This window comes from Pyrus communis, chromosome 16 (genome assembly GCF_041283825.1).
Source record: "Pyrus communis isolate YQ-2024b chromosome 16, ASM4128382v1, whole genome shotgun sequence".
Lineage (NCBI taxonomy): Eukaryota > Viridiplantae > Streptophyta > Magnoliopsida > Rosales > Rosaceae > Pyrus > Pyrus communis.
In genome coordinates, this window is record NC_142580.1 from 16452508 (window position 1) to 16524596 (window position 72089).

General features: G+C 36.6%; 3 protein-coding genes, 1 long non-coding RNA gene and 1 other non-coding gene across 7 annotated transcripts; 1 reads left to right on the forward strand and 4 right to left on the reverse strand.

Moving 5' to 3' along the window:
* Positions 1-7863: 7863 nt before the first annotated feature.
* Positions 7864-17620, reverse strand: BLI (protein BLISTER). 3 transcript variants are annotated; one of them, XM_068470838.2, is made up of 13 exons: positions 17085-17620; positions 15595-16300; positions 14854-15467; positions 13831-13950; positions 13527-13592; positions 13269-13379; positions 12839-12915; positions 12005-12072; positions 10878-10991; positions 9988-10157; positions 9185-9253; positions 8643-8798; positions 7864-8422 (listed from the first exon to the last, which is right to left on the reverse strand). In XM_068470838.2, exons 1-13 carry the CDS (start codon positions 17148-17150, stop codon positions 8342-8344), a joined length of 2418 nt encoding a protein of 805 aa, XP_068326939.2. In that variant the 5' UTR covers positions 17151-17620; the 3' UTR covers positions 7864-8341. The 3 variants fall into 3 exon arrangements, with proteins under 3 accessions (XP_068326939.2, XP_088543252.1, XP_088543253.1); XM_088687126.1 differs by having other exon boundaries at positions 14854-15479; positions 17085-17613; XM_088687127.1 differs by having other exon boundaries at positions 14854-15155; positions 17085-17535.
* Positions 17621-21274: 3654 nt separating this feature from the next.
* On the reverse strand, positions 21275-22735 carry LOC137732118 (putative glutathione S-transferase). Its single transcript, XM_068471415.2, has 2 exons — positions 22381-22735; positions 21275-22048 (listed from the first exon to the last, which is right to left on the reverse strand). Exons 1-2 carry the CDS (start codon positions 22687-22689, stop codon positions 21692-21694), a joined length of 666 nt encoding a protein of 221 aa, XP_068327516.2. The 5' UTR covers positions 22690-22735; the 3' UTR covers positions 21275-21691.
* A 5335-nt stretch (positions 22736-28070) lies between these two features.
* Positions 28071-28208, forward strand: LOC148690051 (small nucleolar RNA Z247). The gene has a single exon (XR_015958089.1). It is a non-coding gene; the product is annotated as a small nucleolar RNA Z247 (small nucleolar RNA).
* Positions 28209-47997: 19789 nt separating this feature from the next.
* On the reverse strand, positions 47998-50990 carry LOC137731071 (NADH dehydrogenase [ubiquinone] 1 alpha subcomplex subunit 13-A). The gene is made up of 3 exons (XM_068470142.2): positions 50639-50990; positions 48439-48510; positions 47998-48325 (listed from the first exon to the last, which is right to left on the reverse strand). Exons 1-3 carry the CDS (start codon positions 50851-50853, stop codon positions 48181-48183), a joined length of 432 nt encoding a protein of 143 aa, XP_068326243.1. The 5' UTR covers positions 50854-50990; the 3' UTR covers positions 47998-48180.
* A 4275-nt stretch (positions 50991-55265) lies between these two features.
* Positions 55266-57177, reverse strand: LOC148690052 (uncharacterized). The gene is made up of 3 exons (XR_015957996.1): positions 56841-57177; positions 56517-56575; positions 55266-55954 (listed from the first exon to the last, which is right to left on the reverse strand). It is a non-coding gene; the product is annotated as an uncharacterized LOC148690052 (long non-coding RNA).
* Positions 57178-72089: the final 14912 nt, after the last annotated feature.

The window sequence follows — 72089 nt, forward strand, 5'->3', positions numbered from 1 at the left end:
ACATAAGATTTTGTGGTATCAATAGTGTAAATATTTTAAATTGAAGATCGGATTCATCTCTGAATGTTTGGTTTTTGCGATTTTTGGCGTATGCGATTTTGAAGCATATACAAACAAGTTTGACGGTTGGATCATTGAAATTATTTTCGTATAATGCGTATCCCATCAAAATGATAGATTCACTAACACTTGGGGTTTATTTATACTTTCATTAAGTATAACATAAGATTTTGTGGTATCTACTAGGGTAAATATTTTAAATTGAAGATCGAATTCATTCATTGTATTCATATAGGGTCAAGGACTGTAGCTGTAAAAAATCATCAAAATCAGAGTTAAAATAACCGTTAAATCATGATTTTTTGTTGATAACCGTCGAAAAGTTTTGTCCCATTACTTGATCTTTGAATGTTTGTTTTTTGAAATTTTTGGCGTATGCGATCTCGAAGTATATACAAACATGTTTGACGGTTGGATCGATGAAACTAGTTTCATAGAATGCGTATTCCATCAAAACAATAGATTCACTAACACTTAAGAATTTATTCATACTTTCATTAAGCATAACATAAGATTTTGTGGTATCCACTTGTGTAAATATTTTAAATTGAAGATTGAGTTTAGTCAATGTATTTGTATAGGGTCAAGGAGTGTAGCTGTAAAAAAATCATCAAAATCGGAGTTAAAATAACCATTAAATCGTGATTTTTCATTGATAACCGTCGAAAGCTTTTATCCCTTTACTTGATCTCTGAATGTTTCTTTTTTGCGATTTTTAGCGTATACGATCTTGAAGCATATACAAACAACTTTGACGGTTGGATCGTTGAAATTAATTTTTTAGAATGCGTATCCCATCAAAATGATAGATTCACTAACACTTAAAGAGTTTATTTATACTTTCATTAAGTATAACATAAGATTTTATAGTATCCACTAGTGTAAATATTTTAAATTGAAGATCGAATTCATTCATTGTATTCACATAGGGTCAAGGAGTGTGGCTGTAAAAAATCATCAAAATCGGAGTTAAAATATTCGTTAAATCATGATTTTTCAATGATAATCGTCGAAAACTTTTGTCCCGTTACTTAATATCTGAATGTTTGTTTTGTGCAATTTTTGGTTTATGTGATCTCGAAATATATACAAACATGTTTGACGGTTGGATCGTTGAAATTAGTTTCGTAGAATGCGTATCCCATTAAAATGATAAATTCACTAACACTTAAAAGTTTATTCATACTTTCATTAAGTATAACATAAGATTTTGTGGTATCCACTAGTTTAAATATTTTAAATTGAAGATCGAGTTAATTCATGATATTCATATAGGATCAAGGAGTGTAGCTGTAAAAAAATCATTAAAATCGGAGTTAAAATAACCGTTAAATCGTGATTTTTCATTGATAACCGTCGAAAAGTTTTGTCCCGTTACTTGATCTCTGAATGTTTGTTTTTTGAAATTTTTGGCGTATGCAATCTTGAAGCATATACAAACATGTTTGACGGTTGGATCGTTGAAACTAGTTTTGTAGAATGCGTATCCTATCAAAACAATAGATTCACTAACACTTGGAGTTTATTTATACTTTCATTAAACATAACATAAGATTTTGTGGTATCCACTTGTGTATATATTTTAAATTGAAGATCGAATTCATTCATTGTATTCATATAGGGTCAAGGAGTGTAGTTGTAAAAAATCATCAAAATTGGAGTTAAAATAACCGTTAAATCGTGATTTTTCGTTGATAACCGTCGAAAAGTTTTGGCCCGTTACTTGATCTCTGAATGTTTGTTTTTTGAAATTTTTGATGTATGCGATCTCGAAGTATATACAAACATGTTTGACGGTTGGATCGTTGAAACTAGTTTAATAGAATGCGTATCCTATCAAAACAATAGATTCACTAACACTTAGATTTTATTTATACTTTCATTAAGTATAACATAAGATTTTGTGGTATCCACTAGTGTAAATATTTTAAATTGAAGATCGAGTTCATTCATTATATTCATATAGGGTCAAGAAGTGTAGCTGTAAAAAAATCATCAAAATCGGAGTTAAAATAACCGTTAAATCGTGATTTTTCATTTATAACCGTGGAAAAGTTTTGTCCCGTTACTTGATCTCCGAATGTTTGTTTTTTGCGATTTTTTGCTGATGTGATCTCAAAGCATATACAAACAAGTTTAACGGTTATGATCATTGAAATTAGTTTCGGAGAATTTGTATCCTATCAAAACGATAGATTGACCAACACTTAGTTTATTTATACTTTCATTAAGTATAATATAAGATTTTGTGGTATCCACTTGTGTAAATATTTTAAATTGAAGATTGAATTCATTCATTGTATTCATATAGGGTCAAGAAGTTTAGTTGTAAAAAATCATCAAAATCGGAGTTAAAATAACCGTTAAATCGTGATTTTTCGTTTATAACCATTGAAAAGCTTGGTCTTGTTATTTGATCTCTGAATGTTTGTTTTTTGTGATTTTTTTGCTAATGTGATCTCGAAGCATATACAAACAAGTTTGACGGTTGGGATTGTTGAAATTAGTTTCGGATAATTTGTATCCCATCAAAACGATAAATTGACTAACACTTAGTTTATTTATACTTTCATTAAGTATAACATAAGATTTTGTGGTATTCACTTGTGTAAATATTTTAAATTGAAGATCGAATTTATTCATTGTATTCATATAGGGTCAAGGAGTGTAGCTGTAAAAAATCATCAAAATCAGAGTTAAAATAACCGTTAAATCGTGATTTTTTGTTTATAACCGTCGAAAAGCTTTGTCCCGTTACTTAATCTCTGAATGTTTGTTTTTTGTGATTTTTTGCTGATGTGATCTCAAAGCATATACAAACAAGTTTGACGGTTGGGATCGTTGAAATTAGTTTCGGAGAATTCGTATCCCATAAAAACAATGGATTGACTAACACTTAAGAGTTTATTTATGCTTTCATCAAGTATAACATAAGATTTTGTGGTATCCACTTGTGTAAATATTTTAAATTGGAGATCAAATTCATTCATTGTATTCATATAGGGTCAATGAGTGTAGCTATAAAAAATCATCAAAATCGAAGTTAAAATAACCGTTAAATCGTGATTTTTCATTTATAACCGTCGAAAAGCTTTGTCCCGTTACTTGATATCTGAATGTTTCTTTTTTCCGATTTTTTGCTGATATGATCTCGAAGCATATACAAATAAGTTTGACGGTTGGGATCGTTGAAATTAGTTTCGGAGAATTCGTATCCCATCAAGTTCAATGGTGTGTGTATATATATATATATTTATTAAGTAGATTTAAATCTATTTATTTTGTACGTATAATTGATTGGTGTACGGAGTAGTACATCACATGAGTTATTATAAAAATAGTGAGATATGTCATATATGTGATAAAAAGTTAATAACTTAAAAAAAAAAAAATTTCTCAACACTTCTATTAATTTTCATTTTTCCCTCTCTTTTTTGTTTCATTTTCAACTTTTCTTATAATTTTCACTTTTCCCTCCGACAGTCTACGGTGTCTACCCATCTTTCCCTAATTCCCTCTCTTTTTTGTTTCCTTTTCAACTTTTCTTATCACTTTCATTTTCCCTCCATTTTTCTTCAAAAAGGGCAACACTGCAGGGAATGAAATGGAATTATCAATTATGGAATCAAATCAATGAATGCATATTAATTAATAATTATTATAGTTTTTATAAAATTTAATATATATATATATATATATATATAATTATTATAGATAGTTAATATTTTGGGGGTATAATTATTATAGTTCATTTAATATATATATATATATATATATATATTATAGTTTTTAGGGGTATAAAATTATTAAATTAATATATATAATTATTACAGTATTTTTTTAGGGTTATAAAATTATAAAAATAATATTCTGCTTATCGTGTATCGTGCTACCCACGTGTATACCCGAATCAACCCGTTATCTTAACAGGTGCTTATCGGGTTGCTCGATAATGATCCGATTCGTTATCGTGTCGACCCGAACACCTGTTAATTTCGTGTCGTGTCGTGTCGGGTTATCGGGTCATGTCAGGAATTGACAGGCCTATCTGATGGGCTCTCTTTAACCCCAAGATGGGTCCACCAGGGGCCCAATAACTTCTGTGGGTCCCTGGTCCACCTCAGCTCAACATCAAAATCTTGTCAAAGTGATTCTGCTTTAACTGGTTTCAGAATTCAGATAGAAATAGGTTTGAGAGAGAGACTCCTCCCATGTTGTCTTGCACATGGATAGAGCCCCACAGTGAGCATACATACAGCCCTTGGGGTTTTCAACAGTTTCCATAAAACTTTCATTTGGTCAACATTGGCATAAATCTTGACACATTCTGTTTGGAATATCACAAAACAATACTCTTACACCAAACAAAAGTTTTACAACTATAATTACTGCTTAACTTCAAAAGTCTTTGGTGTCCTGGTATCCTATAATTCTAGATTTTTAACTGATAGATCTTGGTCATTGTATTTTAATAGCACTTATTAATCATAAGAAAGGATTCGGATTAGCTCCTAAAAGTGCGGATTTAGCAACCAACAGTCTTCTACCCTTCTACTAATCTCTTTCCCTCTCTTCTAAATCTTTGACTAGCATGAAAAGCTTCTTTTTTAATTCCCTGGGAAGAAAAGATAAAAAGATAAATAGAATGAAAGATTTACTCTCTTCAGGAAATGGAATGTAGCAGTAAGGGACAACCCATATGAGTCTCCATGCTGTTTATTCAGACATGCAGATAAAGCTAGAACACCTTAAATTTCTTTACAACCACAAACAAAAAGATTCTAAACAAAGAAAAACCATTTCAATCCTATTCCTTCATTTGCATATGCTACTTGTGGCTCCCTCTTTTTTTCCAAGCAAAGAAGCAGAGCTTGTCTGCTCGAGTTTGCAGCATTTCAAGCCTACAAAATGAATTCTACAACTGCACTTTTGTCAATCCTCACTGGGATTTTCCAAGGTTCTCATTACTCGACCCTGCTATTGAAAATACGAAACCACATGGGGAGGCCACCACCCATATCCTTTCCTAGCTCCACCTGAAAACAGCCCATTCCTTCATGTTTGATAGATGCTTCATCCTTCTTGTTGATCTTCGACTGCAACCTCGTACTTTATTAGGTCTCTGCAACCATAGAGAGACATGGCAACCATGTATGAGCCAAAGGTTCAGCCTGACTTACCATGAGCTAGTACTGAACATAAAATTAATGTGCATGCCTGTAGATAACAAAATCATATATATATATATATATATATATATATATTTATAACTGATTCTGCATGCGTGTATGTGTTCCAAGAGCATTTATATCATCGAATAAAATCAGTCACCAAATTTATTCACCAAATAATGTAGCAGATTACTTGTCGATTGTCATATCACAAACTCTAAATTAAACCATATTTGCATGTCAGGAATAGTTCAAGGAACACAGCCTATATGAGTGGGGAAAAAGTCATTTACTCAGTTAACCAATAATCTCAGCCACTATGATCAAACAAACAAACAAAAAAAGAAAAAAAAAAAAAATGGAAAACTAACAAAAAGTTCAAAAAAAAAATAGCTTTAATGAAAAATGACAAATAAAGGTATAGAAAATAGTATCAGAAAAAAAGTAAAAATGTGATTTTTCGTTAAGAGTGAACAGTAACGGAAGTATTTCGTTAAAACTCCCAAAAAAAAAAAACTATCTTTAAGTTGCATTGACTGAGACTGTTTGAACCACATATTATTGTACTTCGATGGCGTTTGCATCCATACAAACCCGGCCCAAATTTCAAGTCAATTTTAACACAAATTTGAGTTCATCCTTTCTAATAGATTAGGGTAATTTATATATAAAATAACTTTTAAAGTCAAATTTTTTTCCAGTGAAATTCTTGTAGATCTTGTAGAAAATGTAGAATGGAGTGTTGATTTGCTGTATATTAAGGCTAGCCGCACTGGTTCGAGTATTACATAGGCTCTCCTTTAGAGCATCTCTACCCATTGGTGGAATGAAAAGGTAATTGAAAAGCAAGGGCAATGAAATTGTCCTTACTATTCACTCTATACAGTAATTGCCTTTTTGCAAGGATAAGGCCGATTACTATTTACAAACATATTTTTTATTTTTCAATGTTTTCTTCGTCTTATCCCCACATATAATTATCATTGTAGATTTTGTTTAATTTTAAATGTTTAATTTGCAAGTGTGTTGAACTTTGTAAGATTTTTTAAGTGTGAACTTTGTAAGTTTTTTAACGTTTTTAAGAATTTTTAAATTTTTTTTAGATTTGGTTTAGATTTTTTAGAGTTGGATTAATACTGCCCATTTAAATTTTCAAAATTTATAATCTCAGCGCCACAAAGTGCCACGTGGCGCAACCCCAATTTTTTTTTTAATGTTGGAAATCTACAGTCCTGATCAACAAACCTTTGAAAATCCACCTTTTCCAAAATTGCCCTCTCATTTTTCAACTACTAGGCAAGAAGCCAGTTTCATCCAATAGCAAGGGCAATTGGAAACTGCCGGAGTTGATCTAAGAGCATCTTTACCTGTTGGTAGAACTCAAGGACAAAGGTAACAATATTATCCACCCATCCAAAAAAATAAAACACTCATCAGCAGTCCAATAAAGCAAAGGCAAGTGGTGAACCAACCACTGCCAGTCCAAATGCGCTGCCTTCTCAAGGCCAAGCTACTATTAGCAGGCAAGCTGATGTCACGATGATGCCATTGCAGATTTTTTTTTTTTTTTTTGTGTCAAGTGCGTGTGCTCCCAGAAGGAGAGTGGGCCGACAAAAAATGCAACGATGGGCCCCGCTGCAGCAAAAAACTGACAACCCTCCAACGGCTAGTTGATGTGGCGCTTTATGGGCCGTTGAATTTCCAACGATAAAAAAATTGAAAATATTACTTTTGCGGCACATGACATCATTTGGTGTGTCACATTTCTTATCAGTTTGAAAATCAATGACGATGATAAATTCATTCAACAGTAAAAACAAAAAAATTAAAAAATAGAAAAAAAAATTATAACAAAAATCAAAACAAAATAGAAAAAGGTTTTATATGGTTATTCTATAAATACTCAACCATCTTCTTCATTTCTCCATCACAACTCAATATTCATTTTTACTACAATCTTCCATATTTGTTTTCCCCTTCCCAAATTCTTGTATTTGAAATAATTTATTAGAATTAACAATCGTTTTATTTTCAAAGCATAAAAAAATTAAATAAAAATATTTGTGAATAGTACTTGCTCTTGCCCTTTTTCAAACGAGTTAAGTTGCACAAAAGCAATTACCATTCAGAGTGAGTAGCAAGGGCAACTTACAAGCCCTTGCCTTTGCCTTGCTCTTGCCTTCCACCAACGGGTAAAGATGCTCTTACACATTTGAGTTTGAATTCCCTCTCAACAGCTTATATTGTTTTAAAGTAAATCATCGATGAAATAAAGTAAATAAATAATACTTCTGATTTGTCTCTGAATTTTCATATTTGTACATGTTTTTCATTTTGCAATTTCGTCCTTATAATTCACTAGATTGTATATGCTTCAACGGAACTCCATTCCATCAATGACTTGAGCAGATTTTAACAACCCCAAAGACCCAAAAAAAAAAAAAAAAAAAACAAACATCACTGATTGGACAAGAAAACCCTAAATTATTTTGCGAGTTGGAAGCCATTACATGGAGGTAGATGAAACAGTACATTACCCATTACATGGAGGTAGATGAAACAGTAAATTACCCATTGTCATTGTAGACATCCATTTATATTACTATACATATGAAACTTGGTCTAGATCCAATTGATTAATAACGCAATCGTCGATTCAAATTCATAAGACAAATCATTATGTATATCGAAAGTCATGCCTGAACAAGTTTCGCGAAGAAAAACGTCAAACACATTCAACAAAATGCACATTCAAATTAAAATACAACAAAAAATTGCGAAACAAAAAAAATGCACCTTCATCTCTCACGTCTATACTTTTAATCCCTCTTTTTCGGTATCCACCACATCCCTTCCCCTAAAATATAAGATCTAAATCAATAAGTGTAACAAGGGACTTTATTGTCATCTTTCAAAGAAATGCTCTCTCAATCAATGACAGGGCCGGCCTCTGACGTACAAGATCTTATTTCTTGTATTGGAAAGAATGGGCTCTAAGATTGACTCAAAAAATAAACAAATTAGGACATTCATTACGCCAAGGGAGTGATGGAAAACAAAACCAGATCTCTCAGCACAGGCATTCCTGACAAGCTATACTGAGTCAAAACTCATAGAAGCTTACTAGTTCTTCGCTTTGATGGCCCTCCAGGGAAAAGCTTCATAATCCATCCCAAAACTCTTTCCACTACCTACATACGAGAATATAGAGAAAGATAATATTTCTATATCAGCCAATTATTTGCACTCTGGGTTTCTTTCTCTTTTCTTCTTTACTTTGAGCAATAAGGTAACTATCAGCTTGTATCAGAAAGACATTCATAATTTCAGCAATAAATGCATTTATCTTTGAGGAATGATGTACCTGTGCTTTAAGTATAAATAATATTTATATAAAACAAGACGCATTACCTCATCACCTTCATCTGCATATGGAGCATTGTACGGCATATCAACAGGAGTGGGTTGTCTGACGAGAGTATTCTCATGAGCCATACTTTGGGCTGTCAAAAGCTCTAATCTCTGAGTTTGGGCTTCAAGTTTCCGAGACAATTCATTGTTCAGCTCCTTAATTCATGAAAAGGAAAGCAGTCAACAAACGAATATATGAGCCAGAAACAAACGAATATATAAAAAGAATTGAATGACTGCTAACAATATGACTTGAAGACACATTTTGCACTAGAGTATGAGCGAGAGGCCCATAGATGATACTATCATTCTCAGAACCAAGTACACGTGCAAAGGGCATAGGCCTCTTTTGCTCACATTATTTCATATTCCATTTGTATGGTTAATGCTTTTTCAACTATGCATCAGCAACAGGACCTCAACCCTAAAATATATTACTCAATCCCAAAGAAAGCCCTTTCTTGCTTAAAGTGGGCTACATACTAACAAGTCAAAAGTCGTAGCAGACTACTATACTGAGTTGAAAATTAAAAATATGCTACCTTTAGCTTGGAACATTGAGATGACTCGGATGCCAAAGATTGTATCAATTCTTCTTTCTCCAATGCTAACTGAAATACCAAAGAGAGTAGAATTCAATTTAATGGACTAGATTTTAGAACACAAATCTGAAGGAAAAGAAAGGACATAAGCCTTCAAAAGTGTATCACTGAGAAAATACTGTTGGGTTTTGCGGCTCAAAATTAGGATGATGCAAAGAATTAGGTTTGTGTTACCTATTTGGTTTTGGTGTCCTATTTGGGTTTGGATTTTGACTTCTTAGTTGGTTTCCTTGGTGGAGAGATTTTATTAATTACCTATTTGATTAGGATTGGGATTTACTTCCTATTAGGATTCTTATTGTAACCTAAGTCCTATGCACTATAAATAGGACCTTAGGGTTAGTGTATTTTGTGTGGCTCATTCGTGTGGCAATTTGGTGAGAGTCAATTTGTGAGTTTGTGAGTTAGAGAGCAATTTGGGAGAATCTTCTTCGTTTGTTTGAGTTCTCTACTTGTTTGGTTTAGGGTTTGTAATTTGTGGGATTTGGGTTGTGAGAGTTTAAACACTCTTTTTTTGTAATCTCCGTTTGTTTAGTGAAATTCCTTGCAGTGCTTCGCCCGTGGACGTAGGCTTTACGGCAAACCACATAAATCTCTTGTGTTAGTTTGAGATTGTTTGTTTTAGCTTTCACCTACGATGTTGATATCTGGTACTTTGTTATAATTCACTTCCGTTTGCGCATAAAAGTACAACAAATACAAGGGGTAGATAGTAAGGAGAGGATATAAGGGGTGCATGGTACCTCGGAAATTAGTGTACTGATGTTTTCAACTGTTCGCATCTGATCGGGAGGTAGATTCACAGATGAAATGTCAAAAGTTGACTGTCCATTTTCAGGCAGCATTGGGAAACTCGAGGCATCACCCCTTTCTTGGCCTAAGGTGTCAGGAATAGCGTCTTCATTTTCCTCAACTAGTGAACACAATACCCAAAAGCACAAAGCATAATTATAAAAGAAAAAAGATTACAAAAAGATTACAAAAAAGAATACAGAAACAAAAGGCTCATTTGTGAAACATTATTCTTTGTTTTTTGTGAGCATTGATCAGTAACTTAAATTCCCCAAAAATAAGTAATAAACTTCTCATACAGCGACTGCAACCAAAACAACTCCAACTTCTGTAAATTAAAGCAGTTGATCAAGAATATCAATCAAAACAATGAGGAGCACTTAGGTTACTTTTGCCTATTCCCAGAAGTCTGGGTATCGTTTTTGCCTTTTGGAAGATATTGATTAATTAGGATTACAATTAAACAGATTTTTTGTTAATGTAATCAGGATAAATCAGCAGCAATCAGTTTATTTCAACAGTTGTCGAACATGTTAAGTTGATATAAAATTAATAGATAGATACCAAAAGTTATATACAAACACAACACTAGAAATATTCTCAGAATATCATCCATATAATGCAATCATTAAAAATTTGAAGATGGTACTGTTCAACATATAATAACACACTCAAGCACTAATTTGAAACTAAAACACATGGACTAAAACCCAAAAAACCAAAAGAAAAAAGAACCATGGCCACATACCAATTAACCGGATACATTATGAAACTCAGCCCTTATCATTTGGATATAGAAATATCAATTTATAAGCAAAATATCCAGAAGAGTTAAAGTTACCTAGATCTTCTGTAGAAGTAGACACATCTTTGTTGTTAGTAGTACTCTTGCTGACATCAACTTTCTTTCCACTTGTGGAGGCTTTCCGTAGCATAGACTGCAACAGCTTCTTCTCTATACCAGATAATAACACTGAATAAGGGGTAAGATATGCAACCATAAATAATACTAGATAAGGGTGCATTCACATTAGTAGAAAGCTTAAGAAACAACCCAATAATTTCACAACGACCTGCCCTTATTGGCACAAGGACCACGTAGCCACTTCACAGTCAAGAAAGATGGAAACAACAACAACAAAGCCTTATCCCACTAAGTGGGGTTGGTTATATGAATCCCAGAACGCCATTGTGCTCGGTTTTGTGTCATTTCTTCTGTTAGATCCAAGTAGTCCAAGTCTTTTCTTAGAGTCTATTTTCCCAAGTCTTCCCCTACCCCTTTGGCCTTGAGCCTCTGTCTCGTAATCGCACCTTCTAACCAGAGCATCTGTAGGTCTTCATTTCACATGTCCAAACCACCTTAACAGATTCTCTCTCATCTTATCTTCAATTTCAGCTACTCCTAATTTACCTCGGATATCCTCATTCCTAATCTTGTCCTTTCTCGTGTGCCCACACATCCAACAAAGCATTCTCAAATGTAGGCCTAACAAGTTTCAATATTTATGGACATACATAATACAGTTGTCCCTGCCCCTATCGATTAAATTTAGGGCCTTTGCTACGTGCAACTCCCAATATTCATAGCTTGTATTCATATTGCTAATATAACTATAACAAGAAGAACAAAAAGTTTCAAAACTTAAAAAACATAACGGAATACATGATCACTTCATTCAAACGGATGACTGGGAGTCTGGCTGCATTTGTGCATCTTCTATCTCACCAATAGTTTATAGGGCTAGTGATGTGGTGTGGAGTTACTTCACAATCTAAGCAGTTAAATAACCTTGCTAAGAGATGTCGCTTAATTAAGCTCTTAGTAGCTTAAAATGGTGACAATGACACCAGAAAGCAGAAAATCTAGACCATGAAATTAAAAAAGTAAGCCAGAAGCAATTTGTCCCTGGAAAAGCCACTACAAGGTAAATATTATACACGTAGGTGTTTTTATATAGGAGCACTTACCTTCCTGAAGAGCATTGATAGTTGACTGCAAATCTGAACGATCTTTTTCTAGGCTGGACATTCTTTTCCTGCACAGAATCATAAAAAGTTATCTTCAGAGACGATGGAAATAAATCCAAACCTAAATATGTAGCAACGCAGCATGATAATTATATGCAATGGGAGAAGGGAGAAGGGAGAAGGGAGAGGAGGGGTGGTTGGGGGGTGGTTTGGGGGGGGGGGGGGGGGGGGGGGGGGGGTGGGGTGGGTGTGGGGTTGGGGTGGTGTGGGGCTGGGGTGGTGTGTGGGAACGGGCAGGGAAGGCATGTAATAAAATTGCATAGTTCATCGAAAGTGAGCCATCCCATCTAATACTATATAATACCATACTTATAATGTGATAACAATATTTTGCTAGATAACCAGAAGCTCTTTCGTCCAAAAGCACATTGATAAGATCCCACCATTAGAGTAAGAGACTTTGAATCTGTTTCAAACTAGTCCTACTTCTTCAGGTACTTGTCATCTCCACTCCTTGAGCATGTGAGCATGTCCTTTCACATTATGATGGCACAACATTCTATTGAAACCCGCAAGCCCAACAATAAAGGATCGAAAAGGTGTTCACAACTTAATCCATAATCTCAGAACACAAAATTCTACAGCTCATTACTCAGTAGTTTGTTACATTCAGAGCCACTGTCAAAATTTCAGATTTAGTTTCTATTTTATTTTATATTTCCAAGACAAGTGTAACATTCTCCATATAAGATGGGGAGTGGTAAAATATCAAACAAGTGATTCAGAATATGTGAACAAATTCTTAATTTACTGAACAGTAGAACGCTAATGTACTTGTACGACGAGATTTCAGCCTGTGAGTTCTCCAATTGCCTCTCCAGCTTTAGCTCACTGGACCTTAGTCTTAATGCCTACAAAAGTAAACATAAAATTTGAATTCTTTTTTATTTTATTTTAAAAAGAACTATCAACGATTCGCAATTACAGTACCTAACTTGTATCAATAAGTGCATACACACACATATATAATCATACAAGGATAAAATTTTATGTTTGTCAAAAGTGCAAACATTAATAGTTTCATAGCTCACAATCAAGGGAAAAAAAAATATCATGAGAATTTCTGCCTATTATGTCCCTTTATTCAGACAGAAAAGCAAATACAATTATAATAAGAAAGGTTTTCTCCAGATCAAAAAACAGAATCGAAATTTCTTTCTAAAGGCAGTACCGAAAACACCAACATACCAAGAAAAAACACTACCTTCTCCTCTAATCCGATAACTTCGGATGCCAATAGCTTAGCACGTTCATCAGCGGCATTACATTCTAGCTGTGCATTTGCATATTCATTTCTGACCGCATCAAGTTCCACCTGTTCACATCAAGAAATTAATACTACAACATAAATTGAGGACGAGTCAAGTTCCACCTATATTAAATAACTAATAAATTAGAATGGTCCCCAGAGGTGTAAGTTTGCTCTGCAATTATCAGTAGAAGGGGGATGATTGACTCTAACCAGCTGGTGTTTGATTTCCTCCTGTATATTTTCCAAGTCAGATTTTAGTTGATCAACAACAGTTCTCTGGAGAAAAAGAATACAGAAAAACAGTTAGAATAAAGCCGTGGGCCATGGCACTATCAAATGACTTTGTCAGGGAAACACAAGGGGGCATCATTTCGGATGAAGTCAGCACAACCGTCTTCATAATAGGATAAAACAGGCAAAAAGAAAGTAATACAAAGATGTTTAGTTCACAATTCATCAACAAAGTAAAAGTTAGACAAATGTCAAGGTGCAATATCATGTAAAGCAGAAACACCTGTTGGTTATAACTCTCTGTCAAAGAAGAATTTTCAGCAGCCAATGACTCTGCTAAAGCACGTGAAGCCTCAAGTGCTCGTTGCAAAGAGAACTTTTCTTGTGTCAGATCTTCAATATGCTGCATAATGACAAGAAAAATACAAAAACATGTCAACAAAAAAGTATTCCAAAGAAACGATTTTGCTAAGGTGACATCACAATTCAAATAAACCTAACAAGGTTAAATCAATTCGTCCTTTTTATTTTGAAGTACTACAACCTATGATGAATGACAAAGCCATATGATACTTGCAGCTCACAATTTATAACTGACGCATGGAAAATAAAACTTACTTAGTAGATATACTAAACAAACTTAGCATCTAATAATTTAATGTCAAACGTTCCACTGACAAAAAAGGGACATATCAGTTTTTGACGTTGAAACAGTTTTTCTTTATCCATGGTCAATGAGTTTATCTGGTGTATAGGCCTTGGCTTAGTATATGTATCTTACTCCACTGTGCTAAAGTTGTTTATTGTATTCAAAGTCTCAAAAAAGGAAGTCAAAATTTGAGAGTAATACTAGGATTATGCACCAGCTTAGGTAATGCACTTGAAAAGAAAGGTATTTCCATTCTTCAATATCATATATCCTTTTTGGTCAATCCCATACCATAAATATCCTAGTATCTCGATGTTTTATTCTTTGCTATCATCTACATATCTTCACTATAGGCTTATATCTATTGCCATCCTGTCACACTCCCTCAAAAGCTACAACTATGTCATCAATACACCTTATTACTCATGATGTTCTTTAGTAATCAACTTATATTTTCATCCAAAGGGATGCTCATAAAAACTCAATGGACTACTTTTGTCATGCTATGCATCGAAGAGAGGCCACAACAGCAAACTATTGAATTGATTAAGGATTCTCCACGTTAAAATGGATAAAATATCTGAATATGAGAAAGGAGTAGCACCACTGGACGTATGTGTAAAAATCCACCAGCTGAAAAATAGAAACACACTACACCTGTTCCAAAGCAGAAAAATCTTCATTCTGATTAGGAGAATAAAATTCATGCTTTCTCTCCATACTATGCCCCTCAACTGTTGGCCTCTGCTGGTCCATCCAAGCATTAGGAGAAAGTGAAGACTTCATGGAAGGCTCAGATGCATGAGGTGCACCCGTTTCAAACTTTAAAAAGGGTCTCACAGTATCATCATCCATAGATGGCTTGTGGAAAGGCAATGAACCTAGAAAATTCATGCCACTTGATTTAGAACTGTTGGACATAAATGGCCTTTCTGGTTCAGGTTGTTGAGAAACAGTGCCTGAAGAAGTTTTAGACACATTAAGAGAATCAAGGAAGGATGGACGAGATCTCCGAGAATCAGTTTCAGGCGTAACTGAATACAATGATGCATGATTGGAGGAACCTCTAGAATCAGATCCAAAACCCCCCATCGATTCATACGTTTGAACTGGTGCACTCTGCCCACTAGAAATGCTACTGGCAAAGCTGCTAAGCTTTCCTTCCCCAAATTTATAACTCAGAGAATCACTTAAGTCCTCACTACTACCGCGGATGTTTTTACCAACTTCAGAAGCAAATCCTCTTATGCTGGGACTGGGTTCAACCAAGTCTGCCATGACATCTCAAAACATAATACAGTAAGCATATTCCTCAAAGAGAAGAGTTGGAAATTATTCACAAATACACTGATTTTAGATCAGAACACCGAAAACCAAAATTCAAAAATGTACAATTACCTTCATAAAGTGAAGACAGTGTAGGACCACCAGACACTGTGCTGACATTAGAGGCCTCACTCTGTAGTAATAATGTGCTGACAGGGTTCTGAGATGAGATTTTTGCAACAGATGGATGTGAAGAACCAGAATCCATTAAAGATGTATTATGTTCTTTGGACTGAAATTCGTTCCTTCCATAAGAACTGGAGTGACTTGTATTGCCCGCAAAATCTTGACTTGCTAGTGGGCGTGGAGCAATAGACTGGTCAGATGTTGTCCCACCTAAGGCACCAGTATATTTTTCAAAATCATTACTTATCCCATTAGTCCCATGGCGATTATTAACGGCCAGTGGTCCCCCAAACCCTAAACCACCATATCTCTGATATTCTTGATCAGCATGTTTATGTACTTGATCTCCAGAATATGCATTAAACTCAGAGGTTGAAGGGCTACTGTGTGTATTATTATCCACAGAAGCTTGTTCATTTTTTTGCAAAAAATCAATCGCATAGCTATCATTGTTCAATAATACAGAAGAAGTTTCAGTAAAAGCACTACTGGGCCCATCAGATGTACCAGCACCATCAGAGGATGTAACTCGTACATGTTCAGTTTCTAGAGATTGTTTCTCGTTTGAGCTAACTTCAGAAGCATCGATTTGGCTAGTGGGTGAAGCCTTCTTAGCTCGGTCTGCTGCTTTTTTCTTCCGAAACTCCTCCAGCTGCAAAAGCAGAGGAAACCAAATATGTGTGAAATTCAACAATCAAATAAAAAATATTTGGTGTCAAATTTGTCTCTGAAATGACTAAATATTTGTTAAAGTCAAGTTTCTAAACTAAGAAAAAGTGAACTATAGAGACCCAGAACTAAGACTTGATCCGTCTATCTTGATGCTTAGATAACCTCTTTTTGAAGAAACAAAACAAAACTTTGTCAAAGTACAGCAGATCATTGACACTTTAAGTTTATTGTGCTCTTCTTCTTCCTCTTTCTTTTTCATACCATAAGGAGTCTGTACATGAAGAATGCTTGCGAAATAACCATGACAGCCTAGTCCTATATGCAAATTCACAACCTATCTGTTCTACGTCTTTGTTTCTTACGTCACGTAACTAAAATACTGCTAAATCAGTTTGTTCCTGCTAGCTGAAAACAAGATACAAGGGTTCAACGTAGACACCCAGAAACATCAACATTCAATATATTCCCAATTTCCCGTTCCGTTTCTAAACATGTAACCCAATCAAAACGGATTCCTAGACCACAAAAATTTGCGTTTGTAACCGAATTTCAATCACCGGCAACAAATTAACTACATTATGACAGCTACAAAGTATGAATTACGACCGTTCGCAATCAAACTCGACAAGTGGATTAAGATTTGACATGAAAAATCAATCATCGCATTTCGAATTGCATATACATACACAGACCCAAGCATGCATACAAATGCAAAATGAAACATTTCGTGCGAGATCGAAATTGTAATCGAATAGAAACATTACCCGGCGCTTTCCGGCTTCCAAAAGATCTTGCTTTCGCGAGTTGGGTAGTACCTGAGCTGAAGCCATTCAATCAATCCCCAAAACTCAAACAATTTCAAACGTATGCCCAATTGCCACCACCGCCTCCCCCACAAACCCCTGACGAACCAAAACCCTACGTGCCAACAACAAAACCCTAAAAATTTACAGCGTATACGGATCAGGGAATCAAGGAATGAGGCGCAATTCAAACTGTTGGATAATTTCGAATTGCAAAATGTAAAAATCGAAATTTTGTGGGAGATATTGGGAAAGTAAATATGAAGCCCTAATTTTTGTACGGACAGAGAGTCCGATCTGATCGGAGAGAAGGAGAGCTCGATGAATTTGTTTGGTTTTGGCAGATCCCTCCCTCTCCTCCCTCCCCCCTCTCTCTCTCGCTTTTCCGTGCGTTTTGTTTTTTCAATTTTTCAATTTTTCAATTTTCCGAGCTTATTATTTATTTTGGTGTATTTTGTTGGGGTGGAGTTGAAGAGATGATTGTTGTAATGGACATTTTTCAGCTGTCACAATTAGTAACGTCCGTAGGAGTGGTACTACCAAATCTTGGACATTGTACTTAAAAAGCCAAGTATAGCAACAGAGGGTTGTACCCTTTTACAATAAAAACATAAAATAGAGATGTAGAAAAATGTATTTGGCCTAATAAATTGAGAAATACCTCAAAATAAGACAATTTCTTAATCTTGAAACTGAAATATGATTTTTCTACATCTTGAAATGACTTAATTACCCTCCCATATAAATAAGTTACCCAGAAAATTGCAACCCTCATTTCTGATTTTGTAGAAAGAGAGAGAAACAGAGAGGAGAGAGAGGAAACCTCTCTTGCCTCCCCCACCGCTTACCGCCTAGAACATGAACAACAACACAGCTATATCTCATCTTCCATTTTTCCCTGGTTTTTGCTTCTCACCTCTTTTTTTCTTCGTAAGGAAACCTCTCTTACCTCCCCCACCTTCTCGTACTATGTCGGTAACCTGGAACATGAACATCCGCATAGGTAAACCCCATCTTCCATTGTCCCTGGTTTTTGCTTCTTAGGATCTTTATGACTTTTTTTTCTTCATCTTTTTTTTAAGTTTGGCTTAAATTCTACAAATTGTTGTATTTTTGTAACGAAATTTGATGCTTTTGATCTGTAGAAATGTGCTTGAGTTTATTGTGATTTGTTGCTTGGTCGCACTTTTGAAGAAGTGATTTTGTTAGACGAAAGTTGATTTTAGTTGATATGTGAAATTGAATTCTAGGTCATTAGAATTTGGTAATAATTTTGGTACCTTTGGTGGAGTCGTGTGAGTTGAAACTTGTTTATACAATTTGTTATGATTTCCATTTTCCAAAATTACATCTTGGTACTTGTGGATAGTTGGGATGATTGTTTGCATCATATGTATAGCTTCTTTAATCTTGAGATTCACATTGGATTATAAAAATGTTCAAAACTCTTGATTTGAGAACGGTTTTGAAGGATATACAATATAGTTGTACAAGTTTTGTTTTTTTATTTTTTTAACTTTTTCTTATGCTGTCTCATGTCATTTTAGATGGATGGTTATGTTCTTGGATTTAATAGATTATCATATGCTGTCAGATTTAACGATGCTTTCAACTTCTTGAGAATGATGAGCCAGAAAGGTTCGGTTCCAGTGGCTACTAGAAAATACTAAATAGAGCCCAAATCAGTCATCTCATATTCTTTCATCATGTCATTCTTGAATGCTTCTGCCATTGTGTCTTGCCAAATTTTTTTCTTTCACTGCTTCAAATTTTTGAGGCTCCAAAGCACTCAAAGCAAGATCACACGACTCATATATGTCCGCTAATAAACCTGTTCTTGCGTTTAGTCTTGGAGTTGAATCTGGTGAACTAGGATCAGATGTTCTTGCACTTGGAATTGGACTTTTTGTCCTTCAAATTGGACTTTGGAGTAACATAGTTTCTTCTAAATTTTATGTTTCTGGTTCATAAAAAAATCTCGGTATTTCACCTTGTTCGTTTTCCCATCTCCATACCTTGAATTCATAAAAAATAACATATCTGGAAATTACCAACTTATTAGTTCTTGGATCAATCAATCTATATGCCTTGGACTTGTCACTATAGCCCACATCAAACTTTTCTCTCTTTTGAGAAGGAATATGTGCATAGGCTATGTAACCAAAGATCTTAAAGAAATCAACCTTTGGCTTAAACCCATGCCATGCTTCGGAAGGAGTCATATCCTTGACAGACTTGGCAGGTGACCTGTTGAGAAAAAACACTTAGGTACCGTTTGGTATGTGGGACGGGATGGAACAGAGTGGGACAAGGCGTTCCGTCCTACGTTTGGTGCGCCTAAAACGGGTGGAACGAGCTGTTCCACGGGACGAGTTTTGGGTGAATTTTCGTTCCACCTCACCCCCTGGAACGACTCGTTCCATATCCGTGGAACACAAAATTATAACCTCTCCGTCTCCTTCTTCTTCCTCCTTGTTTCCATCCGAGGGCATCTTTGCTCCCGGTCCGTTCCGTTCCATCCTGTCCCGTTCTGTCCCGTCCCATTCCATTTCGTCCCATCCCGTCTGCATACCAAACGATACCTTATGTACGAATTGCTTCAGCCCAAAACACATTTGGTAGACCTTTTGCTTTTAACATGCTTCTTGCCATTTCAATAGTGGTTCGATTTCTTCATTCTGCAACACAATTTTGATGTGGAGTGTAGCTTGCCATCAATTTCCTTTGATTCCATTGCTTTCGCAAAATTCCGAAAATTAATTTGATGTGAACTCTCAACCACGATCACTTCTCAACGTCTTCAGATTGTATCCATTTTTCTTTTCTCCATAGGCCTTAAATTGCTTGAAAAAAGAGAAGGCTTTTGACTTTTGTTCTAGAAAATAAACCCACATCATCCTACTATAGTCGTCAACAAAGAAAAGAAAGTATTTCTTGCCATTAAAAGATTGTGTTCGAGTCGGTTTGCATATATCTGTATGTACCAACTCAAGAGGGGCTCTTGCTTTCCATGTTGATTGTGAAAATGGTAAGCGGTGAAATGTTTCAAAAATACAACCTTCACATACTTCTTTCTCAGACTGAACTAAAGGAAGCCCAACCGCCATATTTTTCTGGTGTAAGAGGTGTAGACTTCTTTGATTTAGATGTCCATACCTCATATGCCACAATAGTGATTCTTCTATATTTTCAGCTTCCAAAACATAGTTTTCTTTTGATGTCATGAACAACGGAAAGACTTTGTTTGCCGTTTTTTTTATCTTAGCTACTACAGCGCTATTCTTTTTATCAGAAATAACACAGTGGTCATCATCAAATTTAACAGAGAAGCCTTTTTGCTGGAGTTGTCCTACACTTAATAAATTTTGTGCCAAATTAGGAACATATAGCACGCCATAGATTTGTTTTGGTGTACATTCTCGAGTTTGAAAAGAGATAATACCCTTGCCTTCCACGTTGTGAAGCTTTCCATCTCCGAGCTTGACTTGTGAATTCACATTTTCTTCAAATTTGACGAAACATTGTTTGTTTCCCGTCATGTGGTTACTGCATCCGCTATCTACGTATGATATATCTTGTGGTTCTTGACGAGTGCTGAGACATGTATAAAATAGTTGCTTTGGAGAATCATTATTTTCTGTGAAATTGGCTTCATTATTTTTCTGATATCTGCAATCTCTTTGAGAGTGGTTGGGTATTCTGCATCGACTACACTTATACCGACAATCTGCACTTTTGTGCCTTGTCTTTTTACAAACATAACATTCAGGGACAAAGTTACCATTTTGGTTGTTTTGATGGCTGCGTCCTTGCTGATTGTTGTACGTTGTTATAGTTGTCCTTGTTATCTCTTTTCCTATTTTCTTTAAGTGCTTGCTACGTTTCCAATGTCGCTTTTCTGGTTGATGTTTTTTCCAGTTCCTCGTAACCATCTTGTACAAGATCCCAAAGATCTTGAGAGATGAACAAGATCTTCATTTGTAGGCACCAATATTCATAATTCTCTCCATCGAAAATAGGCATTAAATTAATTTTGAATATTTCCAATGTTTGAGGAATTTGAACTTGATGCCATGATTAACACAAAAGAGGGATCGATTGGCTTTGATATACCAAATTTGTTGGAGGAAGATGGATATAAGAAAATATAGAACTAACTTTATTGATTTCAAATTGATTACAACACTAGGCTATCTTATTGGCTATTTATAATAACATTCAGGCCTTTTCATAACAGACTTAATCCTTGGATTAGCTCCAAGAGTTGCAGACATGACCCTAGACATCTAAAGAGATACAACTCTTCCTAAACACAACTCTTCTCAAGTGACACAACTCTACTTAACAATTGATACAACTAACAGGGAGAAAGAACATTACGTTTAACACGGTAGTGGTGGTGACCACGGGGGAAGTGGTGGCAATCGCAGTTGGAGAATATAAACTGAGATAAGATCACCTAAAAGAGAGAGGTAAGCAGAGAGAGTGTATCTACATGATAGTTCCTCATTATTATTATTATTCTAGTCATGAGGCGGCAGATACACAAACTGAATCCACAGAATATCTCAGACTTGAGGGACAAGCATTTCCCTTACGCGTTTCATATGAGCAACCAATTTTTGGTAGTCAGGAAGGTTGTCTCTGATGACAGGAACTTGCTTGAAATTCTGAACCCAAGCATGCAATCGAGGCAAAGTGCTTGGCTTAAGCAATTTGACACCCACCATTTCTTCAACGGCTCCGAACCAAAGAGCCAGCCATCCATGCGTTATGTCTACCAAGTTTATACTATCACCCCCAAAAAACTTCTTGTCACCAAGCCCTTGCTCTTCCAATATTTTCAGCGTTTCCAACACTGATTCAATTGTCTTTTGTCGATCTTCTCCGGCAGTTAATCCGAAAAATGCATGAAAACTGGGAATCTGATGATGCATAAAAAGATATGGCTAAGCACTTATTTTGATCTTTTACAGAGAAACATAAATTCGTGCGCATGCTAATCATAGCTATTTGGCGTCAGTCTGAACTCCTAGAGGGCATGATGACAAGCTACTTAGGTAGGAAAAATCCCCAATTTGGTCATCACAATGATTTGTCTTGTTCTTAACAAACTACAAAATTAAACTAGTGAAAAAAATTGAACCCATATGAGCAGCATTTTTCTGTAAATTATTGGAAGTCTCTCAATATATAGTTGAACTAGATAATTAAGAGAAAAGCAGATGAGAAATAATTGAAACTTGAAATTATTCACCTGACATGTATAGAATTGTATCCAAAACCGAGCCAAGGCTCTTTCATAAGCATCTTCAGGCAGCAGATGATTCTCTGGCCAAGTTTCTTCTATGTATTCAAGGATGACAACCGACTCGGAAATCGGTTTTCCCCGGTGAAGAAGCACCGGAACCTTCTTGTAAACTGGATTGCACTGCAACAGAAGTTCACTCTTGTTAAAAATGTCCTGTTCTATGTACTCATATTTCACACCCTTGAGCTTTAGAGCCCATATCACTCTGTAAACAAACGGACTTGGCCAAAACCCTAGTAGTTTCACTTCTTCCATTATTCGTGTGATCAGGTGATCGAGGCAGGAGCCTGATCATACATATATACTAATTTAAATTTGACTAGGTCTCTAAATAAATGGTAAGAAAATGAAATTGCGAAGTCATCCTATTTGGAAAATGAAAGAAAGTGACAGGTCTTTCTTTCTTTCTCTATTTTTTTAATTATATATATATATAAATATTTTTTTTTTTTTTTTTTTTTGAAGAGCCAGTTTTTCTTGTTTTAGGGTAGCAAAATTATAAAAATCTGCCCATTATGTGTGGTTTGCAGATAATATCACTGTTCTTTAGCGTCCAATAAAGTGATTAATTATTCATTCTAAAATTTTACTAAGAGAAACAATTTTCACACTCTGTTCTACTATTTTGTACACTCATATTTGTTTAAATTGCTTGAACATTTTTTTTTATTATATGCAAGAAAAGGTCGAAAACGAATAGGGTGTACAAGAAGAGTAAAAATATGAGAAAATCACTTGTATTTTCTCAAATGACAGAGGAGAAGGTGCATGATTTGTTTTCCAGTTCTTGGCGTGAGAAAACAATGGGCTTGTTTACCCAAAAATAGAAAAGGGCTGCCGTTTCAAACTCACCTAATTTCTTTGAAAAGATGTGATTATTCCCGACGCCAATCTTTACCTCTAGTCGTAGATATCTGGATGTCGTCACTGTGGAGAATTTTCCTACTTGTGGGTACTGACTTTTTGACTTTGTTTGTATTTCACCATCATGGAACAATATAAAAAGTCCGAAAAGAAAGTTTTTTTTTTTTTTTTGTTTTTTGGTTGGAAGTAAAGGAAGTTTTTTTTATCTTACAGAAAAATGTTGAAATAGGATAAGTGACCGCACTATTTAGTTACTCGTACAAACTGATGACGTATGACAAATGCAAACAGCTAGCCGAAGTCTTGAAAACTCAAGATATGAAGGTCGTCTCTACAACTTCAAATTAAAATTAATCCTTAGAAACTCGCATCCTAAAGATGAAGATGCAAGTCACGATAAATTTGTTATTAGTTAGTCTAATCAGCATAGTTAAGTTTGTTATACTTGTTTGTGATTAGACAAGTTTGTTGTAGTTTCCTTTGTACATAGCTAAATGATATATATACGGTGGGACTATGATTGTTTAGGGCCGAAATAAGGCTGATCCAAATATCAATACCTCACAAGTCCGATCATGGATTTGACAACTTCAAGCAGAGCTGGATCAGACAGAGCATGCCACTATCACCCAGTTCTAGGGCAATAGGTGAAGTCCGAGCAACTTAGTTGGTATGAACCGTAATATCTACTTCTAGATATCTCCAAGGATTCTTCTAGCTTAGAACAAGAATTCTATTCTAAAAAGCTCTCCTCATGGTATAAATACACTCGTCTAGTGTTCGTCTCTGGTAATGTAATCTTAGTACTCTATTCTCTTGTCCACTGCTTGAGCCTAAAATTGCTTACTAACTTGACTGTCGGAGAATTTTGGCCGACATACCCCACCCTGGTCCTAGGCTTGCTCATGGTTGTTCTCAGTTTTGCAGATTGCTCGAATTTGTGCCTCCACCATTTGCGACAATCTGCATATTTTGTTCCAACAATTAGCGGTTTCATTAAGAACAAACTCATAATCCTCTCGACGAAATCATTCTACCCCAATGGGGATTCCCCCCAAATCACGCCGCGATGAACTACACGCTTTAACGCATAACATTAACCCCGAGATCGACGGAGTTACCGCCATGTACGAGATATAGGAATATGTGATGCATATTTATCTATCCTTGGAAGACCTTTGACGGAGCCCCCTTCCCTAAAGAACCTATAAGACTCGTCGACTTGAAGGCACTAATTAAAGACTTGGAAAAAGCCATTTGGTGCTTCAAAGAAGTGTCAATCCAGACAATGGAAATCATTGATCTGACTCTTGAGGAGTTGCCTCAATGTCCTTCATCAGAGATGCACCATAAAAAAATCTAGGAGACTACAATGCCTACATCCCATTTGATGATTGGACAAAGAACCACTCCCTAGAGTGAATTACATATATGGTGAGCAAGAATATTTGGAAACACTAGGAAAAAAAAAAAAGACAGCTTGCAAGAAACCTCGAATGGTGGCTTCGATCAATAAAACGTTGGCTGTTGACGCTAATATCTTGATGTTCTTTGATCGAAGCATGGAAGACTTGCATTCACCCCACAACGACCCATTCATTGTCAAAGTGCAAATCACCAATGCCATGATAAGCCGGGTCCTCGTGGACAACAAATTGGGAGTTAATGTCATCTTCAAGGATGTCGCAGAAAAGATGGGTATTCTTGATAGCATCAACAAGGGGAGAATCACCCTTCACACCTTCAACGAAGCCTTATAACCACTTGGTGACCTCCCATGTTATGGATTGCCCGACTCCCCACAACGCCATTCTTGGCTGGAATTGGTTACATAAGATGAAGGTTGTTCCATCTTGTTACCATCAACTACTCTGCTATCCCACTCTAGGTGGAGTAAAAGGAATAAAAGGAGATCAATCGGCAGTCAGCTATTGCATTTTCGAAAGCATGAAAATGATCCGGAACGGAGAAAAAAGTTCCAACACTATCATGACGAGTCAGCATAGAAATCACAGTGGTGGGCCTAGTAGACAAGTTACAAAGAATTTGACCTAGATCTCAATCCCCAAGACGACAACACTTTGGAGTTGAAAGCGAACGAGGACACCGTGTACATCAGCCTCAATCCCGACAAGCCATATCAGAAAGTAAAAATTGATAAGAACTTACTGATCGTGAGAAAGAAATTGCCTAGTCTGTGGAAAACATGCTCGAGATGTGTTTTCTTGGTCCGCGGAAGACATGTCCGGGATTGATCCCTTTATGTTCTGCCACTGCCTCCACTTGGCCCAACTGCCAGACTAGTTATCTAGCACAAGTGAAATCATGAATCATAGGGGAGCAAGATCATAAAGGCCGAGATCGATAAGCTCAAAGACCAACTTCATCGTTGAGGTGCATCATTCGGACTGGCTAGCGAACGTAGTGCTGCTGCAAAAGAAAAATCGAAAGTGGAGAGTGTGTGTGTGGACTTCACAAACCTAAACAAAGCCTGCCCAAAGGATCCATACTTAATCCTATGGATCGATCTACTGGTGGACTCAACCGCGAGTCACAAACTATTGAGCTTCATGGATGCCTACTCTTGGTACAATCAAATAGAGATGTATGAACACATCTATCTGTATGAACCAGCCATGGAAGCAACATCCATCGTTATTGACCCATGTATGTATTGCTACAAGGTTATGCCATTCGATCTTAAAAAATGCAGGGGCAACATACCAAAGACTCGTCAACTGAAATCTTCAAAGAAAAAATCTGAGACATGATGGAAGTCTATGTAGATGACATGGTAATCAAGATCAAGGAAAAGAAGGACCACATAGTCCACCTCAAGGAAACGCTCAACTTGCTTGAAAATACAACATGAAGCTAAACCCGGAGAAATGCCCCTTCGGAGCAGCATTAGACAAATTTCTTGTCTAATATGATTTTATGGTAAAGAGACATGTAACGCAGCCTATAGATATTGTAAAAATTCAGAAAAAAAAGATGTTAAGTGGTTAGTACATAAAAGTTTGAAATTTTTAAAGATTCAACGATTTCAAAAATATTGCAAAAATTCAAAACATTAAGTTATGACATGGCAGCTCTGTTGATTTATGTATTTCTAGATGGTTTTGTATGTGTTATTTCTATAAAAATGAAGAACAGAAGAAAACAATGAAAATTTGAAAATGGAGACTATGGTGTGGATTCAATTACAGAAGCATTCATTCACACATGCATATATATAAGCTATGATGGGGTGAATAGGGACAAAAATAACGCTTTGCTCGTGTAAGCAAGCTCACGTGCACTACACGGGATCAATTTAAAACACCGCTAATCAGGACAAGTGGCACATTCTACACCATTTAGATGTTTTAATCCTAACCGTTTATTACACTTGGATTATAAACTCCAACATTCAAAGTAAAACCCAGCTATATCAATTTGAACTGCACTATGTCGCAATCCAGCACCGTTGATTCACAGCAACATCCTTATACTGCAACAAGCTCTGTCCAATTTTGACAGAAAAAATGACAATTTCATTTACTGTCATTAGAAAATCTGTTTTACTTATTAAATACTGATACGAGAGAGACAATAAATTATTCTAATTCCTAACAACTTTCTCTAATATATTAACACATAAAAATGAAATATTATGCATTAAAACTTGTAATCCGGTAATACATCCAAAACTAGAACTGAGATAAACTAAAAGAGAGAGGTAAGGAGAGAGAGAGTATCTACATGATAGTTTCTCATAAGTTTTATTATTATTATAGTCATGAGGCTACTTGTACACAAACTGAATCCACAGAATATATCAGGCTTGAGGGACAAGCATTTCCCTAACGTGTTTCATATGGGCAACCAATTTTTGGCAGTCAGGAAGGTTGTCTCTGATGACAGGAACTTGCTTGAAAATCTGAACCCATGCATGCAATCGAGGCAAAGTGCTTGGCTCAAGCAATTTGACACCCACCATTTCTTCAATGGCTTCGAACCAAAGAGCCAACCATCCATGCGTTATGTCTACCAAGTTTATATCGTCACCCCTGATGAGTCAATATTATATTGTATATTGTACCATATTCTTAAGTATTAGTTTATTGATTATTTTGGTAGAATTTTGATACTTTGCTTTACATTTTCAACATAGGACATTCGACTTCCTCTGGAGCAAAACGTGATTAAATGGATGAATTTTGGAGTGATTCAAATTGGAGGACATTCATTTGCCTCTTGGCTTATTCGTATCAAAATTTGGCATTTTTCTACCAATACTCCTCCCGCTGACGCTTTGAATCCCCTCCCGATTACCTCTGTCATTGTTCAGAACATCGCCGGTATGGTTCCGACTAAGTTGAATCGGCACAATTTCATCACCTGGCGTAGCCTATTTCTTCCATTTCTGAAGCGTTTCAAGCTTTTAGGGCTTATCAATGGCACCGACCTCTGTCCTTCTTAGTTTGTCTGTGATTCTAGTGGCACTCGAGTTCTCAATTCCACGTATGACGTTTGGTGTGAGCGAGATCAAATCTTGATGATTTGGATAAATTCGACTCTCTTTGAAGATCTCCTTCCTTTGACTGTTGGAATGGATGATTCCAGATCTTTGTGGCTTTCTCTGGAAAAACGCTTCGCTGGAGCCTCTTGTTCACATGTTCACAGCCTTCGTGCCAAGATTCAGACGATCCAAAAAAGTGGCTCTTCGATGACTGATTACCTTAATTCAATTAAAGAAATTTCTGATAAATTGGCTGTTGCGGGTGAATAAATTTCTGAATATGATTTGGTGGCCTATATTTTGTCTGGTCTCCCTGAGGATTATGAATCTTTTATTGATTCTATTGAAACCAGAATTGAATCTGCTACTTCTGATGAACTTCATGGTTTGCTTTTGAGTAAGGAAATTTCTCTTCAAAAGCATAAAAATTGGCAACTGCATCTATTCCATTTCATGCCTATACTGCTCAATCCTCTCCTAATTCTGGTCATCACTCTGGATTCCGAGGGAATTATAGAGGTCGCAACCAAAATCGCTCTAAATTCAACCAAAATTGCAACTTTGGGGGTAATCGCTTTAATCACCAAACTGGTGGGATTCTTGGTGCTGGTCCATCTCGATCTGGAGGTTATCAGTCTGGTCAATCATCTTTCCTCTTTGGAAAGTCCATTCCATGTCAACTCTACAATCAGCATGGTCATCAAGCTCTTCATTGTGGTCGCCTTTCTCAATTTGCCTCTTCACTGACTTCTGGCACTACTCACGGTTCTAGCGCTACTCAGTTTTCTGGTTATTCACCTATGTTATGTCTACAACAACCTCTTCTCCATCAAATTATTGGATAACCATTAGTGGGGCTTCTCATCATGTTTCTCCAAATCCTTCATTCTTTAACTCTAATATCCCCTACACTGGTAGTGATCACCTATTTGTGGGCGATGGTAAAGGTCTGTTGATATCATATATTGGTCATGCCTTTATACGCACACCTAATACAATCTTTCGACTTAAAGATGCCTTACTTGTCCCTCAAGCCTTTCATAATCTGCTATCTGTCTACAAATTTGTCAATGATAATTTGTGTTCTTTAACTTTTGATCCTTTTGGATTTTATATCAAGGATCTAAAAAATAGGAAGATGTTTTTCCAGGGCCCCAGTGAAGGTGGCATCTACCCTTTCTACTGGACATCTTCAAATGGCTCTTCTGGAATCACAGTTTCTCCTCGTGCTTTGATGGTTGTGAAGGCTGACATTCATCTTTGGCATAAAAGGCTTGGACATCCTTCTAGTGTTGTTTTACATTCTGTGCTACATAATCATCATTTACCTGTAATTGGTTCTGTAAATAAATTGCCATTTTGTGTAGCTTGTCGAATGGGCAAAGCTTTTAGCTTCTATTCCTTGTGTTGCCTTGTACTTTAGTCAAACCTTTTCATTTGGTTCATGCAGATGTATGGGGACCCTCTCATTCACTCTCTTGTACAAGTTACAAATACTACCTAATACTGTTGGATGATTTCACCAAATACAATTGGTTATATCCTTTATATCTTAAATCGGATGTTGCTTCAGTTCTTATCACTTTTATTCTCAAAGTTCAAACACTGTTTGCCTTTTAAGTTCAATGTTTGAGGTTTGATTCAGGGGGTGAGTTTTTAAATAAACCACTTCAGGATTTCTTTAATGCCCAAGGTATTACACATCAGCTGAGTTGTCCTCACACACCTAAACAAAATGGGTGTGCTGAGAAGAAATATCGTCATTTGTTGAAATGAGCAGGACTTTACTTTCTAAGAGTGGTTTACCATCCAAATTTTGGGTTGAAGCTTTTCAAACATCAGTTTACCTCATTAACAGGTTACCTTCACAGAGTTCTTCCTTGAGTCCATGGGAAAAATTATTTCAAGCTTCACCGAAGTATCATACGTTGAAGCCTTTTGGATGTGCTTGTTATCCATGGCTGAAACCTTATTCCGGTCACAAGTTGGAACCAAAGAGTAAGCTGTGCATTTTTCTAGGCTATAGCTTGAATCAAAGTGGCTATAAGTGTTATAATCCTGTAACTGACAAGCTTTATATCTCAAGACATGTTGTGTTTAATGAGGGTATTTTTCCCCTATCTTTATCCCAATTTTTTAACTGCTTCATCTTCTGTACTGTCTTCTTCCCATTCTATCACTTCTTCCATCTCAGTTATTATACATGTGTTATCTACTTCCCAAACTGCAGAACCTCAAGCTCAACCATCTGTTAGTACTCATGTCCTTTCTGCACCACCAATGAGTGATCCAACTTCTATTCCTTCACCATCTACTTCCTCTTTACCAGTCTCTGATCATAATGGTGTAGCATTGGGATCCAATCCCACTATTGCAACACCTCACAATACTCATCCTATGATCACTAGAGCCAAAGCAGGTATTCATAAACCAAAAGTTTTCATTGCTACCAAACATCCTCTTCCATCTTTAGTTGATCCTCTCACCAAAATACCATTTGCACCAACTACTTACCTTCAGGCTTCAAAACATGCACCTTGGATGGCAGCAATACAAGCTGAGTTTCAAGCCTTTCAATCCACTGGTACATGGGATTTGGTGCCTTATCATCATTCTTACAATCTTGTCGGTTTTAAATAGGTCTTCAAAGTGAAACACAAGGCCGATGGGTCTATAGAACGGTATAATGCACGGTTAGTTGCTAAGGGTTTCCATCAACAAGAAGGCTTGGACTTCTCCGAGACCTTCAGTCTCGTGGCTAAACCACCAACCATTTGGATTTTGCTTTCCATTGCAGTGCATTATGATTGGTTCATTCATTAACTAGATGTTAGCAATGCATTTCTTCATAGTCAGTTAAACGAGAATGTTTATATGGTGCAGCCCCTATGCTTTGTTGATACTTCCAAGCCTACTCATGTCTGCAAACTTAAGAAATCCGTATATGGTCTTAAACAAGCACCTAGAGCCTAGTATGAAGCTTTTTATCAGGCTATTTTGTCCTTGGGATTCTCTGCTTCCTCCTCCGACACTAGTCTATTCATCAAGAAAGACACCACTATCACTTTCATCTTGGTTTATGTTGATGATATAATCATCACCGACAACTCTTCTCAAGTCAGCCAAACTATTATTTCTGAATTGCAAGTTATTTTCCCTGTCAAAGATCTTGGTGATATTCACTATTTTCTGGGAATTGAAGTGCAACGATCTTCCAAAGGTCTATTTTTTCATCAGTCAAAATATGCCTTGGATTTATTAAAGAAAACTGATATGTAAGGAGTCAAGCCCTGCAATACTCCAGTTAGTTCCTTTTAGCTGGATCACTCAGGCACTCTACTTGCAGATCCTACTTTCTATAGGTCCATTGTTGGTGCATTGCAGTACCTTACCTAGACTTGCCCTGATTTAGCTTTTACAGTGAATCAAGTGTGCCCACATATGCAAACTCCACAAACCATTCATTTGCAAGCTGTTAAGCGTATCTTATGATATCTCAAAGGCACCATTGACTCAAGGTTATGGTTTACAAAGGGTGCTCAACATCTCACTGCTTGGTCTGATGCTGATTGGGCTGGTTGCCCTGTTGACAGACGTTCTACAAGCGGATATTGTATGTTTTTGGGACCAAATTTGGTGGCTTGAGTGCTAAGAAACAAAACACAGTGGCTTGTTCATACATTGAGGCCGAGTACAGATCTCTTGCAAACACTGCTGTAGAAATTTAGTGGATTTGCAAGATTCTTTCTGATATTTCATTCCCCCTTCTTTGTACACTTGTCATCTTCTGTGATAACAATAGTGCTATTGCCCTAGTTTTCAATCCAGTCTTTCATGCTCGAACAATGCATGTTGAGATTGACTATCATTTCATCCGTGAGAAAGTTGTTTTGGGACATATTGGTTTACAACATGTTAGTACATTGTCACAGATCGCTGATATTTTTACGAAGTCCCTTCTTGTTGATCGTTTTCTCTCCTTGGCTGACAAGCTTTCAGTTCGATCTTCTACCTTCAGCTTGAGGGGGTGTGTTTGGAGTACTGAAGGTTCACATGGTTATCAAAGGTGTAAAGCACCAGATTAGATCTTCAATCTGTGTGTTAGTTAAGGGAATGCTAAGTCACGTAAAATGGTTAGCTTTGGTATTTATGTATAAGTACTTCATGTACAGAGAATACAATGTGTAATGAAAAACAGTTTCACAATTCTCACTCTCCCTCTACATTCTCTCTCTCTCTCTAAGATTCGGTTTTCTTAGTCACTAAGATTTTACTTTCTACAAATGGATCATGTCTTTTTATACTCTGGGATGGATCATGCCTCTTTACACTCTTGCTATATATGCCAACTACGTTGCATGAGCTCTTGCAACAGTGCATGCTCTTTGGGACAGATACATTTGCGAGCAAATCAAGCGAATGGGGCAGTGCGGTTTCATTTGGGATGACTTAAATATTTTATATAATTAATGAATTATTTTTATTAAAACATAAAAGGGTCGATAGCTGTCAATTTTCATATAACCCCAAGTCTGTAGAAATATCACATCCTCTCATTTTGCTAAATTTCCTTAAATTTTTACTAAAATCTGCAATTCAAAGGCGATTTTCTTTTTCTTTTAAAGAAATAGATATTTAGTAGATATTAATTTTTTTTAAAAATTTTGCATAGGATTTCTATTTTCGAAATTATCATTAACTATTGTGATATTTGATGTGTGACATTTTAAACAAGTTAGGAAATGACATTAGGAGAGAAGCTACACCCTCTCAATGATATCCCATGATTTATTGTGAAATCATCTCATAAAAAATGTTAGAGAGACTACACTTTTGTCCCATGTTAGTTACCATGTGATAAATGATGTGTATGTGTCACGTCAATAAATAAATCTATTTGATTGGATGTAAGTTGTGTGTATTATTTACCACATGAAATTATTTACATACGTTGTTTAAAGATGTGGTCTCCCTAACATTATTTTTTCAATAAACTTCATCGATATCTTTTTTGTAGAATTATGTCACTAAATTTTATTAAAAAGTAGATGAAAATATGACAGATAAGTTGGCATCGGAGCACTCAACTCATAAAAGAAGGATAATACTTTGTATCCCTGCATGTGGGGAACGTACATATCACACTACGTGTATCTGAAATAAAAAGGTTCAACTTTTTAATCATCATATGAAGATTATTTACAAAAAAATGATTCAAATTGGAGATCGTTTAGTTACCCAATTACATTAATAAATTGACAGTTAATTTAAATTTGCTACTTGGTACTTACATCATCAATTTGTTCTATATATTCAAATGATTGAATGATCGTTGATTCAAATAATCATTTGTAAGGATGATTTTCAAATAAAGATTAAGAATTATCTGGTTTCAATTATAATTTATACGGTAAAAACAACTTACTAATTTCTAAATCGTGAAATAGAGGGATGCAGTAATTATTATCCTTTTGTCAATCAAATGAAACACACGGTCAGTCTGACATCCCAAAAACAATCAAAACTGATATATACCAAAAACAAATGAAAATATTTATCACACTCTTGATTTCTTACGTAGACAGCTATTATATACCATATGAAATCATCTTTCATTTTGCATCAACAACCAAGTCAGAAGGCCTACTGCGATGGTAGAGAATAGGGGTCTTTAGATTTGCAAGGGTCTCTTTATAAAAGAGAGACGGTGCCCTCTTGTCCAACGCAACGCAACGAAACGATATGGCCCTCTATTTTCTTCTATCTGGTAGACTTGAAAAAGGGTCCCAACTTTTTTCTAGATTAAAGTTCGACCACGGCGGGCTACTTCGTTCCTCTTGTTCCTATTGTCCGATTCTGAATCTGATAGTAGGGAGTAAATGGTATGAGTGAAACTTCTCATCCAATTTTCTATTTCATCTTTCTAACACTAAATTTCCTACATAAAGTCTCTACTTGGTGCCACCAAAGTCAATTGAGGTTGCATGCTTCTTTGCTTCTTCATGTATTTTCATAAGTGGCATTCACACAAAATACCACAAAATTATTGTTTTTTGAATTTTGTCAATTTTGGTCTTTAAATGTTTGATAAAATTGAGTTTTATAATTAATCCATGTGGCACTATGATTGGAAAGGTGGGTTGTTGGTGTGCCCCATCAAGACACTAAGGGGAAATTTGAGAGAAAAGTAACGGAGTGACCAAATTGATTTGCATGACCTATTCTTAGAAATCAAAGTGATTACTTTTCTATTCTAGAGATCATTTTGATTGGAAGATTCAATTTTCAAAGACCAACCGTGATAAAAACCCAGTCATCTAACCACTTCTTTCCCTTTATATTTTTCATAATCTGTAACTATATTCCCTCACCAAAATATCATTAATTGTTCGAAAATTTGTTTTTTTTTTTTAACAAATGATATTATCTACATAGGGGGTGGGGGTGGTGTGGTGTTTTTGGAGGGGGTGCTAAGCCTAACACTGGTTTAGCCATAATAATGTGGTTTAAGAATCGAATCTACGACCTCTCACTTACAAATGAAGATGAATACTACTTGACCGTAGTACTAAGTGGTTATAGCAATATTTCTTAACAATATTGTCGATGCAAATTTCCACTGTCTTCAGTCTTGACGACAAAGCACCTGCAAAACAATTAGCACCTTTGATCAAGAACCTAAGGCTCACACGCCCATGAGGTGGGGGGTTAGGCCAATGGATCTCCGATGCCTAAGTTAGTTTATCTGAGAGAGTAAAGTGTTTAGGGCTTTTTTAGGGTCGCAAAAGTTAGTTTATTTGAGAGAGTAAAGTGTTTAGGGCTTTTTTAGGGTTTCAAAAGCTTATGAAATTTAGTAGGATATGGGGTATTTATAAGGATAGGCTGGCCATAGTGTTAGGGTTTTACCCTACACGTGACGGCATCCTATTGGCCAAGGTTTATGGAGAAAATTCTTAAGATATTAAATTGGAAATACTATCTTGAGATAATGAAGTAATTATCCCTAATTGATTTAAATTGGGATTACTTACTTGATTAGAGTCAATCTTCAATTGAGAATGTATTAAAGATATGATTTGGGTAATTAATCATTATCTTTAATGCTTTGACTTTTCCTTGCCAAGGGCAGGTGAGTTGTTGGCAGTCATATTTAGCTGCTGAGACCTTCAGGGGTGTGCCTGCGTGTGGGAGTGTCTAAGAAGCCTGCCCATTTATTAAGGGCAATTTTGTCTTTCTTGAGTAAAAGTTCATGCGTCCCCTCTAGAATTTTTAAGATTATTTAGGCTCCACAAATGCCCCCACACCTACTGGGCTACATGCAAGAAAATGGTAGTAGGTGTAGAAATCCCAAGCTGCTTGGGTTTGTGAAGTTGTTTCCCAATTTGAACTTGATCTTTTTTCTTGATTTAGAGATAGACTTCTTCTAGGAAAAGGAAACCAATTGTCCCCAATACCTATTTAATTTTGCTTTAAGTAGGAGATTAAATAAATTTGGAGAACAATCATCATTCCAACAAGGAAAAGAAGCCAAAGGAAATTTTTCTTCCTCCTCCCCTAGCTTTCTTCTCTTTTTGCCCTTGCAAAGACTCATCGCTCATTGTAGTTAATCTTCTCCATGCCGCACCAAGGTAAGAAAAATTTTAATTTTCTTCTTCTTGAATTTTTTGGGAGTCTTGGGACTTGAAAAATTGGCTCGGTGGGGGCCGAGGAGGTCTGAAACACGTGGCAAAGGTGCCATAGGGCTGCTGTGCACAGTAGGCAGCGTGGCACAGGGTTGGCATGGCTTGGGTTGAGGTGCTGGCGGAGTGAGCTAGGCTCGATGCGCAGCTGCCGTGGGCCAGGCAATGGCTCGGCACGGGCTAAAGATGCAGAGGCGTGGTCCTGGGCTCGAGCTTACTAGAGCGTAGAAGAAAGTCGCAGGGTGCTCGTCCCTCTCGCTGGTGGACTGGACCGTGGGCCATTGGGCTTGCTTGGAGCATTGTTGGGCACGGGCCGTGCAGCCGTCAGGTGAGAGAATGGGAGAAACCAGCTCGGGTTGGCTTTTGGGTCTTGGTGGCCTGGGCCTGCTTGCTCGGGGCGCTTGGCACGCAAATGAGAGGAGAAGAGGTGTGGGCTTCCCCCTGTATTAAGTCGTACAGCTGTGAGTGAAAGGGATGGGCATAAGGCCTGGCACTGGGGCGCTGAGCTTTCGGTCCTTCATTTTTTTTTTTTTTTTTTTTAGTTGCCTTCTAAATATTTTCCTTCATACTTTTTGTAGAGTTTTTGAGATGTCTTCCTCTGATTGCAAAAGTGACGAGTATCATCCACCTTTGTATCGTCAAGGTGGTTATTTCGACAAGGTGGGATACTTCAAGGCTGCACATGTCAAGATCAATTACTACGAGCTGTTTTGGGATTTTCTTGAGGCGTACAAGCATGCAATTCTGTCAGGGGTTTGCGTCAAGCGAGTGAAGGATGATAGCGGCCATGAACCGTGTAGTGAGGATGCCATTGCCAGGAAGAAGACTATCAAATTCCATCAATATTATTTCGTGGTAGGATTTACTTTTCTCATACTGCGTCTTTCCAAGAGATGATTTGCTACATGAAATGTGCGCTTGCTCAGTGCTCCCTGAATGTTATTCATGCGATGAAGCGGTTCTTCAACTTAAGCAGGTCATTTGATCTTGGCTTGACCATAATTGAGTTCTGGTACTTCTTTGAAGTCAGCCACAAGGAAGGTGTGAGGTTAGCTGAGATCTCGCCATAGGCTGCTCGATGCTCTCTGCAAAAGAGATCATGAGTGGGTGAGGGACACCTTGGAGGTAAGCGAAGATTGGGAGTTTGACTCCTCTCCTGAGCTACGCATTCCAACTATCTTTATTAGTGGTAAGTGAACTGTTTCATTCTTAGCTTGCTTGAATTTTTTGTTAAGCTGCTCAATGACTTTAGTTTACTAATCGTCTTTCTTACTTTGTGTAGATTTAGAGTTTGGCTCAACTCCAAGAACTTGGGCAGATATAAAGAAAGTGCACATCGCCTTGGGCATTCCTACTGAGTACTATGAATGGCACTGGTTGCTTAGTCCTCTTCGTCGAGAGAAAGGCAGGCTGCCTCCGAAGGAAGAGATTGATAGGAGCATGTTTATGCAACTTAGTTAGCTTGTTTTCTTGCATTTATGTTGTTAGTTTCTATTTATTATAGTGATTTAAGCTATTTTCGTGTGTTTGTAGGTTCAAAGGGCTAAAGTAGCAAGAAAAGGAAATTTGGAGCATTTTGGAGCAGTTTTGGGCTTGGAATGGATAACACATGCTTGGAGCAAGGTGGATGGATGAAATTGAAGTTCAAGAAAGCTAGGAATATGCTAAAGAGTTGAAGGAAATAAATTCAAGACTTGGAAGACAAGGAATCAGTTACAAAGAAGGAAACATGAGTCAAATTACCTTATTTTGACTTAGTCAATCCTAATCTTTTCCTACTTATGTTCTAGCTACCAAAGGGATTCCTAAATATATTGGGACACTTAAATATATGTTCTAGAAGCCTAAATCCCATTCCTAAACTCAATGCCGCACCACCTTTCCTTTCCCTTTCCCTTCCTTGCCGCAAAAGCCTTTCCCCTTCTTCTCTTTCCTTCCTTGCCGTGCAAGGAAGTCCCTTTCCCTTTCCTAATTCCTTGCCACACCCTTCTTACCCTTTTCCTCTTGGGATTTGGATTTGTTACCCTTTTCTTGGAGGATTTGGAGTCTTAAATCTTTCCTAAATTAATTAATAGCCTTGCCCTTTCTCCCTTTATTTTACACAATCTGCCGCACAAAAGGAACCTCCCCATCATTCAGCCATTTACCCTTTAAACACCCACATCCGCACCATACATTCATCCTTCCATCACTAGATTTCAAACCACCTATACACCACTCACCAATTCATACTTTCAGCCATTCTTTCATACAATTCATCACTCAAATCTTCATCCACACCTTGTGCCACAACAAAGAAGAAGAATGAGGACCCTGGTTATATTTGCAATATGAATTGATTACTTCTAGTTGTGATTTCATAAATCGTGAATACAATTTACTTAACTGTTTGATTAAGAACTTATTCTTGTGTGTTGATTAAGAGGGCCCGCTTAGTTTGCATGCATGAATTTGATGCTAGAATATAAGGGAGTTTTACATAATCGTTATGAACTTATATTCATAAGTAATGGAGGTTGCTGGTTATGATCGTGTTAAGTAAATTCCTGGCAGAAGTATCATGCTGTTCATAATTACAAATGCCTCATCAATGCTTATGATTTTCACAAAGCTTAATGATCTTTGATTGTATCTCTATTATGTTGTTCATGTAGGGAACTATTGAAGAATAATTTGGTTGCCGATGCGTATTCCATCCAATTCAATGACCTAAGGAAAATCTGAGGGTTAATTAGTGCTGTTCATGATTAATCTATGGCGTTGAGGTTCATGGTTTATTAGAAAAGCAACTGGAAATCGATTTGTGTGCAAGTGTGTCATGTGTGGAGAAGGATACTCTAGCTAGCCTATCATCCATCAATTCACCCAAATTCGTATCCCTTTTACTTAGTTTCTGTAGTTTGTTTGCTTTTACTTTAAATTCGTCAAAAACCCAATCCCTTTTACTTTGTTGTGTCAAATTAGTTAGAATCTGTCCAAATTTGTGTTTTTGAGTGTTTTGAGTCAAAATCAATTCAATTTTCATCCAAAGTAAGTTTTAGTGTCTGTTTTGAGTCTTTTTTATTGTTTTGTGCAGTTTTGAGTTTAATTAGTTTATTTTGAGTCGTATAAGTCTAGTTAAGAGTCTTAGAGTCTAGTTTTTTTGTTTTTAAGTTTAGTTTTGTGTTTTTAAGTTAGTTTAGAGTAGATTAGCAATCCCTCCTAATCCCCGGCCTAGAACGATCCCTACTTACATCTTTACTACAATTGTCAATAAAAGGGTTTAATTTGAGTGCTATTTTATATCACATCAAATTTTTGGCGCCGTTGCCGGGGATTAGCAATTTTGCTAATCCCCTCTGTTTTCTTTTGTTTTTGTGTCTTTTAATTTTGGTTAATGATTTTATTTTGTTTTATTTTGTTTAGGTACTAGTTTATGACTCGAAGTTCTTAACCTATTTGTGCACATATCTTGGAGTTTGACGATGATTTTGAATGAACTTTGAGAGGGAAGAGGAAGAAGCCATAACTTAGTCCACCTAGTTCTAGCTTAGAATCTGAAGTAGAAGAGGAAGAAGAGGCCACAACTCAAGAAGAAGAGGAAGACCCAATCATGGATAATCGAACAATCAAGGAACGTTCAGCCTCGGAATTAGACAATGTCATACCCCTATGCATTCAATATCCTAGAGCAGCTCATGATAAAATCGATGAGTTCAAATTGAAGTCTAGTTTGCTACATCACATTCCAAAGTACCATGGGTTGTCCATGGAGGATCCAAACAAACACTTGAAGGAATTTGAAGTGGTTTGTTCAAGCATAACCCCAATCAATGTGGATGGCAACATTTTGAATATGAAAGCTTTTCCATTCTCTCTTTTGGAAAAAGCTAAGGATTGGTTGTACTAATTGGCACCTGGAACCTGTGAAACCTGCTGCTCTGAAGGTGGCCACGTCAATTGTTGAGAGGACTCCTTGTCAAAAGGTTCGGTGGTGCCCCTGGTGTCCGGGTTTATGTCGAAGCGCCAGTCCGAAGCTAAGTCCGGTTCTGCTTCTGAGAGGCTCGCCGCTATGAAAGTAGTAAGGTGGATTCTACTACTAAGGTGGCGCCTAGGCTTGTTCCTCCTTCTGCCATGACCGATTCGTCTGTTGAGAAGGGGAAATCTGCTCACATGGGCAGTTGTGAGAGATCTACCAAGTTTGAGGCTGGAGAGCTCCTTGAGGTTTGTACACTGCTGAATGCTGACCTACTTAAGGATGTTGATGTATGTACCAAGTTCGTTGATAGTGTTGGGAAAGCCGTCATTCGCTCAAACTCCTTTAGGAAGTGTACTGCCTACTCGGTGAGGTCCTCCCTGATTGCTACAATGCATAAGACTTTGATCCTGGAAGCTCAGTCAATGCGCGTTGATCAGGATGTTGTCAAGTGTGCTAAGGAGGCCAAAGTGGCATTGATGGCTCAGCTTTACTCAGTTGCTGAAAAGATCGAAAAGCTCGAATCTGAACTCACCATTTTGAAGGGGTCTGATGTATCTGTCCTCGCTTCTATGCATCTAGAAACCACTCATCAGGAGGTAGCCTACTTGAAGGCTAAGTTTAGTGCGCCTCAAGCGATGATGGAAGCTGCAGAGAAGGAAGTTAGTCGTGTTTCACCAATGGTCAAAGATCTTGAGCATGTCAATTCGAAGCTACGATCTGCTTATTTCACCAAGGACGAGGAGCTCGTCTTTATGCCTGCTGAAATGTCTCATCTTAAGGATGTTGCCAGTAAGCTTGAGTCTAAGAAAGTGGATCTGCAAGGTACAATGTGTGGTAGCGAGAACCTGAGAAAGGAACTGGATAAGCAGCAGGGTGCTCACATTGAGCTTATTGAGGGGAATGTGCAGCTGAAGATTGAGAAAGCTGGTCATGAAGTGGCGTTTGTTTCTTGTCAGGCTGATTTTACCATCTTTAGGGTAAGTCATCGGATTATGAGTTTTCCCAGAAAGACTTCGAAACATTCTTTATTTCTCCAATTGATTTTCTTAATTTCTCGTTTGAAGCTGCCTTTGGTGGAGGAGTTGAGGGTTGGTCAGGCAGTCCAGGCAGGGGCAGCTGAGGATGAGCAGATAGAAGCTTTGGCTACTAAAGGCGTGGCAATCGAGAGATAAGTGGTTGCGCAGGCTGCCGATGAGTAGTCTTTTTGTTTAGACTTAGGAATTTTCTTCTTTTCCTTTTTGTTATGCTTTATTTGAACTTTGCTGGCCTTTGAGCTTATTTGTCAATTTGCTAGAAATTTAATAAACAACTTTCCTCATTTTGCTTCCTCTTTCCATTTCGCCATGTCTTTTGTAAAATTTTACCGTAGGATGGGCGACTGGGTGAGTTGCTTCGATGAAGTAGTCAATCCCACGTTGTCACTTAGGCTTTAGTTTCAGCTTTGGGGCTTTGAAAGCCTTGCCTGCATGAGGAGACTTGCAAAACTTTGTCATACGACAAACGGTTGTGTTGGCTACTTCGATGGAGCAGTCAATCCCACGTCATCACTTTAGGCTTTAGTCTTGGCTTTAATGCTCAAGGAGATTTACCTACAAAAGGAAAAAAGTATGAGACTTCTAACTTAGTAAGTCAGCAGCCTTGTTGCCTTCGTAGAAAGCAGGCCAGTCCATACAGCTACTATAGTTGTGAATCTCAGCTTTAGTGGCTTCACTAGCTCTGACCCTCTCGAGGTATGTTGTGAAGTTTTTAACTTATAGAGCAGGTGGCTAGACACTTGGTTCTCGTATAAAGCAGAGAAAATCCATGTAGTTGCTATAGTTGTACTTCGACTTTAGTAGCTTCTGGAGCTTGGGCCCTCCTAGGGCATGTTGTGAAGTTTATAACTTATAGAGCCGGCGACTAGACACTTGCTTCTCTTTGAAAGCAAAGGAAATCTATGTAACTACTGCAATCGTACTTCAACTTTAGCTACTTCTCAAGCTTTGGCCCTCCCGGGGCGTGTTGCAAAGTTTTTAACTTATAGAGCTAGCGACCGGACACATGTTTTTCATAGAAAGTAGACGAAATCCGCGTAGCTGCTATAGTCGTACTTCAACTTTAGCTCTTGCAAAACTTAAATCGTAGATCGTCGATTGGAAACATTGCTTTTAAATAAGCAAACGGGTCCGCGTAGTCATAACAGGTGTAAGTTTTGGTTTACGAATTGGTTTGGGCTACCAGCCGTTGGGTCGTCAACCGGGCATCTTACTTACAGAAGCAGACAACTCGCGTGACCATGGATAGAGGGAGGTAAGGCCCAGTGGGGGCACATGCCCCCTCTCATCCTTTTTTTCTTTAACAACAAATTATTCAATTAATCATTCCCATTTTTTTTGCTTTGCAGATTATTCAATTAACCATATTAAAATAATGAAAATCCTCTTTTAGTTTTTAAATGCCCTCCTTCTTGTATATTTTCTCACACACTAATGTCTAAATCTAGTTGAGTTGCATGTATTTGGTTAATTAGTACAAATGAGCATTAGATTGTCAACAATTAAAGACAAAATTAGACAATAGAGTAATAAAATTAGGCATTTTGTAATTAATTTTTTTAGCATTTGTAAAAGAACTAGCTTTATTTGTCCAAAAAAGGAGCTCAAATTTTTTAAGGTGCCCCTTCTTAGTTTAATTTCTGGTTTCGTCCTTGCGCGTGACCACTTCAGACGTCATCCCTGGCTCTCAAAGGCGTTTTAGGCTTAAGGTGTAGGCAGAATCGCACCTCAGAAGCCATATCCTTCCGAGTTGTAACTCGATTCCGCAATCACTTAACTAGTATTGCAACACTTTAAAACCAAGCTACGTTCATGAAGACTTCCACGTCAAGGACATACCATTTCGTCACATGAACTATTTCATGGGCAGGAATCCTGCACTAGCCTCTCTTCCAGTTGGAGTCGTCAGGCTCAGTTAGTCGCTTAATTCAGGGGAAACAGAGCAGTCGTACCACCCATCCTTGAGTGACTGCAATAGAATTGTGTTTTGAAAACGTAAAGTGGTCGAAAACTAAATTCAAAGGAGGCATGAGGGGGAAGCACTTTAACACCAATATCATCGTCTTTGGATTTGCAGTGAACGGTAAGAGTTAAATCGCCACCTAACTCGTTTGTGATTCTCACATGTTTCTTAGAAATACCCCATGTATACGTGGTTGTTGCCAACAACAAAAGCAGCATTAACAGCATTCCGTTTCCAATGAACGAAACCATACTTATTTTTGAAATTTTATCGTCTTTGGTTTGAAGACGTATAATTAGAATCTGATTATTGCTCCTTTTTGTTTTTATAGTTGCTAGGTTTTTCATACAGCCTCCGACTAGATAGTGTTCAGGGTGGGTGCGCTTCTTGGGTAACTTGTTTAGGTTCACAGAACCTAGACTACCTAGTAAAAATTGTTAGGACTAAATTGGAAAAGCAATGAAGAAAAGGAAAATCAGTGAAATTTTTATCGCTCAGTATTCCATGTTTAATAACAAATGGACGTTGAATTTGGTCAGCTTTAACCAAAATTTAATGTTGTCATCTTCTGTATCAGTTTGACCAAAATACGCTTTATTATTCTTATGACCATAGTATTTTCCTTTTTAACCTATCGCATTTGGATCCAAACCTTTCTTTGGCGTAGTTTAGATAAACTTAGTGTAATATCTTATCAATTGTCAAAAAATAAAACATAATTTTGTCGAAGGAGAACTTGAAGTTAGAACATTGCATACAAGGAGGAATGTTATTCACTTAATGAGCTACAAGTGCCTTTGCAGCTTATTTGTTATTACCAACTAGCTATTAGTCTAAAGGTATTTTCTCTTTGTTATTCGTATTAGAGACACGGCCCGTATCCCAGCCAATGTTGCAGATTCTTCTAGAATTAGTTAAACTTTATGGGTGCATGTATTGTGTCTTTGTACATTTAACTGATTACATCCTTGTACATTGAACTATATTAATTTACCCACCTGAATTGGATCTCTTGTATTCCTATATAATATAACGTTTGTTACCAATCAAACTATCTAGTCAATTACTTCAAGTCCTATTGTCTCCAATGTTTTCTAGGTTTGTTTCATTACAATTCGAATCTCCCCTCTGCGATTAATCACCAAAACAAATAAATATATAGTTCAATATGTTGGGATATATTTTGACAAATTTACTGCTGAGATTATGACAATTTGGAGTGCTGCTGAGATTATAAGCAAGGCTATTAGAAATTAGTGTGTTTAGAGTCAAGTTCTTAAGAGTTTGGAGTGTTATTCTATACCAGCAACTCTGTTCTCCTTTCTTGGTATTGGAAAACAATTTCAATAAAACATTCGGTTTTTCTCTTCATTTATCTATCTCAACACAGTAACTATTTGTGTGCATATGGCTCGTCTACAATTTCACAAACAAAATTCTGTATCAACTTTCAGCAATATCTAGCAAAGTTTCACATCACGTAGATGCCAGCAAGTTTTCCGTGATCTGCTTAAAGTAGAGCACCAATTTATCACGACCAGGAAGACTTTCTTCGATTAAGGGACTTATGTGAAGTCCTTAGCCCATGCGTACAAGCGCGTCTTCAATGACTCCAAGGGTACGAGCTGCCTGCACTTCTATCGTTCTTAGCATCTCCAAGTTATCTTTCTTGGCCTTCTCTTGCTCTTTGCCGGTGGTTCGGAAGACCATCCAAATCGCAGGGCCCTGTTAGATTAGAAACAATTTTATCGGTTTAAGTACGTAAGGGTTTTTCTTGGTGACCGGTCTCATGCACGAAATTGTCTCATCATATGATAATTCAGAATATATATTATGAAGTAATTCACTTAAGACATAAAAAGCAGACACAATTGTTGCTTATACTTTCTAACATGTACTGTTAATCATGTAGAAACTAGAATCATGTCCGAACGCGTGGCTAGAACATCTCCTTATAGCTTAGGTAATTAAACATGTACGTTCACACGAAAAGTGAAACATTTTTTGCTTAGAATTTTTCTAGAGAAGAAGTATGTAGTACTTCCCTTTTCCACTTTGCCCAACTGCCTCTCCTTTTCGGTGAGAGTTGTTCTCTCGTGTTGGGAGTGCTTCTCACTTTCTTGTGTGAGTGACCGGTATTTTCCTTACTTTGTTCAGCCGCCGGCCCTAGGGGGGCAAGGTCGGTGGCAACTCGTCCTTTTTCTCTGTTCCCTTTTTCCCTTTTCCTTCTTTTCCTCCTCTGCCCGTCTATTTTGGCATGTTTTTCTTCTTCCTTTTGCCTCTGATCTAACTAACCTTAGTCCTCCATCGAAAATTTCTCAATTCCGACTTTCTTTTTCCTCTTCCCTTGCTGTTTTTCCACATCCATGAGACTTTTCAACCCATTTTCTAATTATCCCTAGTGGTTTCGGCCTCTCTTGATCCCACAATTTCTCAGATCTACAACTGTTTCTTTTGATCACATTTCGTGGCTTTCTAGGAAGGTGTTTAGCGCTCTAGCTCGAGTGGTCGCACCGCCACCTTCCATCTATGCGCTGTTGTTGGCACTTTACTTATGGGATTTTTTTCCCATGAGTTTCATTTATCGTGGATGCGGATTAGAGTTTTGTGGCTTGATGGAGGAGGGTGGAATCTTCTTCTTTTCCGATTTGGAGGCTTTGTTTGGTTGATCCCAATGACGACAAGAGGTGGTGGTTCGTGGTCAATGGTGTTGAAGGCTTCTGTATACTAGGATTTTTTCAAATTTATCTTTGTTTGTTTCGGCTCAAACTTTGGGTTGGACCTTTTTGCTTTTGGATCCATATTTTAGTTTTGGGCTTTATTTGTATTTGGATCCCAATTTGTGAGTGTGTTTTATTGGTAATGAAATTTACCTTCGTACCAAAAAAAAAAAAAAAGGAAAAAGGAAGTACGTAGTTGAACTTCAAACATCTGCAAACAAAATTAATAAACTAGTAAAAAAATTCAATACGTTGATTGTGGAAAATTAACTAAAAGGGAGAGAGAAGGTACGGCAATAGAGAGTGTAGAGAATAAGGCGTAGGGAAATTATAGGATGTATTTTTTTTTTTTTTTTATGCCAATGCCTTTATTTATAGTAAACCACGAGGAGAGGGAAACTCATTTCTCCAAGCAATACAAAGTCTAATAGGAAAGATATCACTACAATAAAGAGTAATCATAAACTCAATCTACCTCGGATTTACACAATCACACAATGTTAAATATTTATCACAAACTCCCTCTAAGTGTGTAAATACTCAAGTAGATATCACATCAGATCTTGCAAAGATAGTTGATGAAGCCGTCTTGTTGGCATTGATAAAGTAACACACTAGTCTAAAACAAGGAACTCGCATATGTAAATAAGTCTCACAAAATTTAGCTATGGTAAAACTCAAGGTGGGACAAAAAGCCATAGTCTAAGAAAAAATATGAATTAATGTAAAGTCCACATTAGGCGTCTACATAACGTACACAAGGGTATGATCATCCTGGGATAGGTCCTTCCTTAAAACCTAGTTAGGCAGCAAAAACTAAAGGTAAAAATGCCCTTACTCGTAGGAAAAAGAGTACATTAAGGTCAAGTAAGTATGCTTTAGAATACTCCCCCTAAGTTGGACAAAATTCCAAGGAGAACTAACAATGTTGCAAATCAAAAAGTTTAGGCATACCAATTCATTGAACATCATATACTTCTAGAAAGTAGACTTCAGCAGTGACTTGGTGAAGCGATCGGCAAAGTTGTACTGGGATCAGATTTGTTTAACTTCAATCTTCTGATGTTTTTGCTGCTGATGGGGAAAGAATAACTTCAGCACAATATGTTTGGTGTTCTCTCATTTGATGCATCATTTCTTAATTTGATTGATACAAGCAGTGTTATCCTTATTAATCATTGTTGGGAAGTCGACGATGAAAGAAACCCCACAATTTCTTCGAATCTGCTCAACTACAGCTCTCAGCGAGAAGCATTCACATATAGCTTCGTTTAGGACAAGAATTTCAGTATGGTTTGAAAAAGTCATAACTAAAGTCTATTTGGTTGACCTCTAAGATATTGCGGTATCTCCAACGGTAAAGACATAAACATTTGAGAACATGCCTTGTTCGGGTTAGATAATTAACATACCAAAAAATCTCTTCTAAGATGCATATTGATAGAATAAACCCAAATCCAAAGTACCCTTAAGGTAATGAAGGATGTCTTTAACACCAAGTGTGTTGCTATATCTTGTTAGAAGATTAACGTTAAAAGAGATGTCAGGTCTAGTGCATTGAGTTAAGTGCAATAAAGCACCAATTACACTAAGGTATGGAACTTCATGCTCCAAAACCTCTTCCTCATCATCTTTAGGATGGAAAGGATCTCATTTTTCATCTAACATTCAGGCGACCCTATGAGTACTCCAAGGCTTCGCTCTATCGTTAAAGCTTTCGCAACACCTTCTGGGTGTAGTTCGATTGCTGGACCAGAATACCTCTAAACAATGCTTAAGCTCCAAGCCGAGACTATTGTGAACATGGAAATTTTGGATAAAATAAATGTTGCTAACACATTAAATTTCGACATGCTAGGGCTTACGTGGCACACAACATATGTCTCACAAATTGTACACATGGCATGTAACTCATAAAAAACCGGACAAGTCATCAAGAGGGACACGTGTCAATACTTGGCGGAAAGTAATTATTTGATTTTAATTTAAAGTAAACAAATTAATTAATTTTAAGTCAAATCAAATATTAATTGATTGAGTCAAATCACGAAACAAGACACAAATCAAATCTTGGTTCTTTTGTAGGAAAAGCTTGGAGAGCCTATAAATACGAAGCTCCAAGACAAAGAAGGGGTCCAAAAAAGTCATTCTCACATCCAAACACTAAATCTCTCAAGCCCCCCAAACTCACAACTTCCTAAACAACATAAAAAAGACTAAAAAACCTCTATGTGTTCTTCGTCAAACTCGTGAAGAATCAAGCACGACTACATGTAATGATTCTTCCATCGCCACAAGCCAAACCCTTGCGGCATCCGTTCATCCAAGATTAAGTTATTACGACCCTTGGATCAATCACCCCCTACACACACTTTACATTCCAGACATCGAATCAGAGGATTCAAACTGTAAACAGAGATTGTAACCCTACATTTACATTAATACGAAACATTTATTTTGTACACTAGTATTTTCCGTTTCCCTTGAGACCTGAAGATTTTGTATCCCTCAATTGCCCATTATTCATCTTCACTCAGGGCAATAGTTAATTAGGTGTCCCCAAACGTATGAGTATTTTTTTCAATCCATGGGATCAAATCCGCTACCGGAGTTTGCCCGGCTGCACTCATACTTATGTAACAAGTAATCTAACCCTTTCTGAAGTAAAATTTGTTCAACACAATCAGATAAAATATCACCTGTTTTAGGCATCGTCAAATAGCGCTTACGGACATCTCATGACTCGATGTCTGCTACAATCAGTAAACATTTTATTGAAATCCCGCATTGAACAAAGTCTTACTTGTGCTAACTCTTAATCTGAGGTAATGAAGAAGAGAATGATGATAAAGGGGATAAAATAAGACAATTACTGTTGTAGTATTTGCAAACATGTGAATAAGGGTTTTCTGCTGCATTTTTATTTCACAACAGAGCTATGACATCCCACCAAAGCAACCATGCAATAAGACAAAACAAACCAACTGGAGCCAGCTGCAGACGCAACTGGAGTTGAAAACTGAATCACCAAACTTCAGGGCGGAGCTCGCCCGTTGCTGGGGGCATCCATTTTCCAGAGTTGTAGACACTCTCACCAACTTTCCAATTAGGCACGTCCTTCATGACTTCAGCCTCATAGTCGAGATACTTCTTCCACTCTTTGACATATCTGAAGAAACAGAACAGACAGATAAGCGGATCTGTTTACTTGGAATTCAGGTAGATGAAGATTAAGGGCATGACATGACTGGAAGGGGACAACCAATAATATAATCAGATTACCTTTCATCTTCTTCAGCTTGAAGCACCGGCAGTATTGCTCTGCGAGCAGCATACTTTTCTTCCTTGAGCGCCCTACATAGAGTCAAATTTTAAGTTTGTAATATACCATATATCAAGGAAATCCTCGACAAGAACAAATAGTTGGCTCTGCTTACCCAAATAATCAATTACTTGTTACTATGACAGGAAAAAAGAGTAGGATATTGCCCCAACAAAACCAAGCATTCTCCTAAAGGTGTAAAATGAAATTTAAGCAAATCGATATTTCCATCTTCCACCCTAACCCCATCCCTGACCAAAAATTAAAGTCAAGAGCATGAAATTTAAGAAAATATGTCCGAATAAAGATAATCAATGCTGTCCAAATAGTCACGAAGATAACCATATTTTAAATTATCTTATGAAAAGTCAACATATACGAATCTCCTGGATACCACAAGTCCACGAAATGATTTTAATAGCCAAAAGACTTAGAAACTCATCCAAACATTTTCATCCCAAAGAACAAAAATCACCGTCTTATGATCATCAAAAATCTAAGAGGGCACATATCCAATGGAAGCATCCAATTTGACAGACATAATTTAATTTATAATAGCTATTCACATCTTGTGGAGAAAGCCCCATGCGATGTATTCAAAATAGACACATGACAACCTAGTGGAGTAACCTAGCCAAATGTTTGACTTGAAGAAAACCTTCCAATAAGCAAGGACTATAAACGCTGAGGAAGCTGCAGGGAAAGAAAAGTGGATGGAAGAACTAACCAAGAACACCTGCCAATTGGCTCCAAGGATCAAAACTGACAATACAAATTAAATGGTAACATGTAACAAGTAAGAAACAACATGAAAAGGCACGAGAATTTCCACCTTCTGGATTTGTCAAGGCATCGACCACAAACATCCTTATTTACATATGAAAAAACATAGACTAAACAGCCTAGTCTATATAGCACAAACAAAAAAAAAAAATTGAAACTAACTTCTTGAGTAACTAAAGAAGTGAAAAGTAGAGGCTTTTAACTCTGCATTGACTTCCTTCTCATTCTTAGCACTAAAAAAGAGGAGTGAAAACCATCATCTTCCATTCTTTTATTTTTTTGGTTTTATTTGAACGCACAGAAAAACACATACGAAATGAAACTAAAGAGAAACCTCTACTCTGATTCTTCGTCTTAGTTGAACACTTATCCTGCACACAATTTCAACATGCCTCCAAGTTTATTTTTATTCGGGTCTTATGATACACTAGATCAATCCGTATTCTGATTATGCAAGGCTAAGTTAGCACACCCATCAACACTGCACCAATAAGCGTAGATTGGGGAGAGGATGGTTACTAGAGTTGGGACGGCTGGTTATGGCGCCAATCTGGTGACTGGTGGGTGGAAGGAGATGTGGGAGGAGGAGGGGCATCAAATCACAAACACCTGTGCAAACAAGGCGAGGAAGAGGATTAAGGGGCAGATGGAGTGGGGATGATTATACGGAAATAGGGAGCAAAGGGTCTGAGGACGCCATTACTGATAAGTTATTAACTTAATACTATCCGGCTGTTACTCGCACCCGCACCTCCATTTATTAATACTGTGGATACTACACAGAGTGGCATCCGGATAAAAAAGGCAATGCTAAGTAAAATCATTCCAAATATGGAATTTAAGCTATCCGATACTATTCTTAGTTGTTAACATTGTAATAAAGTCCGCAAAATGAGCCCCTTAGCACATTATGAATGTATTGGTGTCTATTTTCGCTAGTATCAAACGGACTACCCTAGTAGTCGAGCATAGAACCAAAACTCTCGGACCATGTGCTGACCACACGGCTAAACCTGAATTCTTCCCCTTTACCTCTTCATCCAAAATGCTCTTTTTACGTAATTCTCAGATCAACCCAAATTAACCGTAATCTATATACCATCCTGCATATCATCTAACTTTTCACATTTCCTCAACAATGAAGAATTTAACAATTTGCATACCATGCGTCCAAAAATTGATAAATAGGAATTAAAACCCCACAAATTGTAATCTAAACATCGGAAATTACAGTAATTTATCAAACAAAAAATACGAATGCTAACACAATTGGAAAAAAAAAAATCAATGAAACGAAAAGGAAAATTAAAAAAAATTAAAACAAAACCCATATAATCAAATTTAAAAATAAATGTGAAAAAGATAAAAAGCTCAGACCTGCGGATCTTGTTGCCCTTTCCGACCTGGTACATGCCCCAAGAGAAGGTACCGAAGGCGGCGAGGAATATGGCCACTGAGCTGGGACCCTTGTTGGGGATCCGGCGAGCGTACCGGACCGGAGCGAATCCACCCGGCGGCGGACCGTCCTGCAGAACCGGCATGTCCTTCACGCTCGCCATACCCGGTTTATTTCTTATCACTGCCTCTGTCATTTTCGGAGCTGCTTTTGCGTTTCACTGATTCAGAATCTCAGCCGAGTCTTGTTAGTTGTGCTGTTTGGGGAAGATTGAAGGGGAAACAAAGTGAGGGTAACCTGCGGTGATGGTGGTGCCTTGAATCGATGCAAGGGAAACTTCAATAGCTATGGATTTTCACATTTACCCCTAATCTGAGAAGTTTTAACTGTTTTTTTTTTTTTTTTTTTTTTTTTTTTTTTACAAAGGGTCCAGTTAAGTCAGTCTAATTTGATATCGAATTCGCCATCCATAAAATTCGAACTTAAAACTCTCATTTTCAGGTGCTGAGTGGCAAATTTTATTTTATTCAAACGATAGGTTTTATTAGATTATGTGTTAGATTAGTCACCAATGAGATTTGAACTCATACCGTCATGCAAGAGCTCAACACATTTCTAATATTGTGTTTTGTATATGTGTAGACATCCATTCAACTAAGGACTAATTTGGTATAGCAGGGTTTTTGTTTAGACCCAATATTAAATCATTGGTTCGGGCAATTGAAGTTCTTAAGTGAGCATGATTCCAGACTAAGAGATGTTATGATAATTTTTTAATTATTGTTGAGGGGTAATATTGCGGTTTTAAATCATAATAATTTCTTAATAGTTTATTGAATTATCATGATATTTTCTTATACAAGATAAATGGGATGCAAACTATATCTTATCTCGAATTTAGAAGGAAGCAATACAATTCAAATTGATCTGGGATTCTTACAGGCGTTTTGTGCAACGTGTAAGGCAATTGGATGACTAGTAAACTACAAGTAGTACAATTTGAAGCCTTCGATCTGAAGGACGACAATGATTCGAAGATATCTGATGCAGTGCATGGGAACAAATATATTTAAGGTTTTAGTGACTTCTCATTTCTTAGAATCTTTGTGACCTTCTCTTTTAATTGAATTGCCTAGTAATTATCTTACTCTTAAATATTTAGTATATCAATGCTTTGTAATTTCCCTATTTAAAGGGCTCCATATGTATCCTTAAAGTAGTGAAATTAGTGAATTAAAGTTAATCTAAGAAGAAAGAGTTTTCTCTCTCTTAAAATCAAGTGTGAGATTTGGTCATGTTGAATGAATCCACGATTAGTGGCGCGAGTGAATCCATTGCCCCTGGTCGAATGATTCACATGCTCTATCCCTGTAGAGATGTGAGTGATTATGTTGCTTTTGGTTGAGCGAATCCTAGGTTATCTATTCCCCTCTCCTCGATACTCTTACTTCTGTCCTGCATCAAGTGGTATCAGAGTAAGTTCTTCGCTGCGGAGTTGAAAGGAAAAAAAAATCGTGTTGTTGATTCTACACTTCTTCAAATTTCAATTCTCTTTGTCCGAGTCACCCAGAAGGTTACCTATCATTGTAAAGGTCTAGGAGTCCACTTTCCAACAGAACAGATAGTGCCTCAATCAAATTTTTTTGTAGCAATTTGCTAGCAAATAGTGAAAGGTGTACGTTTTGTGCAAAATCTACAAGGCGCGGTTTCTTTTTCAACGAAGAGATATACTAGCATCTTGTTCCAATGAATAATATTCAGGTATATGAAAGCCACTCTAGTATGATATTTATGGAGGAAGATCTGTTTTATTCACAAAGAATTGATTGGAATTTACCCCTACCATATGATGAGTATTCGGAGGATGGTGTTTTGATGATTCCTATCCAAAGAGTTGCTAACGTTGAAGTGAATGTCGAAGAACATGCTTTGATAGATATTTGTAGCTTGGAAAGTTCAGAATATGAAGGATTTGGATTTTTTCAAGATGAGAAGATTGATATAGTCCAATGTTAAGTTCATCAATAACCTACATGTATGTAAAATTGTGGTCACGACCAAGTGATGAAGGAGTTGTTCAAATTTGCTTTTTAATTCTCCAGCACATTGTTAAAGATCAAGTTTTGGGGACATTAGAACCGATGACATATCATTGGGAAGGTTGAAAACCTAAATTCAAATCAAGATTAAAAACCATAAAAACCCGAGGACAAGTCTTTTCGAGAAGAGTAGAATGATGCAGTGCATGGGGAACAAATATATTTAAGGCTTTATTAACTTCTCATCTCTCAAAACCTTTGTGACCTTCTCTTTTAATTGAATTGCCTAGTAACTATCTTACTCTTAAATATTTAGTATACCAATGCTTTGCAATTTTCCTATTTAAAGGGCTCCTTATGTATCCTTAAAGTAATGAAATTAGTGAATTAAAGTTAATCTAAGAAGAAAGTGAGTTTTCTCCTCCTTAAAATCAAGTGTGAGACTTGGTCGTGTCGAGTAAATCCACGATTACCGACGTGAGTGAATCCATTGCCCCTGGTCGAGTAATTCCCAGGTTTTATCCTCGTAGAAATATGAGTGATTTCGTTGCCATGGTCGAGTAATTCTCAGGTTATCTATTCCCCTCTCCTCGATTCCCTTAGTTCTGTCCTGCATCAATATCTTTTGAACTGAAGGACAATAACAATTTGATCGAAAGGATAACAATGATTCGTAGCCTTCGGTACGAAGGAGAGCAACTATTCGAAGCCTTCGATCAAAAGGACGGCAACGATTCGAAGCCTTCAATTGAAAGTCGCCAGGCTTCGATCTAAAGGATGACAACAATTTGAACCCAACGGTCATGAGGGTTAGATGCGACACGAAGTAGAGCGAAGGAGAAAGTTTGGGGAGAAAGAGGAGACAAGGTCCTAAGGGTTTGAATTCAAAGCTTGGCCAATCGAAGAGAAATTTTTCATTGAAACGAGAATACAAATAGTATAGTACGTGTTTTAATAGAAGTAGTGAGAAATTTTATTTTTTAATTTATTAACTTTTTAGCTCATATATTCCACTATTTGTATAATGACACGTGGTGTACTATCCTATGTACCAGTCATACTGAAAAATCTCTCCAATTGAAGGAAGACAAGGTTGTCGGTTGTCGTATATTTTGAAAAAACAAAAAAAAAAACAAAAAACAAAAAACAAAAAACAAAAAACAGTTTTTCAAAACAACATATAGCTATTGTCGATCACCACAAGTTTCATAAGCATCTACTTTTTTTTAAGTTTATCAAACACCTTTTAACATATCATTCAGTATTACGATTTGATGGTATTTTTCTTAATTTAAAAGTGAGAGGTCTTAAGTTCGAATCTCGTAAATGGTGAATTCGATATCAAATTAGGTTGCTCATTATATGACTTAACTAAACTCTCATGATCTTAGTATAAAAATATCGATGTACTTCAAAATTAAAATTAAAAAAATTAAAAAAAAACACCTTTAACATAAAAAGTTATAAAATAAACTGCTTTTTTGAAAAGCACAACAGCCCTAAATTAGTACTAAAGTTTGCTGACTCAAATCGCAATGGTCGGTTGTGTTGATTTTTACAAAAACAAAAGTAAAAAATGTTTAAAACAAACTAAACTGCAATTAATTAGTATCAATGATGGTTTTGAATTTTTGTAAAGTGACTTAAATCGAAAGGACTAGCCACTTCAAATTTTAATGATTTCATTTTCCAAGTATTGTCTTTTTATTGGTTAAGACATTAAATTTGAAGGTTGATAGAAGCTTGAAGAGCTTTGACATGTAACTATCTTGATTAAGTTTTGAAGGTTGATGGTGTGTTGTTTTTTGGATAGTTTGATGCAGGAGTGTGTTTTTGTTCACCTCCTAATCCAAGATAACCGTTACCTCCCCTCCAAAATTGTACCACGTGTCCATTTAACTAACTATGATTACCTTATAAATTTAATTATGTTATGGATATTCGGGATTGTGATTGTGTAAATTCTAGATAGATTCGATTGCTAGTTATTCTTTCCATATAACAATGTGTTTACTTGGAGGACAATTTATAATAAAAGCACTGTGTGGGGGGAATAACAACGCACAAGAAATCCCTACAATTCTCCATTCTCTCTCTTTGGCTGCACCCCTCTATTCCCTTTTAGTTAAATAGGCAACAACACGTTATCATCATGCTCCTCCACTGCACTAAGGAATCTAATGAGGAATTTTATGCTACAAACCAGTTCATCAATATCATCACATAATCAGTTTTTCCAAAACGACGATCTTAATCTTGATTATTTTTTCAGCCATGATTGTAGGAACCTTCACCTACTGCTAGGGCTGGGTTCGGTTCTAATCGGTTCGGTTTTTTCTCAAAACCGAAACCGAACCGAAATTTCGGTTCGGTTCGGTTCAATTTTTTTTCGGTTCGGTTTTTTTTCAGTTCGGTTTTTCTCGGTTCGGTTTCGGTTTTTTTCAGTTTTTTTTTTTTTTTTTTTTTTTTTTCTCCCTCCAAAATTATTAAAAAAAAAAGGAAATATGAAAGTTCACATTCATATTAAGAGGCCAGGCGAAATGAAAAATAAGGAGGAGGAGGGTTAGGGTTATAGTTAAGGGTTTTGTTAAAAAGATTAAAAAATTAAAAATAATCTCACAAATCCTGGAGGCATGAGGGTTCGAACCCATGCCTCCATAATTAAGTCTGGATTAAACACCTTGGCAACAGGAACCAAAACATGGTCCCAAACTGCAAAATAGTCTGCGTCCCCACACTGGCCATTTTCCCAGGGGACATTAATGTTGTATCCTGCTCCTGGTCCTTCTCCAATCATAGTATAGAAGCCGTCACCATTAGCTGGATAAAAACTTCCAAACTCATGCCTGAAAAAAGCACAACACCATACTGTCATCAAAATTAGGAACTTTGATCTTATGCAAGACAAGTCAACCAAACAAGTTACATACTACAAGCTCCAATGTGATAACTTTTGATACAATGATAGAAGTTAGAAAATTGAAAATTACAGAATCCTTGAAAAGTGTAAATAAAAACCTTGTAGGAAACTTAAATTCAAGAAAAGAACAAAGGAATCCCAAGCAGCACATCTTAACAAAACACTACATGATGGAATCTAACTTCAACTTTGTTATGTTAAACATAGGCTCAAGAATAATTGAATAACCACCCTTGGCCATTTGTTCTTGCGCAGTCTTCAAGTGGGACAGAAACGGATTCAACAAACCAGAAGCTATTTTCTCCGTCATTCCATTTGCGGATATAACCAGATCGCACCTATCAAGACGAAGGTTTAGGAGCAGAAAATATCAAAATGATGAACAGTATGGCATCTTCGAAACTTTCACAATCACATTTACGTATAATAAACAAGAAACAAAGCAGACAACAACTAACAAATAGTGCATTTTCATCAAAATCTTTCCTTGTTTAGATTCGAGTACAAATACGGCTTCTCGATCAATAAATCTGCACATTTCCACTAAATGTAGCTCCAAATGAATTTAAGACACTATAATTCATCAAGGTATGCAAACTGAACAATAACAAAGCAACTCAGAAAAGATTGAGTACCAAATAATCAAACACTTTTACACATGCAATGACATAACAAAACAGACACATAACATAAATATCCAATAAAACACCAAAAGATCCAATTCTAAAACAACAAGAATAACCATCCAAAAAATAATAAAATTCTAACTTAGACATTGCTCATAACTTCATATAACCCAATACTATACCAATTGCATAAAAAAGCCAAATCCAGCCTTTATTGTAAAAATAAAAAATAAAAAAACATTCAAGACTCATTTGATTTGAAGAAAAGGATTACCTGGTCCGAGTTGGGGTGAGTTGGAACAGAGCCGAGTCCAGCCGAGTTGAAGACTTCATCTTTATAGGGAAGTGGGTTGGGGAGGATTGAGCCCAGGTTTATAGAACCAATGCAGGAAAGTGGGATCAGAGACTCATTGGGAAAGTGTGGAAATGTGAAGCTAATTTGTGAGGGAAAAAATGGGCTTAGAGAAAAAAAAATGAGAAAATTTCAGATTAAACCCAGAACAGAAATGGCCTGTCCCAGCTAAAAAAAAAGGAAACTGCAAGTATTCCACGTTTCATAAGAAAATAAAATAAAAGGAAACTACAAGGCAGGTCATACCTTTGTTGTACAGACAAAATCCCATAGCTTTGTTTTGTTCCGCATGATGTCCTGGAGGCCTAATGATAGCCACGGCAAGAACAAGCTGACGGCGAGATCAAAGACTGGCGCTCGCGGCGAGGGCAAGGTGTGAGTCGTGTGACCGTGTGAGAGATTGAGAGATTGAGAGAGAGATGAGGCTCACTGGCTTAGGGCCTCAGGCTGCGCGAGACTGAAGAAGAAGAACTGAAGGCAGGGAAGGCCGGAAGGGAAGTAGGGAACGAGAGAGAAGAGGCTTAAGGGTTAGGGTTACAACGGCGGCTTTAGTTACAGGGAGTCAGGGCAGGGTTTTGTTATTTGTTAAGGCTTAAGGATTTTGTTAAAAACATTAAAAAATTAAAAATAACCTCACAAATCCTGGAGGCATGAGGGTTCGAACCCATGCCTTCAGCTTGTAAAGTTTCATTGAAACCAACTTGGCAATAGGTTCTGTTTTGTTATGATTGTATGACTAAACAATTTATAAATATTCAAAAAAATTATATATATATATCGGTTTGGTTCGGTTCGGTTCGGTTTCCGAGCCTCAAAAACCGAAACCGAACCAACCAAATTCGGTTCGGTTCGGTTTTGTAGTTTCGGTTCGGTTTTTTTTTCGGTTCGGTTTTTTTCGGCCTCGGTTCGGTTTGGTTTTCGGTTTTTTTCGGTTTTCGGTTTTTTGAACCCACCCCTACCTACTGCATGACCTAACTTTACATTTTACAAAGTTTAGATTCTACATAAATTGTTTTTGCATTATATCCATAATTGTGCAATTATTGTAAATTGATATTATGAAATAATTGAAAATTTTTTAATTAGGGTTCTTGAAAACCCCATCGCAAGCAACGACTTCCAGCCGGGGCATCGAGTAAGCATAAAACCCCACAACCCAAGCCACGAAGCCAGTAGCTCCAGGCCTGCAACCCAAAAAATCCCAATGCCATATTTGGCATTGCCACCAATAAACCATCGTGGGCTTGGAGAAATCACCCTTCTCCATTCATATATGTGGTCCCTCAAACCACATATATGAAAGGCATAAAGTGAAGCTTTTCATTGTCTGTCATGAAATCGATGTAAATGATATTGATTAATTGCTTGTTTATGCTCCAGCTCCTTATAGTACTTCACTCAATTTCTCTAACATTGAGACATTAACCGGTTCAAATTTCAAGAAATGGAAGAAAGTTGTAGAGATAGTGTTGGGAGTGATGGATCTTCACCTAGCGCACTAAGAGAGGATCAGCTTGCAGCTCTTATTGATGCAAGCACCGCAAATCAAAGAATCAAATTTGATAAATAGGAGAGAGCTAATAGGTTGTCTCTGATTATAATGAAGAAGGCTATGACTCAATATGTGAAGGGAGGCATTCCAAAGCATGCCAATGCAAAGGAGTTCCTTGCTGCCAATGCAAAAGGGTTCCTTGTAATTTTCTCATACAACTCACTTCAATGAAATTTGATGGAGTGGAAAGCGTACGAGAACATATTCTCAAAGATTTGAAAGTACCTATGACTGATCAATTCTTCTTCCATACGGCACTGAATTCACTTCCCTCAAAATGTGATCAATTGAAGGTATCTTACAACACTTTGAAAGACAAATAGGGCATCAATGAGTTTATTTCCATGTGTGCTTAAGAAGAAGAGAGACTGAAGACTAATAAATCAATGGAGGTCAATCTTGTTCAATCTGAAGAAAAAAAAAAAAGGAAAAAGTTCTTTCATGTTGGTTCATCCAATTCTGCTGATAAGATGAAGAAGAAACTAATTTCTTCTTCAACTAAAAGTACTACCATCTCTAAAGGATCTCACAAGCAAAAACCAATAAATAATGATATTGAAAAAGAAAATGAATGCTATTTTTCCAAAGAAATAGGTCGTTTGAGGAAGAATTGCATTAGTTTCAAAAATTGCCTTGCAAAGAAAGGTAATGTTTTCAATATTTTTGTTTGTGTTGAATCAAATTTGGTTTTTATTCCTCCTCATAGTTGGTGGTTTGACACTAGATGTTCCAACCCCATTACCAATTATTTGCAGGGCTTCTCTAAAACAAAGAAGATAAACAATGAAGTCTGGAATTTGTACCAAGCAGAATATCTTGCAAATAAAATTTAACTTTGTACAGTAGACTTGTCAAATGAGCTAGTCATATAGTTACAAGTTAGTCATTGATATAAAGTGTAATTGCAATAAAAAATCCTGACTGACTAATACGTCCAACTAATCAGAGTTTACCTAAATTAGTTTCACAACAATAATTCCTAAACTTGAACACATTTACATTTCAGTTCATTATGCAAATAGCAATGACAAAGTAATTATGAAACAAAGTATGCTAGACTGACTAGTCAAGCTCACCAGTAACTAAGTACAGATTCTTCAATTAATCAAGTGCAAATATACAAATCAAACTTAATTCATTACAAGTTATCCTAGTCAACAATAATTCAGCTCATTTCTCATAATATACAGTGTAAACTTGGTAGCTAACACATATCAAAAAACAATTTATACCGATGCATGATACATATGCAAGTAAGTAAGATATGTGGACAAGTTTAAGAGACAAGGAGCACAAAAACTTTTTGGCTGGAAAAACGCACCTCTGGGTTAAAAACCTAGGGACTCTCTACTAAGTCCAATCCATTAGTGTAAACAAGCTTCATACAAAGACCACACAAGCTCATTTCCTAGATTTCTATTTATAGAGTAGCTTTACCTTTGTGTAACCTTGCCTTACACAAGATGAACTCCTTCAGTCTTCACGAAGTCGCAGCTCCTCCTGAGCTCTTCACCTTATGACATCGATATCAACACAACCAATGCAAATGATATGACAATGATGGTTATCAAAAATTTCGATTCAATGACTAATCAGTTTCTCCAGACAAATACTTGAAGGAAGAAACGGATGAGAATCCAAAACGAGTCAGCTTAAAGATTTGAAACTTGAAGAACTTGACCACAATATTGAAACAAAACCATGAAGACAATGCTACCCTTATATGCAATGATTGGGTGTTTGATGCATGAACATAGTTTTGTGGCTAGGGTTTCAATGAAGAACACAAGAGGTAGCTCAAAAGCTAAAATCAACTCTTTTTTGAAAATATAAACCTGCTAGCCAAAACAAATGAGCATATAAAACGAATTTAAGTAAGTAATTTCAAAGATCGATTTAGAAATATTCGATGAAGAACATTACCCATAAAATATGCTTGACGCTCCTAGGGGGTTTGAGATGTGGATGACAAACAATATCTTTCTCTAAAGTTGATTTCTCTTAACCAAAGAGGATGAAAACCCTAGCTAAGGTTATATAGACAAATCTGATTTTTGCACATCTAACAAGGACAAAAACCACTTGTCAACCCAACAAACAATTTGAGCAGTTCAAGGGCCAGAAACAGACCACCAACAAAAAGGTGTCAGTCAGCTGATGTAGGCTGTCTTAATTTTTGTGCCTAAACAGCTAGAAGTCAGAGCGCAAAACTGACTAGACAATCAAACTAGACAATATGCAACACAAATAGAGATATGAAATGCACATGCATGAACAAACCTTCAACCAATACCCTTGGACGCAAAATCCAGCAAGATAAACTCATAACAGAGTTGTAAATTCAAAGACTATCTAAAAGCATGTGGTATCATTTACAACTTTAGACAAGGAAAGCCAAACAAATAAATCTAGACTTTGCAATCTCCTCTTTTGGCTTTCCTTGACAAAATTTTCCCAAAACGTATAACTAAAATCACACAATCCCACACTCAAGAGAACATCAATCAACAGGAGAAGACCAAGTAACAACTCCTGCAGAAGAACATTTCTTGTTTCTTAGTGAAATTTTATCATGGATTAGGAAATAAATCATCATTATTTACAAAATGTGCGTAAGGTTTTGCAATGTTTTCTTCCCCATTTTGTCATGACTAGACCAAGACAAGGCGGAATATCACACATAATGTCCAAATAACATAACAAATAAGCAAGAGTAGCAAAAGCATAGCAGATCAAAATTAGAAATAAATCATATAAGCATGCCCAAGCAAAATGAAATAGTAATTGGACTAGCGACAAGTAAGCGCATGTAAATGATACAACTCCCCACAAAAGATGCATGCAAGATAAAAGAACTCCCTCATACATGATGCTTTTGATATAAACAAACTTCCTCATAATCATAGACACGGCTTAGAAAAAAACACAACAAACAAAGGTTTAGAAGTTTGCGCTTTTCTAACGAGAAACATTGACTCAGTAGAAATAGAGGATGTCGTCCATTTGAAAGCAGATTTGAGCAAAAGCGTGACATAATAATCCCAAGTAAAGCATAAGTGATGCAACTTATAATGCAAAGTCCTACAAGGAAAACTACTCCCCCAAAATTAGTACTCAAATAAGGCAATATGACTCCCACGTAATAACCAAATGTGAAGATGGAGAACAAGGCATAATATGAACACAAAGTGATAGAATGATACAAATGACCACTTAAGAGATAGTCAGACTTAGTAGTGTCAGCATAAGTGAAGACAAGTTAGTCATATGGTGAAAACCTAAGAGATGTGACTGAGATGATTCCATGTCAAAAACAGATAAGAGCATTCCTTGCAAATTGACAATCTCAAATGACCTAAGTAACCCTGAATTTTTTCACTCTTCTGACGAACAGATAAGGAAACATGTCCATTTAAAATTGGTCTTGTGCAAGAGCACACAACAATGTACCCAAACAATTTGGACAATACACAACAAAAAATTGAGATCAAGGAAGATATACATAATCTCAGCATCAATAAACTACAGCTAACGAGACAATCCACAAGGGAATTGAAACACAAAGTAGTTTGAATATCTATGCTTCTGAGTTATGATTAGCAATTCAAAAACTTAAGAAATAGACATGCAGTGTACCTCTCAAAAGACAAATCTTCAAAGGCATACATGGACAGTAAAGCATAGATTAACACAAGCTCATAATGCAACAATGTGCCAAGGTATATGAAGAGGAATATGTGATAGCCTTCTTGAAATCATAGCTCCATGCCACTAGGCCCAAGGTTAATTCAAAGACTAACCAAACTTTTAATAATCTATTAAGCTTAAGAAACAACACTTCCTTCATAATATGAACAAATGACAAGACTCACAAAGGACAAGACTTCCTTCATAGATATGAAGTGTTAGATTTCTCTCTCAAAACACACACCCAGGTGAACATAAAGTAAACATCCACAATTAGCATACATAAATGGTTCCTATTCACATATGGAGGCAAAATTGGACCAATGAGATTCATGGGTATTACTTGAAGAAACATAGATGTTCCAATGGTAGACAATTCATTGTGGGCTGCCTTAGTTTGTTTCCCCAAAAAACATAATCCACAAACACAAGAGTCAGAGATAAAATAATGTGGTAGCCCCCTAACAACCTCTTTCTTGGATAATCTATGTAGATCCCTGGTGTTCACATGACCACATCGTTTATGAAACAATACATTTGTTTCATCAATTGCTTGGTCAAACTTTGAAAATTCACCTATTTTATAAGCATCAAGGATATAACACTTGTCATTGAACCTTCAAAAGGCAAGCATATTCTTTCCAAATTTATTGACAATCTGGCAACCTTCTTTGGAGAGGTTCACTTCATCAACCACTTTGTCACACAACTTATAAATACTGATGAGGCTTGACTTCAACCCATCCACATAATTGACATTCTTTAGCTGAGGAAGATAAGGAATATTGACAGGTCCATTTTTAGTTATTTGAATTTGTCTCCACAATCAAATACAAAGTCACCATCATTAAAGGGAGCAAGAGACAAGAAGGCAATTTTGTCTCTGGTCATGTGCCGATAACCTTTATTGTCAAGATGCCACACATTTACTTTGATAACTGAAAGTGCATTGAGGATCACAAGACATTTATTAGAAACTTTCTTAATCCATTTAGAGTCTGGCTTCACATGATTTGAAGTAGATGACTGAACCAGTTGAGTAAGTCTGTTAACTTCAACGACCAGTCGAACAACCTGACCTTTCAAGGTATCATTCTTTCCAGAGTGAAGCTTCCAATATTTTGGTTGAATATGACCTACTTCATCACAATGACAACATGTGGGAAAAAACCTGTTCCCTGAGCTAAGATTGAAAATAGAAGCCATAAGTTTTGATTCTTCCACAATCTTTGTCTTGGTAGCCATAGAGCTTGAACCATTTTCAACAAAACCAATAGCACTTTTGTCGCCATATGGCTTCCCAAAACTCAGCTTTTTGTCAATTTTTAAGCAAAATTGGTAAGACTAATGATCTTGTTGATTGCCTCTATCAGCATGGATAACTACAAGTTTTTCATATGATATATAGCATTGTTTGTCTTCAGCACCTAAACTTGATTTGACAAGTTTTCATGAGATTTCTTCAGGTCCATAACTTAGGCTTCAAGAGCTGCAACAACATCATCATTTTCTTCTCTATCTTCACAAACAGACCTATATACTGTTAGTGCTTTGACATGACCTTCAAGAGTGACAACATTTTCAACCAGTTCATTTCTATTTAGACGGAAATACTTTATTTTTATTTTTATTTTATCTGGAGAGCATTAAGGTTTTTGTTAAGCTCAATATTGTTGTCTTTGACATTACAAGTCTAATCAAAGGAGTTAGACTTGAGACACATTTCATCATAAGTCAATGCATGTTCATCAACATTGAGATGCACTTCATCCACTGGAGCAACAAGAACAATAGCTTTCTCCTCATCATTTGATGACCTGTCAGAATAATCAGATTCTTCACAATCGTTTTCACTCCCGGTAGACATCCGTACTTTGTTTGCACACTTAGTAACATGATGACCAATGCCACCACAAGTGAAGCACGATCCAGGTTCACTCGAAAATGATGAATATCTAAGATTGAAAAGTTTTGCTTGCTTCTTGTCAAAAGACTTTTTTTTCATGTGATGAAAACTTTGGGTTTTTGGAAGAGTCTCCAGTCATTTTGGCATATTTTCCTTTGTTCTTGACAGTCTTTCTGAACTGATTAACAAACAAAGCCAAATCCTTTTCATGAGATGGATTTTTTGATCTTACAGTAGCTTTAGCTTTTTGGACTCCTTGGAAAGCAACATCATTTCCCTTTTTCCAGTCTACATCTTCCATATCAAGAGTAAAAGAATCAAGGGCAATCAAACCCTAAGTATTCAATAATTTGAAACTTCTCACTCCAAGCAACATAATCTGTTACATCAAAACAAGGAAGGAAAGTTAGAAGAACCAGCAAATCAGTCACGATCCATGGTGAGATTCCACCTAATATAAGTAACTCGCAAGGATCACTCTATGTATATCTAGAACAAGGCTTTGATACCAATTGAAATTTTTTACTAGGTGAAATTTGTACAAGTTATCTTAACCAACAACAATTCAGTTAATTGCTCATAATATGTAGCGTAAACTTGGTAGCTAACACATATCAAATAATAACTCATAGGATGCATGAAACATATGCAAATAAGTAAGATATGTGGACAAGTTAAGAGACAAGAAGCACAATAAGGTTTTGGCTGGAAAAACCCACCTTAAGGTTAAAAAACCAAGGACTTTCCATTGAGTCAAATCCACTAGTGTAAACAATGTTCATACAAAGACCACACAAGCTCAATTCCTAGATCTTTATCTATGGAGCAGCTTTACCTTTGTGCAACATTGCCTTACACGAGATGAACTCCTTCGAACTTCACAAAGTTGTAGCTCTTCCTAATCTCTTCACCTTCTGGGATCGATATCAACACAACTAATGCAAATGATATGACAATGATGGTTATGAAAAATCTTAATTCAATGACCAGTAAATTTCTCTAGACAAATACTTGAAAGAAGAAACTAATGAGAATAAAAAAACGGGTTAGTTTAAACATTTGAAACTTGAAGAACTTGACCACAAAATTAAAACAAAACCATAAAGACAATGCTACCCTAATATGTAGTGATTGGGTGTTTGATGCATGAACATGGTTTGGTAGCTAGGATTTCAATGAAGAACACAAGAGGTAGCTTAAAGCTAAAATCAATTATTTTCCGAAAATATAAACTTTCTAACCAAAACAAATGAGCATATAAACCGAATTTTTCAAAGATAGATTTAGAAATATTCGATGAACAACATTACCCATAAAATATGCTTGATGCTCCTAGGGAATTTGAGATGGAGATGAAAAACAATGTCTCTCTCTAAGGTTAATTTCTCTCAACCAAAGAGGATGAGAACCCTAGCTAAGGTTATATAAACAAATATGATTTTTGCACATCCAACAAGAACAAAAACCACTTGTTAACCCAACAAACAATCTGAGCAAATCAAGGGCCAGAAACAGACCACTAGCAAAAAGGTGTCCATTAGCCCATGTGAGTTCCCTTAATTTGTGTGCCCAAACAGTTGGAAGTCAGCACGCAAAACTAACTTAGACAATTAAACTAGACAAAATGTAACATAATTAGAGATATGAAATGAACATGCATGAAAAAATCTTTTACGATGATGATTGTCCTTAACCAATGCCTTTGGATGCAAAATCCAGCAAGATAAACTCATAATACAGTTGTAAATTCAAAGACTATCTAAGTGCATGTGTGGTATCAATTACAACTTTTGACAAGGAAAACCAAACAAATAAATATAGACTTCATGAAGTTTACATAATGTTTTTGTGGGGAATGGGAGCAAGCTTGCAGTCGAATTCATAGGCAGTGTCAAATTAGTAATGCCATCAAGTTTTGTTTTGAGTCTAAGTCCAGTTTTATATGTACGTTCCATGAGGAGTTTAATTTCAGCATCTAAATTAGTAGAGTCAGGGATTACTTTTGTTGGAGACAACGAAAGTGTTAAATTTTACCATTCTGATAATAAAGTTGTCCATTAGAAGGTGCAGGTTCATTGGATATTCAGAGAAATCCAAAGGGTACAAGTTCTATTGTTCAGATTCTCACTTTCGAATTATGGAAACAAACAATGCTTAGGTTTATAGAGGAACAAGAAATGTGTGTCTCAGTGGCCACTACACCTGAATTTGAAGAAATGAATGACAATTCATTGTTACTTAATCAACAATTAACAACATTCCATTGAATGGGGACATCCAACTAATGGTCCTACACGACGCCATGAATGTTCCTCAGCAAGAAGATGTGATCAATACCACTACAGCAGTACATAACAATGATCAAATGACAAGTGAATGAGAATGCTCAAGTTCCTAAACCAGTTAATGTCCAACCTTCAACAAACAGTATCAGGAAATCCCTTAGAAATCGAAAAACTCATGCTTCCTGACTTTGTATACTTAAATGTGGCTGAGGACAACATAGGTGATGAAGATGACCCTATTTAATTTAATCAAGCAATCTCTAGTGCTTGATCAGTTTTATGGCACACAACAATGGAAGAAGAATTAGAGTCCATGAAAAAAAATAGTGTATGGACTCATGTACCAAGAAGCACATAAGTAACAAAGGTGGTGGGGTTTAAGTGGGTGTACAAAACAAAGAGGGATGCACAAGGTCAATTTGATAAGCATAAGGTAAGACTAGTTGCCAAGGGCTTTACTTAGAGATAGGGTATTAAAGCACTTTCAGTGTTACTAGGCTCCCCTAGACTAGAGGCAACCAATCCTCTAAAATGAACAGTAAATGCCTCTAGTAAACAGTAAATGCCCAAGTGCATCTCCACCTCTAAACTGAATAGGCAAGGCAATTCGTAATAAAATATTAGTATTTTTATTTTATAAAATAATAAAAAATTATTTTATTTTCATTATAAAACAATTTATTGTATTTTTAATTAACTTTTTTTTTTATTATAATTTATTGTATTTTTAATTAATTTGTATTAGTATTTTATAATTTTTATTAGTGGCTGACGTCATCATGATGTTAGCCTTGTGTCATATCCCTTTGGTGCTGGGGTCGTGGATTTATGCCTGGTGGAGAACCCGAGCTTGCCTGGAGCTCAAGCTATTTGAATGGGCTAGAGCCAATTGCTGGGGCATTGGGTCATTTAATAGCCAATCCCCAAGGGAATTGGGGCACGCTGGAAGTGCTCTTAACTACAACGAGGCTTTATCTTCAGTCTCAACAAAAGACTAAATAAGAATCATCTTGGCTCTCATAGCTCATTTTGACCTTGAACTTCACCAAATGGATGTCAAACTGCATCTCTCAATGGTGAATTGGAGGAAGATATTTACATACAGCAGCCACTAGGATTTGTTAAAAGGGGGAAAGAAATTATGCTCTGCAAATTAAACAAATCCATTTATGGATTAAAACAAGTCTTAAGGAAATGGAATAAGAAGTTCGATCAAGTGATGACATCTTTTGGCTTTCAGGAAAACAAGATGGATGAATGCATCTACCTAAATGTCAGTGGTTCCAAATTCATATTCTTAGTATTGTATGTGGATGATATATTGTTCTTGGCATACAACTAAGAAAATGTTAGCTAAGAATTTTGACATGAAGGATTTGGGGGAAGCTAAGTTTGTTCTTGGCATTGAGATCATAAGGTACCGCAACAAGAGAGCACTTGGACTCTCTCAAAGACAATCCATTGACAGGATTGCCAAGAAATCCAATATGGAGAAGTGTTCCCGTGGGGAAATGACCTATTGAAAAAGGAGATAAGATAAGCATTGAACAAAGTCCAAAGAATGACTTGGAAAAGGAAAGCATGAAAGACAAACCCTATGCACCCCTAGTAGGTAATCTCATGTATGCTCAAGTTTGTACAAGGCTTGATTTGGCATTTGTAGTGAGTGTGCTAGGAAGGTTTCAATCAAATCCTGGCACAGCTCATTGGGTTGCAGCCAAGAAGGTTTTAAGATTTGAAGAGAACAAGGGATTTTATGTTGACATACAATCATGTAGACAGTCTTGAAATTGTATGTTATACTGACTCAGACTTGCCAGGTTGTAGAGATGACAAGAGATCAACCAATGGATATATATTCATACTAGCTGGAGGTGCTATTTCTTGGAAGAGTTCGAAGAAAAATTTTCATTACATCCTCAACTATGGAAGCCAAGTTCATTGGTTGCTACTCAGCCACCAAGCAAGCTGGTTGGATTAAAAACATAATGAAGGGCTTGATAGTTGTAGACAACATGAAAGACCACTGAATGTGTACTGTGACAACAAGGCTGAAATGTTCTTTTCTAAGAACAACAAGGGGTCACCGGCATGTAGACTTATGGATATCAAGTATTTGAAAGTAAGAGATGAGGTGAGGAAAAGGACAATCGATATCCAGCACATAAGTAAAAAATTGATGGTAGCTGATCCGACTAGAAAAGCTTTACCAGTGGGTGTCTTTAAGAGACATGTTTTCAGAAAGGGAATAAGGGAGACTTTTGATTTAGTTAATGGGTGGGAGTAAGCACTTGTTTATCTTCTTGAAATTGAAAGGTTAAAGTGTTGCTTTATCAGTCAAGTTGGATTGTTATAAATTGATTCGTGCATTGATCTATATTTTCATATATATATAAATATGTGAAGCCACATTGACAAAAATCTAGTACTGATGTATAATCAGTTTGTTTTAGGGAACTGACATTTCGATTATCAGTTCTAGTCATCATGGCTTTGTTAGTAACATAGTATTTTGAGATCGATGTGTATGTAATCATGGAGTAAAGGTATAGCTCAGACTGTGCTTTGTTTTCCATGGTTCTGCAATTATTTCAAAGTGACAAGTTGCTGGAAGGGATAGTTGCCATGAATTCTTATTGTTTTGGGGTTCTCATTGACATTAAGTGGGAGAATGTAAACTCTTATATGAATGGCAATGAGGTTTTGTGAGTTTACTTGGAAATTCAAGTAACTTGGTACTCAAGTTATTTGATTTATAAGGGATCTCGGTGCGGCGGTGCCTAGTCAAATAAGGATTGTGGAGTTTTAATTATATGCAACTAATAAGGACCCTTATAAAGTAAATACAAAGATTTAGAATTATGAAGGGACTCTAATTGATTTGATAGAGTTTGAGTTTATATCCATTCCAATAATAGGCTGGAATTGATTGAAACCCTAACTATATAAATAAGGAGAAGTCCCTGCTTCCATACTACGGTATTCTCATATATACTACTACCCTATTTTGATAGTAGAGATCATCAAGAGTATTGGAAGTAGAAGACTACTTCAGTTTGTGTTCAAGAATGGTCGTGCCTGCAGTTAGCCTTCTTGTTATTCATGCAAGCATGCTTAGACGTAAAAATCTTGTAGCATCATTATATGTAGCCCTAGGTTCAAGTTGATAGATTATGTGGAACTCTTACATCCTATAGGTTTGGCATACGGATTTTTCCTCAGAGGTTAGTTTCTATTCTGTCTTTTGTTAAAAGTTCTATTACTCATTTCCTTTGATGCTCAAAAAGTAAAATTTGAATGTTTCGACCTTTCCAAACTTTTTGGCACGAATTTTGCTTTATCCGCAGTCGACACAACAAGAATTTTAGAATGCTCTGCCATGTTCTTCCGGAAAGAGGTTTGTTGCCTCTCTTTCTCCATCATCTCCACTTTCAAAGCCATGTTAATAGCCTCTTGAAAACTCCACAGATTCTGTAGCCCAATCTTTTCTTGAATGGAGGGTTGTAGTCCATTGACATACATCGCAACCTTCTGATTTTCTTTCTCCGTCGGATGATTTTGCTCAACTAGTCGCATGAAATCATTCTTATAATCTGTCACGCTTCTATAGCCTTGGACACAGCTGATGTACATACGGTACAAAAGTTGTTTCATAATCCGTAGGTAAACGATAGTACATACGGTACACATCAAGAGCTACTTCATTTTTCTCCACGTGTGAATTTGATTATTTCCTTGCCTCTGTCAGGTGTTATTTAATATCCCAACAAACAACGATAGTTGCTTTGAGACAGAAGGCAACCATCTTCACCATCTTTGTCTCGAGGACCTACATGACGTCGAAGAATCTCTCTACCTCCACTGACCAATCCAGGAAGTCTACGATTGTCGGTCCCTGCAAAAGTTGGAATGTCTGCCTTAATCCAAAAATCATCAAAGTTGTTGCAGTTTTGATGATTTGGATTGTTAAACTGGGGCGGAACGCCCTGATTATTGCCTCATGCAGATCTTCGGTTATTTGGACCGAGGGCTTGGAGCAACATCTTGCAAAGATCTTTGAATTGCGCAGTGAAATTTGCAATCTGTTCAGTTTGAGCATCCAGGTCCGCTCGAGTGATAGGGTTAGATTCACAATCACGATCACCCATGGATAGATAGGACAATCAACGATGCCAAAACGGGAGAAACCCACTCTGGTACCAATTGACATTAGCATGAAGCGATCAAAAGGTTACCAATGTAGTGGAACAAAGTTTGGAATCTAACAGAAAATTGAGAGAAATCTCAAAGGTTGTATTTGATAATTCTTGAAGGATTGCCATTGATACATCTAGATGACTTAAATAAAGACTATAAACGTTGGGAACAACTCAACTGACTTCTAAGAATTAAAACAACATTAAATAAACATTAATCAGATGACAAGCGAAGAGTCCGAATTTTATTATGAAACTTTAAACATTGCTTTGAAGGCTGAAACAACCCCTGATGGCCAAAATCTATCGTATGTCACATCAAAGTGGTGTGTTGGACTTGTGGCGTCGTTCTAATTTTGAAAAGGTATAACAGGCCCAAATCACAGCTCAGACGCGAAATCAACAAATTCTCACTGGTCTTTTTATCTTCATACGATCTATTTCCCCTTCAATCCATTCTGTTATTTGTTCTATATCATAAGATAGACTGTTTTCTAGCAAAACCTACACAGTCGCAAAATGTAGACATTCTTTTTCTATTTTTGTTTTTAATCTACACATTCTTTTTCTACTTTTTTGTCTTCTGACAAATAGAGATGTGGCGGGACCCTTTTTTGTTGTTACATCCGGCTGTTTTCTCTGAACTTGGTGCTGCTTTGGATCAGGTGCTGCTCTTTGAAGATATGCTAGACTACTCGTTATGTTTATCCATTAGTAAGCACAACTTGGCTTTAATTTAATTCTTCTTTTCCATGCCCTATAATAATTTGTTCAGTACTGGTTGGCACATAAAAAGTAATTAATTGGGTTTGATAAACTCCAATTGGAACTTAAACCTTGCAGTCTTGGAGAGGCACAATGATATGATCTAGATCGTGGCGTTTGTTTGAATATGAGTAGTTAAATATTTGATTATCTCCTAATACGCACATAGTTTTAAAAGCAATCAAACAAGGAAAAATTATGTCCATGAGTTCTACCTTAATGCTAGTGTGGTCCAGTAGAGATTAAGTACTAATAGAATCTAAAGTTTTAATTTTTCTTGTGGTACATACCATTAAGTGGTCTGAAAAATCAACAATTAAATTTTACATATATGAATTTAATGAATTTTGATAACGATTAAATTAAATTTGCAGAAAACCCGTATACAATCCCTTAAATTTAAATGCCATCATAATATCTTACGATCTTATAATAGTATTTTCGGACGAAAGCAATATTTGGATTTGAGAGTTCAAAGACTGGATATTAGATACAATGATATATACTCTCAACAACTTTTTAAGTCTTGTGACCTTTGCGGATATATACTTTCATGTGTCTGAAAGAAAAAGTCATATTTTATTTTGTTTAATGTGAATATAGTGTTCACATCAAAATTCAAATAACTTTGATGAAAGCTTATGGCTCAGAAAAATTTGTATCTTGGTGCTGCATTTAAGTGGGGCAGCATGCATACATATGGTGTGATATTTTGTAACCCCAATTCATCTTGCACGCGTGTGTGTGTGTATATATATAATAATGTGTGTGTATATATATATTTATATAATTAAACCAAGTGATCATAGTATATTAGGTTATGTTGGAAACTGAAACAAAAAGGAACGAAGTTACCCGAAAAAATTTAGAAGCCTTAAGTGGTGAATGATTCTTGGGATAAGTCGCGGACTAAGTCGCTTTCTTTAAGATGCTTGGCGGCTCTGTCCAAAGTGTGCAAGCAGTTCACAAACACTACGTCGTCCCCAGGATAAAATAGCCCAGAACCTTTTTCTGATAAGATTCTTCCTTGCACACCGGAAGAACCTTTGAACTTACACCTTTCCGATATGTTGCTTTTAAATCAATATATGTAAAACTTTTTTC

Bases quoted from the DNA above. Each gene is read 5' to 3' on its own strand.
- LOC137731071 (XM_068470142.2), bottom strand. From the start codon at position 50,853: ATGACAGAGGCAGTGATAAGAAATAAACCGGGTATGGCGAGCGTGAAG. The intron at 48,511-50,638 runs GTCTGAGCTTTT...GACTCTATGTAG, and splicing joins AAGGGCAACAAGATCCGCAG to GGCGCTCAAGGAAGAAAAGT. The intron at 48,326-48,438 runs GTAATCTGATTA...CTGTTTCTTCAG, and splicing joins CAAGCTGAAGAAGATGAAAG to ATATGTCAAAGAGTGGAAGA.
- LOC137732118 (XM_068471415.2), bottom strand. From the start codon at position 22,689: ATGGAAGAAGTGAAACTACTAGGGTTTTGGCCAAGTCCGTTTGTTTAC. The intron at 22,049-22,380 runs GTGAATAATTTC...ATGCATCATCAG, and splicing joins TACAATTCTATACATGTCAG to ATTCCCAGTTTTCATGCATT.
- BLI (XM_088687126.1), bottom strand. From the start codon at position 17,150: ATGGCTTCAGCTCAGGTACTACCCAACTCGCGAAAGCAAGATCTTTTG. The intron at 13,593-13,830 runs GTGTTTCTGCTT...CTTTTTCTCCAG, and splicing joins CAGAGAGTTATAACCAACAG to AGAACTGTTGTTGATCAACT. The intron at 9,254-9,987 runs GTACCATGCACC...TTGGTATTTCAG, and splicing joins TCAGTACACTAATTTCCGAG to TTAGCATTGGAGAAAGAAGA.